General features: G+C 37.5%; 1 protein-coding gene across 3 annotated transcripts; it reads left to right on the plus strand.

Annotated features, from left to right (window-relative positions):
• Positions 1 to 9,401: 9,401 nt before the first annotated feature.
• Positions 9,402 to 23,644, plus strand: TFAM (transcription factor A, mitochondrial). 3 transcript variants are annotated; one of them, XM_049645082.1, is made up of 7 exons: positions 9,402 to 9,780; positions 10,457 to 10,575; positions 11,973 to 12,043; positions 12,728 to 12,877; positions 16,436 to 16,531; positions 22,758 to 22,814; positions 23,282 to 23,644. In XM_049645082.1, the coding sequence occupies exons 1-7, from the start codon at positions 9,680 to 9,682 to the stop codon at positions 23,426 to 23,428; spliced, it is 741 nt and encodes a 246-aa protein (XP_049501039.1). In that variant the 5' UTR covers positions 9,402 to 9,679; the 3' UTR covers positions 23,429 to 23,644. The 3 variants fall into 3 exon arrangements, with proteins under 3 accessions (XP_049501039.1, XP_049501038.1, XP_049501040.1); XM_049645081.1 differs by having other exon boundaries at positions 9,687 to 9,894; XM_049645083.1 differs by lacking the exon at positions 12,728 to 12,877 and having other exon boundaries at positions 9,687 to 9,894.
• The last annotated feature ends 36,771 nt before the right edge of the window (positions 23,645 to 60,415 follow it).

Genomic DNA, 60,415 nt, shown 5'->3' on the forward strand with positions numbered 1-60,415 from the left:
AAGGGGGGGGGAGAGAGAGAGAGAGAGAGAGAGAGAGAGAGAGAGAGAATCTTAAGTAGGCTCCATGCCCATCATGGAGCCCAACTTGGGGCATGTTCTCACGACCACGAGATCGGGACCTGAGCTGAAATCAAGAGTCGGACACTTAACTGACTGAGCCACCTAGGTGCCACCCGCCTTTTTTTGTAGCTCATTCAGTTTCCTTAAAATAGCTATTTGAATTCTTTACCAGGTAAATTGCAGATCTCTATGTTTTGGGGATCATCAGTTCCTGGATGATTATTGTGATCCTTGGTGGCATTGTTTTCCTTGATTTTTTTTATGTTCCTCAAAGTTTTGCATTGCCACCTTCACATCTGACATAGTACCTCCTCTAGTCTTTACTACCTTCAGGAGAGAAATAACTTCCATCAGCCCTGCTAGGGATTCTGAGGCTTTCTTAGATCTTCTATGGATATACCTGTTCCATGCTTCTTGCTCCCTCTTGTGGCAGAATTCTTAAACTTATATGCCTTATCTTGATTCTGTAATGCACCAGGTTGAGTGCTTGATAGCTTCTGTTTTGTTTTCCCAAAGGTGGCGTTAAAGCTCAAGTTTGTGGTCTCTCTTTGGCCTGTAGATTCCACGTGGTTCTCCATGAGTGCTCACTAGCCATATGTCAAAGTTTGCTCTTACTGCTGTCATCAGAAGTGCACACAGGAAGTTGGACACAGGGTATAAATTTGTGTGTGTGTAGTGTGTGTGTGTGTGTGTGTGTGTGTGTGTGTTGCAACGAGGGCTGGGGGGTGCCCATGGCAGTTGGGAGGATCCATGGGTGAGGCATCCCCAATAGCTGATGGGCTGGTTTCTTGATGGAGTCCACAACACCATTGGTAATACTCACATTCCTTTAATGCCCTCTGAGAATCCTATCTGACACTCCCTCAGCCTCTTCCTACTCCCCAGTCCTGAAGTTTATGATTCAGTGTTCTGCATGGGCTGAGAGGAAAATAAGCTCCTTTACCAGTGTTCTACACAGCTGGGGAAGTGGATTGCTCACTCACATACTGTCACTTTCCCTTGTTGGAGAAAGTGTGGGCTCAGATTTCTCTTGGCCTTATGCTGTGCTGTCTTAAGAAAGAGGTGATGACTCTGTTCCTCTTACCTTTTCCAATGTGTCAAAACTTTTTTTTTTGTTTGTTTGCTTTTTTGCTGGAAGTTTTTTTCTGGAAACCTGGACTTCTACCATGGCTCTTTTGGCCTTGATTGTCTAAGGCAGTGTTTTGCAGGGACTCCTAGACTGTGGCTTAGAGGGGCTGGAGTGGTTCACAGGCCACTGCAGTGTCCACAGCTGACACTAAGGTCAATATGCCTATTACCCATCACACAGGTGGGTGGAACTCCTCCCAAATCCCTTGGCAAATAGTGCTAGATTCCACAGCTCCCACCTAGGCACTTGTATTCATGGATGAATGTCAAATTGTTGGGGACACAGATGAGGGATGTCTTACTCAGCCATAATGCTGACATCACTCCACCCCCAGTGTGTCTCTTTATAATTGCCCTTACCATGCTATATTATCAGTATCATTAACTGTGAAATACTTTGTGCTTTCCACTTTTTACTCCCTGGCACTTAGCACAATATCTAGCACACAAGATTTCAATTATTAATTGAATAAATAAATTAGGCAACAGAAGATACTTGGAATTTTTAATGGCATATTTAAATGGGGAAGGCATTAATTAAGATAAGTGAAACCAAGCAAAGATAATAAAGTAGAAGTAGAAATAAGAGAAATAAATAGTGGCCTTGGAGGTCTGTGTGCAATTAATGAGAGAAAAGATTAGGCAGAGAAGGCAGATCTACTGGATGTGAAACCTTAATTTGATAGCCTATAAAAAGTCAGTGTAAGTTTTTAGCCAGAAAACTTATGTGATAAGAGCATTTGTTTAGGGATATTTATTTACCACAGTATAGGATTTAAATTGGAACAGTCCGTCATACCAGAATCCTCAAAGTCATTCTTGGCTTGCTGGTTGTACTGAGAAATGCCTTTGGATTTTGAGTCGTAGCAGCATGCTAGTTCAGAATTTCAATCTCTTTCCTGGATTATAGCAATAATCTCCTCACTCCTCTTTTTTAAAGTTTCCTCATTCCCATCACCTTCTGTGCTCCTACCAAAGATATTTATCTAAAAACAAGTTTAACCTACCTAAAAAGTTGTTTATCTTTTGCTAACAAACTCCTTAGCATATTACACACAGACCTTCACAACCTTTTGGATTTGTGTCATATAACTCCTTTCTACATACGTACAGATTTTTAAAGTACACCATGCTCTCATGTATATCTGTGACTTGAAAATTACTGTTTCCTTTTTCTGAAATGCACCTCCACCCTTCCCGACTTGGAAAAAACAGTTCAAGTGTCACCTGCTTTATGAAGCCATCCCCTCCTCCCCCAGGGAGATTTAAACAGATGGATAATGCCTTAGTCATCTTTGTATTTTTAGAAGTTATTGCAGTATTTAAAAAAAATATTATAAAAGATTAATATTACTGTTATATTTTGGGAAAAAATGTAAATCAATACAGATTTATATACAGTAAAAAGTGAGTACCATCTACACACTCATGCAATACTCAGGTATAATCACCAGTAAGCCAAATTTTGTGTGTATTATTTTGCATACTTTTTAATGCATTCACACACATGTGGATGTATGTGCATAGTCAAAAAAAATTCAAGCCTAAATGTTTTTGAATGAATGAGTGAATAAAGGAGCTTAAGATGTTATTATTATTTTTAATGTTTACTCACTTTTGAGAGATGGAGAGAGACAAGCATGAGTGGGGTAGGGGGAAAGAGAGAGGGAGACACAGAATCTGAAGCGGGCTCCAGGCTCTGAACTGTCAGCACAGAGCCTAACTCAGGGCTCGAACCCACAGACTGCAAGATGTTATTTTAACAGTCTACTCATTAATTAAAGAAGTCAAGAAAGCCTTTAAGGGATAGAAAAGAACAGTATATGAGTATTGAAAAAATAAACTACTGTAACTTGATGACTCACTAGCTTATATTGTCCTTACATACAATAAAATATAATTTCAAAGTTGCAAACTATGGATTCATAGGTGGAAATTTTTAATAAGATGCAACAAGAACAAGAATCCTTCCTATCTCTGTCTCTCTGAATACCAGTTTTCATGTCTGTATAATACAAAGAATTCCAACTTGTAGGATTTTGAATGATTAGAGATAATGTATTAAAATGTTTGGCACATACCAGAGGGGAGGTGAGTGGGGGGTTGGGTTAAATAAGTGATGGGGATTAAGGAGTGCTCTTGTTGTGATTTTATTTTATTTATTTATTTAGTTTATGTTAAAGAGTGAGTGAGTGTGAGCAGGGGAGAGGGGCAGAGGAGAAAGGGAGAGAATATTAAGCAGGTAGAGAGCCTGACACGAGGCTCAATCCCATGACCCTGGGATCATGACCTGAGCAGAAATCAAGAGTCAGGTGCTCAACCAACCAAGTCACCCACGCGTCCTAGGAGTGCACTTGCTGTGATAAGCACAGGATGTTGTATGGAAGTGTTCAATTGCTATATTGTACACTTGAAGCTAATATAATACTGTATGTTTACTAACTGGAGTTAAAATAAAAACTTAAAAAACACTTGGCACATATTTGAGCAATAAATTATAATTTGAATCGATCAGGTGTTTTATAATAATGTGAGGGCAAATACTCTAAGTTATCCTGTTTATTAATAGCATTATTCCATCAATATAATCATTCTGGATTTCTTCCACTCTTTATGTCAGCTTTCAGGAATATCCAGCAATATGAATTTGAATTTTATAATTTGCATAAAATTATAGCTATCCTGTTTTACTTATCCTACCTCCTGCTGACTCATAGAATCAACTTTAAAATAGAAAAGCTATATTTATTTTGCATAATGCTGCCACAGCAATGGCTAAAAATAACTTTGATATGCTGTTAATAATTAAGGCTGCATCTACACTTTGCTCTACTTGAGAAATAATTTATAAACCAATTTGGATATCTGGGAACTGTTAATATGCAATAGATCTTTCTTTCTAATTTCTCTCTCCCTTCTATCCTTTTGTATACTATTTTAAGGCAAACTCAAGTGTGGTCATAATAGACACTAAGTAAATGAAAATGTATTAAAAAAAATTTTTTTCAATGTTTATTTATTTTTAAGACAGAGAGTGTGAGTGAGGGAGGGGCAGAGAAAGGAGAAGACACAGAATCTGAAGCAGGCTCCAGACTCTGACCTGCCAGCACAGAGCCCCATGTGGGGCTCAAACCCAAGAACTGTGAGATCACAACCTGAGCTGAAGTTGGATGTTCAACGGACTGAGCCACCCAGGCGCCCCAAATGAAAATTTTTTGAAGGAAAAACTTACATACACAGTTTTCTACTGTAACTAATTAAAATCTTGATTTATAGAAAAGATAAGCTTTTTCCCTCTTGCTGCATTAAATTGTTATACTTTTATAATTTTCATGTGTTGTTGCTTTGTTTTCCTAATCAGAGTGAACCTCCTTGGGACAGGAACAATGTCTTATTCTTATTGTGCTACTTCCAATACCTATGCAGGGCTATTTAATTGAGTAAATTGTCTTTACATGTGGTGTTTACAGTATAATCTTATTTCTTATTTCTACATTTACTTATGAGTTCAGAATGCATCTATTCCTTGTGCTAAACCTATCAGGTGATTGCTCTTATTTTAGTGAGTTTATTTATTCATTATAATTACAAAAGCAAAACTGCTTTCTTTTAGGAATATTTTTTCTTTGAGTGATATCACTGTATCTAACTCCATTATTCAGTAGGGAATTATCTTGGTCTCTGCTGCTATTTATTGCTGCTGCTATTTATTGTTGCTATCTTCAACTTTACCAAGTATCAATAAACCATGATCATTATTTTCATATATATTTTCCAAAATTTTACATGGTTCCTATCTCCACACATAACTGTCCCTTCTATTGGCAGCTGCTATTTTCTAACAGGTAGTTGCTATTTTCTACGAGGCCAAATTTGCATATAAGTAATTTGTGCAGATACAAATCTTTTTACATTTTCTTTCTTGCTCTTCCTCCCTTCCTCCCTCTTACCCATCTGTCATGCTTAATATACTACACTAGGTACTACAACTGATAAGTGATAGGAAGAAGAATAAGACTTGATCTTGTCTTCAAGAGCTTACCATCTATTGAGGGGAAAAAAAAAAAAAACATCTGCACATAAAAAAAGGTTAAACACCAGAGCAGTATATGTCACAAGTAAATAATACAAGCTCACACACTATAGAAGATTCAAAGAAGATATTTGGGGCTGGAATAATGTATGTTGAATGAGTCTGAGGGATAGTCTTATACAATGGGGGAAGCATTAAGACAATGAATTGGAAGACCAGGTTTTCACATTCACAACTTACTAATTAGTGTATGTAATTTAATAGAGACAGAAAATGACAAAGTAATGACAGGTTTGTGATGCAAATCTGACTTTGGGGAAAATTCATACTATACCTATAATTATTTAAAAGCTAATAATAATTGTTATGAGTAATATAAGGATAATTATAGCCACTGTTTGTTGACCCTCTTACTATGTCCCAGGGACTCTGTTAAGAACTTTTTGTACATTTTCTAATTTAATCTTTGTAACAATCCAAAGAATCAAACATTATTATCCCCATTTCACAGAAGGGAAAACTCTGGGTCACAGAAATTGTCATTTGGCAAGGTCACTCAGCTAGTAAATAACAAAAGCAGGATTCAAACCTAGATCTAACTTCTGAGTCTGTATTCTTATCCAGTAATTTCCATAACTTTGGCATATCACACAACATGCAATGGTAAACTCAGAGCCAAATGAAGTGGTTTCAGTCAGAAGAAATAGATGTTTAAATAATAAATTATTTTTAAGCAAGGTTGAAGTGAGAAATGAAGCTATAGGGGAAACAAAAAAGCCAGTTCATGGAGGACTTGTATGCCATGTATGAGAACTTAAACTTGATACCATGGGCAATCAGAAGCCACTGAAGGTTTCAAATATAGAAGCATGATCATTGCCTGGCATGGAGTCTGTCTTAATAAACAAGTGAATAAATGAGATTTGCCTTTTAGAAAGACTGACTTGGTGACAGAGTGGAATATGATTAGGAGGGAAGTAAGCCTGAAAGTAGGAAAAGTACTTGTAAGAGTTTGGGAAAAGATGTCAGAGCCTGAACCAGTGAGTGGCACATAGGAGCTGGTTGGTACTGGCCTGGACAATCAATTATATATATCTCTTCCCAACTTCAGGAGTAATGATACCAAGTTGGTAGTTTGAAATCAGCCATCATAGGAGTGTCTATATCACAGACCTCAGCAAACACAAATTAGGGCTTTCTTTTTGAGACCTGACTTACCAACATATTACTGTCCTGAACAAAAGCAGCAGCAATTGGACTGGAGAAGAAGGAATACTTACTAGAGGGGTTAATGAGGTAGAATCATCAACACTTATCATTAGCTGGTTGATGGGGAAGAAGTTATGCCACCAGCTAGACCCCTGACCTTTACTGCTCACCTGCTAGTACCTACTGACCTTTGTCCCACATTTTTCCTTAAGCTCTTCTTTCTAGCTTCTCTCTTAATTCAGGCAAAAGACCCAAGGGGAAGGAAACCGAAACTACCCCTCAAGCAATGACAACTGCCTGGGCAAAGAGTTCAGTCAGCCCAGACTAATTTGAGATTAACCCCAACTCACACCTGTACAGATGGACCATGGAATGACTGACAGTTACCTTTACCTCATTATAATACTAAAATCTCCATCCAAGGAAGAACACAAGTCTCATTTACATAACATATGATGTATGTATAGGCATGTTTCTTTAAGGTGCACGCATGACCTTATGCCCACCTCTACATACAATGACAAAGCTTCCCTATCTAAATATTCATCCTAACCCTAAATAAAAGGAACTCATTCACCCTTGCTCAGAGAGTCATAGCTTTGGAAGTTTATTCCCCATCATCTCCTTATTTGCTGCAAATAAAAGTTTACTTTGTGTCACAATTCCATCTGGTATAGTTTCTATCTGTGACTCGCCAAAGACCAAACTCATGTTAGTTCAGTTACAGTGTCAATGGGAGATATTATAAAATGATTTATCAAGTTATTAGCTTGGATGATTCAAATGGGATACAGGTGCTTCTTAAGAAGAGAAGTTGTTCAAAACAGGAGAAAGATAGTGAATTCTGTTAATGAAAAATTGAAGTATCTGTGAGACATGATGGTAAAAATGTCCAGAAGACAGTGTTTATGTAGATTTGGGACTAAAATGGATTCAATATAAGATATGGGAACCATGAGGATATAACTGATAGCTGAAGTCATGGGAGTAGATAAACTTTTAAAACAAAATAAAAGAACAGAACCCTAGGAAGTGCTGTGGTAAGTCTTCATGTTTCATAAGTGAAACTCAAAGATAATTTGAGTAAGCAGGTAGAATTATATTTTCTTTGTAAATGCTGCATTTGGAATAAAATTTTGCTGCAATGTAAATGACTGTTAAGGAATATTGGTATTTGCTGAAAACAAATATTATAGATCAGATTTATAAGACCTTTACAGTAAGATCAAAATGACACTCTAAAAAAACAAAAAGATTTTTTAAATATCCAAAAGAAGTTTTGTGGGAAATCAAATAGCTATGTCTTAGTTAAGGAGATTATAGGGAATGCATTACACTGCTTTCTGGCCCTGCTGAAAACAGCTGACCAGTATCTAGTTAGTGCATATTTAGGGGTTGGGTCTTTCCTGTGCTCGTGAATTCCTTAGACCATGTTATCTATGGAATATCTCATCTTGTTCTCCACCCTGCTTTCTGCATCTGCTCTTTGGTGGTCTTGGGAATGCCTTGTTTTTTGTGCACACTTTCTATAGATCTTACTGGCACATAGCCAAAGACATATTGTGCAATGTTCTCCCTATAATGTATGCTTAATATATACAGGAGCTGGAGATCAGGTTGGGGAGATTTCCCTTAGCCTCCCTCTCATCTCTCTTGACTTGCATGGAGTCTTGAATAATCTTTTCTGCTGAACCCACAATTGATGATAGGCTAAACCTGCAATTGGTGACCCCAGTGTGATAAGCCGAACCTGCAATAGTTTTTTTAGCAAATAACTGAAAGAACAAAAATATTCTAGAAAATATAGAGAACAAATTATTTCAGAACCCAGCTAAAATGTTATAAGGAAGTATATTCTATACTTACTTCTGCCTTGTTAGTGCATTATAATTGTTTATTTCCTTCTGTCAGACTTTATTGGGAGTGGGGGAAGGTTGTGTCTTTTACCTAAGTTTGGGGCCTTGTACGTAGTTATGTAATCAGAAAAAAAAGCTGTTTTTCCATGTCAAGATGAGAAGTTTGAACAGATGACCTGGAAAGTTCCTTTCAACCCTGAGAGACTAAGAAAAGGGAGTAGTGATAGTTGTTTACATACCACTTAAAAGTGGGCTTTTCCTTTGTTGCATCAAGGGCCAATGTTTCAAAGCTACAGAAAGCAGTTGACTCTCAGCTTAATATTACAGTGGTAAGAATTTTCTAACAAATATAGCTACCCAATAGAGGCTGTTTCAGAAGGAAATAATTGGAATATAAAAGCTGATCCTTATGTACCTTTAGTTTAGGTCTTCCCAATCTTTTTCATGCCATTGCCGACACAGAAAATGGTTATACAGCATATCGATCAATATCTCAAGGCGTATTTGTCACACTTTCTCAGGACTTCGAAAAAACTAATCTAGTCTAACATCCTCATCTGCAATGGGGGAAAGTGAGTCTTAGGGAATGCTACATTTCAGGATCAAGACTTTAACGTTAATAATGGGAATAGAGTCTTTGCACGACTAATCAGCCAAAGTTTCCTCCCTACTAATTAAGCAGGGTTGGATGTCAGGGTTGAAGACTGGGTCTGGGATAGTTGCAGTGGAGGGGACGAGGGTCTAATTCAGTATTGCTTTAAATGTGGTCCTATGACCACTGGCATCAGAAATTGTTAAACAATGAGGAACCTGTTGAAAACAGAGTCACGGGCCTCACAGATATACTGAATCAGGCACTGCAGCAAGTCCAGGAAATCTGCATTTTTAGGTTTGAAACGTGCCCCACTTCCCCCGCCCCAGCAGTGTTTTGGATACTGAGCGCCAGTTGCGGCCTGAACTCAGCGGCTCTGCTGGTCGCGCAGCATCCGCCAGCTTGACCTCGGAGCAGCGCAGGCCGCACAGCTATCCCGCGTCCTCGCGGTAAAACTGTTACGTACTGGCCCTTTCGGTCGTCACAGGCGGACGCCAGCCAGCCCCGCACTGTTGCGGTGAGGTGGCCACAGTGCCTCCATCAGCCTCCAGGCCGGGCGGAGGAACCGAATGCGGAGGGGAGGGCCGGGGGCAGAGGTGGCTCAGCTGCGCCTCCTCTAGGCCAGGGCTCTCCGCAGGCAAGCCGGGCTGCGATTTCCTTCTCCGCCCCCGAGCCCTCCTCCTTTGCAACCTCACCCACCGGGAAGCTACTACAGCGCCTGCGTGAATTCTGCCCTGCCTAGCTCCCCGGCTACTGACCGGATGTTAGCCGATTTCCCATAGTGCCTTGCGAGTGGCGGGCATGAGAGTAAACTACAGAGGGTCACCAGCGGGTTCTGTTCGTCATTTTGGAGTTCTGTTGTGCCGCGGGGCTGTAGGAGGTTGGCGCCTGGTCGCTGCCTTGTAAGTTGGTGCAATGGCGCTTTTCCGGGGCGTGTGGAGCGTGCTGAGTGCACTGGGAAAGTCCGGAGCGGACCTCTGCGCGGGTTGTGGAAGTCGACTGCGCTCTCCCTTCAGGTAAGGACCTCTCGCCTGCACTTCAGGAGGCGGCACGGCTCAGGACGGTCTGGGTTGGAGTGTAGACGTTTTCGTACACTTTTTTGTGTCTCCTAGGTGGTCCGGGCCACCGTGGCGCTTTGAATCATGCCGCGACTTTGCGAAGGGGCTGGTGGTTTTGCGACCAGGCCTTATCCAGCAGTCTTACTTTCCGGCCACCCTCCACCTTTCTTCTTCCTTCCCGCCGCTCCACGCTGTCCAACCTTGTAGCCCTCGTTCAGAGTTCTCTGCGAAGTCGCGCGCCAAAGAGTCTCCCTCCATCAGTAGAGGCGTTGAGAAGGCAGGGTCCAGGAGCTGAAGTGCAGATGCTTTCCTCCACTCTGCCCTTCTTAACAGGCATAGATGAAGCTTTGAGAGTTCAGTTTTGCAGGTCTTTTCTCTGGTTAGGACAGGGTTTTAAAAGTCACTAACACCGTGCCATATATAGCATTCTGATAGCGTCTTTTTGGGGGGAATCTGTGTTCATCTAAAAGTGAATATTGGCACTTAAATACTTGATATTGGTTATTTTCTTTATACGTAGTTTTGCATATGTACCGAGATGTTTTTCATCCACCGTGAATAGTTATCCAAAGAAGCCTCTGACTTCATACGTTCGATTTTCTAAAGAACAGCTACCCATATTTAAAGCTCAGAACCCAGGTAAGGAGTTTTGGAGCATTTACTGTTTTCTGATGTAATAAAGAAGCCACTAAACAGTTTTACTTCAAACTTGATTTGCACTTTGAAAGCATCCAGTGACTGCGGAAAAATAACCATTAACGTTTAGTGGTCTGTAAAGTATGACATTTTTTACCAAGTACAAATTCCTTATAAATAATTGAGCTAATGAAAGGTATTTTTATTTATTTCTTATTACTATGTATATTTTATTGAGGTATAGTTGAAGCACAGTGTTACACTAGTTTCAGGTGTACAACATAGTGGTGACTGGACAACTGTATACATTATGCTATGCTGACCACAAGTGTAGCTACCATCAATCACCATACAAGACTATTACAATACCATTGACTTTATCCCCCTGACTTACTCATTTAATGAAAAGTATTTTAAAAATAGCAGCATGTGGAGTGGAAGCACCCAGGGAAGAAGATGAAAAAGCTGAATTTTGGGGGTCTAGTTGCCATTGGCCTGGAGCACCATTGATGAATCATTTTATTACTTGCTTTAGCTCCTGCTTCAGGGAATTGTTAATGAAGTTGCAGTGAAATAACTTATGTGGATGTGTTCTGTAAACTGTAAAGCTCTATACAAATTGTTAATTCCAAGAGCTTTTTCACTGGAAATCGGTTGACTTCCTGAAAAAAAAAAAAGATTTCCAGGTAGGATTTTTGTTGACTCCCTAGAAAGGCTGTGGGCCTTCATTTGTGATTATAGTAGTGTAAAGATAATAACTAAATTAAGAATAGTCAACTTTATGATTTCTAGAGCCCTTTCACAGGGTACTTGTGAAAACCAAATGAACTGTAATGAAAATTCCTACATTATAAAAAATTGGTTTAAGAGACATGTTTAAGAAGTACTCACATGTTTTAAAATGTTGTAGTTCAAACTAAGTGGTTTGTTAAAATGCCACTCGTTAAGATGAGGAAGGAAATGGGGAATAATGAATTGATTTTAGAATAGCTTGTTGCAAGTAGTGTTTCTGTAACTGAAATACAAGGCAGTGTTACGTGAATCAAGATTATATTTTATTGTTGAGTCAGGTTTTATGAACTTAATAATTCCTGAAAGATGGGAAAAAAATTTTTGTTTGAAATATGAAGTAAAAAAGCTTGAAGACAGTGATTACCCAACTGCTTAAACTAATAATTTTGGGAGGGTATGTGACATATTTCTTAATTATTAGGTAACAGACTTTAACAATTCTGGATAAAGTATGAAATTAAAGAAAACCTAAATCATTGTATTAAATTATATGTGGTATAGAGGTGTCTGTAATAAAACTTAGAGCTAAAGCTAGACTTCCTAGAAGTCTTTAGAAATTAATCCTGAGACATAAAATTGTGACTTTTTCATTTTATTTCAATCTATAGATGCGAAAAATTCAGAACTAATTAGAAAAATTGCCCAGCTATGGAGGGAACTTCCTGATTCAGAGAAAAAAGTAAGCATATTGGTTTTCAGTATTGCTGACCAGTTATTCTGCAGTTAAGAATAATAGTCATGTCCTTTAAGGGACTAGATGATTAAAAAAATTTTTTTAATATCTGTTACCTATAAAGGAACTTCATACTTTCTGATTCATAATGATTAGAAAATGGATGTATGGCAGTGGCAACAAAGGGTTGGCAGTATCTGAAACTGAAGACTAGTTGTTAGACTCTCACCTTTGTTAACATTTTTATGAAAAAAACATGTTTTTAGTCCATATACATGTGATTCCAGAGCACATTTTTCACTTGGTGGTTTAGTCTGTCTTTTTATTTTTTTTTAATTTTTATTTATTTTTAATGTTTATTTTTTTTTAATTTTTTTTTAATGTTTATTTATTTCTGAGACAGAGAGAGACAGAGCATGAGTGGGGGAGGGGCAGAGAGAGAGGGAGACACAGAATCAGAAGCAGGCTCCAGGCTCCGAGCTGTCAGCACAGAGCCCGATGTGGGGCTCGAACTCACAAGTTGTGAGATCATGACCTGAGCTGAAGTCGGACGCTCAACTGACTGAGCCACCCAGGTGCCCCTAGTCTGTCTTTATCTGAAGTCATGCAATTGTCTTTCCCTGGCGGGTGTGCTGTGTTTGATTTATCAGCAGTAATTTATTGACTTCATGTTTGGGTTTTTATTTATAGATATATGAAGATGCTTACAGGGCAGACTGGCAGGCATACAAAGAAGAGATAAACAGAATTCAAGAACAGTTAACTCCAAGTCAGATTGTATCTTTGGAAAAAGAAATCCAGCAAAAACGTTTAAAAAAGAAAGCATTAATAAAAAAGAGAGTGAGTATCAGTGAAATATTTTTTTCCTTTGGCAAAGAACTGAAATTTATAGAACAATGAATATTGGGAGTTTTTCTTATTTTGATATATGTGGCTAAATGGTAGAATGTCATCAGGAGTACCCCAGTTAGGAAAAAATGGGATAACTCTTTTCTGCCACTAGGACCACTTGGCATTGAGTCTGTCTTGGAACCCCTTGTTACTACTTTTGAATGTATCCAAATTTAAGATATGTAGTTAGGACTAGAATGAAAGCTGAAGGAACAGAGTTATGAAACAGCCAAATCAGGAATAGCAAGAATCTTTGTGTCTGTGTCTTGTCTAGGATAACCTGCTGATTTGAATTGTTTTATAAGTAATGGTGAGTTTGATTATGGATGAGTTTCATTATGGATGTTGCTAAATAGACTGATTTCATTAACACATCAGGAAAAACTGCCTTTATTGTATCTAGTCAAATAAGAAGTCCTATAGGATGAACTACTTTTCCTCATTAAACACCCCACATGGTTCAGATTTGTAGTCTGGTCCCAGTTTAAGGTTAGTAATCCACATAAATACTATTGCTTGAAAGACTACATTTTTCTGTAGGAACAGTATTAGGTATGAGATGGTCAGCTTGCTGGTCCAGTACATATACTGTAAAAAATGGTCATCAGAGTTAAAACTATTTCTTTGAAAAAGTAAATTTGAGACTTTAATGTGAGATGACAACATATGTCTCCCTGACTCTTGTTGAGCTCTCCTAGCACCAGAGTTCAGGACTCACCCATTTTAAGTCAGTAATCTAGATAGCAATCTAGTCTTCTGATCCAATTAGGAAAAAGGAGCTAGAAAAGACAATAGAAATACAGTGTCTGCATAGGGGTATTTGGAGGGGTGGGTACTGAAGTTTATTCTCCCTCCTTTATTCTCCCTTCCTTTTTAATGCACCCATCCAATGTAAGAGTGGAGAGACCAGAAATGAGGATTGGGCAGTAATATGGGATTTCCCTTTCATATATTTCTTTTTCTCTTTCTCCTCCTAGTATTCCCATTTTATGTTGGTTACACCTGTTCTAAGTTGTCCTATAGTCCTTGGATAGTCTTCAGTTTTTGGTTTATTTTTCAGTCTTTGTTCTCTTTGTTTTGGATTTTTGAGGATTCTATTATTACATCCTTTAGCCCAGTGATTCTTTCTTCAGCCATGTCCAGTCTACTAATAAACCCATTAAAGACATTCTTCATTTCATTACAACATTCTTGTCTCTCTTCTCTCTCTCCTTTCTCTCCTCTCTCTCTCTTTTTTTTAATAGGTGCCATACCCAGCTTGGAGCCCAGTCTCCTGAGCTGAGATTAAGAGTCAGATACTTAACTGACTGAGCCACCCAGGCGCCTCTGTTACAGCATTTTTGATCTCTAACTTTTTTTGTTTTTTGGTTTTTTTTGGTTACTTCTTGGGATTTCCATCTCCGAGTTTTACATTGCCAATCTGTTCTTACATGCAATCTGGAGCCTTTAGCATACTAATCTAGTTGTTTTAAATTCCCGGTCTGATAATTTCAACATCCCTCCCATATCTGGTTCTGATGCTTGCTTTGTCTCTTCATATTATGTTTTTTGCCTTTTAGTCTGCCTTGGAAGTTTTTTCTTGATTGATGGACATAATGTACTGAATAAAAGGAACTGCTGTAAATAGGCCTTAGCAATGTGGTGGTGAGGTGTGGGGGTCAAGAAAAGCATTCTGTAGTCCTACAATTAGGTCCCGATCTTTTAGTGAGCCTATGCAACTGGTCTGTGAACTTCACAAGAGTTTCTCAGTTCACTCTTCCACACTCCCCGTCCCCATTAGGTGTGAGTCAGAATGACTAGAGTGTGCAGGAGTTGGGTGTTTTCCCTTCATGCAGGTAAGTTAGGTTCTGGTTAACTAGTTTCCCCTGAAGGCAGGCCTTGTTAATAGTTGAGTGCTCAGGCATTTCAAAATAGTTTCTTTTCCTCTCTTCCTTTCTTACAGAAGCAGGGGAAATATTTTTTCTGGTATTAATTGTGGAAATCTGGTTTAGCTCCTAGAAGTATATCACAATACTGTGAGGACTGTCTTTTTTTTTTTTTTTTTAATTTAAGTTTATTTATTTTGAGAGGCCAAGAGAGCCAGCAGGGGAGAGGCAGAGAGAGAGAGAATCCCACTCTGTCATCGCAGAGCCCGATGCTGGGCTCAAACTCACTAATGGTGACCTGAGCTGAAACCAAGAGGCGGACGCTTAACTGACTGAGCCACCCAGGCGTCCTGTGAGGACATTCTTATGACTGGCTCCCCCTGAAGCCAGAACATCCAGCAATTAATTAATTACAGTAGAGGTTTTGGTACCCCAGCACTGGTTCCAGCAGGGGTTGCTTCGACTCCCTGTATTTACTTGTGTGTCACTCCAGTCTAGGGGGCAGCAGTTTGAAACAAACTTCTCTCCCTTAGGGATCCAAGAGGGTTGTTGATTTTTCAGTCTGTTCAGCTGTATACTTATTGTTAGGAAGGATGATGAATTCCAAGCTCTAGAAACAAAAGGGGAAACAGTTACGTTATGAAGTACCTGGAGTCTGCAGTAGTTTTATAGTTGTTCTGTGTCTGAGAAGTCCAGGAAGAATGAGGTTAATCACAGGGGCTGTACTTTATTTATGAAATAAAATTGGGTTTGTTATTGACTTTAACCAAATTGCCATTAAAAACCACATAATTTATGAATTACAAGTACTACTATCCAAATTCAAAAACTAAATAGAATAGTGCAGCATCCTTTATTCTCTGAAACTCAGAAAGTAAACATTAAAAAAAATTTTTTTTAATGTTTTTATTTATGTTTGAGAGACAGAGTGTGAGTGGGGGAGGGGCAGAATGTGAGAGGGAGACACAGAATCTGAAGCAGGCTCTAGGCTCTGAGCTGTCAGCACAGAGCCCGAACTCAAGAGCTGTGAGATCATGACCTGAGCTGAAGTCGAACACTTAACTGACTGAGCTACCCAGGTGCCCCTTGAAACTAAACTAACTTAAACAGTAAGGGATACATGTATTTGCTATTTCTTGCCTCCTCTGTCCTTTGGTACCTAGTTAAAAGAATTGAATTTAACACATCTGTTGAAGTTTAAAAGTTGAGAGATACCAAGGAAGGAAATGAAATGAGAGATTATTAAACAGATACTCTAGTGTTTATGAGTTGTGGTAGAGGCATATAGTGGCTGGGAGATGGTAGTGTTCTGGAAGGATGAAACTGAAATTGTTTTAACCTTTAAAAAAGATTTTGTACCTAAGTGCTCAGTTATTCACTTCATGGAGACCATGAAAATAATATGTAAGGGAAAAGTTTTTATATGGAAAATAACTCATAAAACCTTTTATAATTTTCAAAACTTAGTGCTATCACAAAAATAATTCTGATCCCAAGAGTGAGTAGTCATTTTGTATATACAAAGAATCATAACATTCACTTATAGGAACTTCCTGTAATGCATAGTAGTGAATAAAGTTTCTGTAGGTAAAGTCTTACAGAAGTTAAAACTATATCTAACTCTTCCATTTTTGTTACTCAGGAGTTAACAATGCTTGGAAAACCGAAAAGACCTCGCTCAGCTTACAACATTTATATAGCTGAAAGGTTCCAGGAACATAAGGATGGTACATCACAGGTAAAACAGAATTAGATTTGTTTTTTAAATTTTTGTTTTGATTTTTAAAATATTTAGACAGAAAATTGTAGGGGTGTCATATGTTAGGATGTGAAGAAAAGTAGTAAATTGTTATAAATAAGTACTTTATACAAATAATGCCCTCTTGTATCTTTTAAAGGAAAACACATTTTCTTGCCACATACAATTTGAGTACTTAGCGGCCAATATATATATTGTCAGCTTTTTAAAATTTAAAATAATAACATTTTCAAATTTATAGGGGTGTTAAAGTTCTGGACTTCTTATCAGTCATTCCTGGGACTGTTTTACCATCACTGGGAAAGAATGAGAGTGGGATTATAATACTTTGTACTGGGATTTGAGTATAACCTTGCTTCATATTATATCCTTTAATAAAATTTTGGTTATGCCCATGGGAATGTATTACACCCATGAGCATCACCATATGAATATGTCAAAGAAGAAAAGAAGTGTGTCGTTCCTGCCGTGGCTTATTCTTTCCTTATTTCCTTGTTAGAAGCTCCAAATTGGCAATTGTATTTTTCCTTTTATAATATGATAGGGTAAGAAGAGCATACGTTCAGATCTCTAACTTTTGTCAATTTGAGATGAAGGTTTTTGCCACTGTGCCACATTTTGGGTTATTAGGATCTGTAGTTCATTTCATAAGTCCTGTTTGACACTTGATTAAATAATATGTATATGTGATATGGTCTTCCCTGGCTGTATACTTGCATTTATTTACTCCTTGGGATTTTAAAATTGTTTCTATGGCCTTAAATTACTAAAAATATATGCTTGTTTATTTTTTTAGTTGGAATTTGCTCAGTCATTAAATGACTTTGGATTTAGTTTTCTTATCAGTGTAAAAAGGTTATACGCTAGAGAATGCTTCTAAATCAGTGGTTCTCAACTCGACTGCACCTTGGAATCACCTAGAAAGCTTAATGGCTGAGGGACCCTATCTCAGGATATTAAAATTAATGCAACTATCATTTTTATTCATTTAAAAAATATTGGGTATATATCCTTGTAGTTAAAAGAATCAAAATAAGACTTGTTATAAAAGATAACCAGTTTTCACAGCCCTGTCATATAAGTGAATACCTTTTATTGTTAGCTCATTCTTGTGCTGTTTATCTTCATTTCTGTAAATAACAGCCTTATATTGTTACTTCTTGATTTTTTTTCAATTTTCAGCATTACCTATATTTTAGGCATTATCTCCCATTATTTAAGATGAGCATTTATTACTTTCTCATCCCACTGTTCATGTTTCCATTTTCCTGCCTCCCAGTATACTTACAATTTTGGTTAGAGAAGTATTGAGTATGATATTTGCTATGCCATTTGCTATGCCATTTGCTATGACTATTTTTTTTTAATTGCAAAACTTTCACTGAAGTTCAGTATGTCTTATGTTTTTGTTTCCTTAGTTTTTTATGTATTATCAGTAATTTAGCCCCAAACCCTTAAATATTTACCAGCTTTCAGTGCATTTAGATGCATTAGCTATTCTGTCAGTTTCAATCTGGAACCTCTGTTTTGTTCCACTTTGGTTGTAGCCTTTTATTGCTAGTGCACAGTTGACATTCATCTTTGTGGTGGTTTTGCTTCTGCTGTTGTCTTTCTTGGTTTACTGATTTTATTATAGGAGCATCTCCCCAGTGAGAGTACATGGAAGATCAATTTTTTGAATTTTTGCTTGTCTGAAAATAATCTCTAACCTTATATTTGCTTGATAGTTTGGGCATAGAATTCTAAGCATAGAATCTAGAGACCATGTTCTTTCAGAATTTTAAAAATATTGCTTCTTTCTCGTTAATAGCTTTTGAGAAGTATAAAGCCATTTTGATTATTGGTCCTTTGAATGTGATCTGGTTTCTTTTTTCTTCTCTCCCCTCCCCCCCCACCTTCCCCGCTGTGTTCTCTTTAAGACCTCATACTTGTTTTTGTGTCTTCTGAGCTGGTCCTCTCATTTTCTTTTCTGTATTGTTTTTCTCTTAACCTTTTTTGCTTTTCTTTCTGGGATACTGTATACGTACATTTTTACTTAATCTCCTTGTTTTCAGTGTGGTACCACTGGCCCCAACTGTACCTAGTATCCACAGAGTAGCTCTATTTTACCCTTTTGAGGGGATAAGTCCTAGAATCTGCCCATGGTGGGGATTTAATCTCTTTTTCAAGAGAATTTCAGTCAGTCTTACTGTTTTAAGCACACCTTTCACCACCGTTTTCTACCTATCTGGTGCTGCCAATTCCTGAGCTGCTTGGGAATTCTGCATTGTAAATTGGTTTGCTTTACGGCTTTCCCCAGTACCAGGTTGGGAATCTGCCTTCTTGGTTAGGTAACTCAGTTACCGTTTCTCCACCTACTTTTTAGCTGCTAAAATTTTGTGTTGGTAGTTTCCTCTCCTGTTGTCTTTGTCCATGTGGGTTTATGCCTTAAAAAATGTTGTTTATTCATTTACTTAAAAAAAATAAACAATAGAAATTTATTGTTCACAGTTCTGGAGGCTGGGAAGTCCAAGATCAAGGCACTGTCATAGTTGTCTGCTAGTGAGGTCCCTCTTGGTTCATAGCTGGTACCATCTCACGGTGTCCTCACATGGTGGAAGGTCTTATTTAATGAGTTTTAGGAAGGAGCAAAACTAAACATCTTTCCATCTCTTTAATTTTCTTTAATGAATTACTTTATTAAGGTGAAAGATCAGATTTTTTTATGCATGCAACTTTATAAATTATTGTTGAACTCAGTGAATACAAAAGCTTATGGATTAAACATAAGGAAAAAGCTTAGCTATGAAAGATTGAAGCAATTCCTTCCAGAGCTAAGAGAGCAATTATTTAGTGAGTAAATGTCCCTGAATATATTAGATGTGTTTATAAAGGTAAGTATTAAGTATTAAAGTGTTCCAAAACATGATGGTTATGTAGTCTCAGATACTGTCTATACCTCTATTTTTGTTGGTAGGATAAAATAACAGAGTTCTGGTCAGAACAGTAAAGTTCATTATTCTCACTCTGCTTCTGTTTAAAATCACTGATGACTTCCTCTTAGATTTAAATAGATTCTTTTCAGACCATTTTCCTCCCTTCTTCACACTTGCCTTCTCCGACCCCTCTGCCCCTCATTCTTCACCCACCCATTTATTGCCTCAGTCTCTGCTTTCTGGGAGCAACAGCACATACTGTGTGAGGTGTGCTGACTCTCCTCTCTAACCCTCCTCCATCCCTGGGTTTCCTGCATCCTTTAATTTTATAAATGAAGAACCAAGCCTAAGAGAGGTAATAATGACTTTTTCCAGGTCATATAATTTAAGTTCAGCTAAGTAGAATTAAGGACCAGTGTTGTATTGTTCCTATGAGTATGCCTGAATACTTAGGTACAAATTTTAGAATAAAACATTAAGATACAGGGAAGAAATAAAACATTTAAGTCTTTGAAGTTAGTCTATCATAGGAATATAGATTTATACTTGAATATAAGTATTGTTGAATCAAAAAAGATACATCTGCACAGCAAAGGAAACCATTAACAAAGTGAAAAAGCAACCTACTGAATGAGGGGAAAGATTTGAAAATCATATATATGAAAAGGTTAATATCTAAAATATATAAAGAACTTGTACAACTCAGTAGCAAAAAAACAAGCTGACTTAAAAAATGGGAGAAAATCTGAATACACATTTTTCCAAAGAAGACAATACAGATGACTAACATGTACATAACAAGGTTTTCAGCACCAGTAATCAGGCAAATGCAAACCAAATGAGATATCACCTCATATCTGTTAGAATGGCTGTTATCAAAAAGATAAGAAAATAACAGGTGGTGGCAAAGATGCTGAGAAAAGGGGGGCGCCTGGGTGGCTTGGTCGGTTAAGCGTCCGACTTTGGCTCAGGTCATGATCTCACGGTCCGTGAGTTCGAGCCCCGCGTCGGGCTCTGTGCTGACAGCTCAGAGCCTGGAGCCTGTTTCAGATTCTGTGACTCCCTCTCTCTCTGCCCCTCCCCTGTTCATGCTCTGTCTCTCTCTGTCTCAAAAATTAAACGTTAAAAAAAAAATTAAAAAAAAAAAAAGATGCTGAGTAAAGGGAATCGCTGTGCATATGTTGATGGGAATGTAGATTGCAGCTCACTGTAGAAAATGGTATGGAGTTTCCTCAAAAAATTAATAGAATTTTCATATGATCCTGCAGTTCTACTTCTGGATATTTATCCAAAGGAAACAAAAACACTAACTTGAAAAGATATCTGCACTCCCATGTTCATTGGGCATTATTTACAATAATCAAGATGTGGAAGCTATCCAACTGTCCATTGATGGATGATGGATAAATAAACTGGTGTGCATGCATTATTCAGCCATCAAAAAGAATGAAAATTTTGCTGTTTGCAGCAACATGTATGGTCTTTGAGAGCATTATGCTAAATGAAATAAGTCAGAAATAGACAAATAACTGTATGATCTCTCTTATATGTGGAATCTTGAAAACAACAACAAAACAACCAAGTTCATAAATAGAATGGATTGGTGGTTGCTAGAGGTTGGGGTTGGGATGCAGAATGGGTGAGAATAGTCAAAGTGTACCAGTTTCTAATTTTAAATAAGTAAGTCCTGAAGATACATTGTACAGCATGGTGACTGTAGGGGTGCCTGGGTGGCTTCATCGGTTGAGCATACTACTCTTGATTTTGGCTCAGGGTCGTGAGGTGAGCTCCGTGCTGAGCGTGGAGCCTGCTTAAGATTCTCGTCTCTTCCTCCCCCACTCACGTGTGTGCACATGCTCTCTCTCTCCTCTCTCCCTCTAAAAAACAACAACATGGTGACTATAGTTAAAAATAATATATTGCACTTTTGAGGGGCACCTGGGTGGCTCAGTTGGTTGAGCATCCGACTTTGGCTCAGGTCATGATCTTGTGGTTTGTGAGTTCAAGCCCCACGTGTGCTGACAGCTCAGAGCCTGGAGTCTGCTTCAGATTCTGTGTCCCCCTCTCTCTCGGCCCCACCCCTGCTTGTGCTGTGTCTCTCTCTGTCTTTCAAAAATGAATAAACAGGGGCGCCTGGGTGGCGCAGTCGGTTGGGCGTCCGACTTCAGCCAGGTCACGATCTCGCGGTCCGTGAGTTCGAGCCCCGCGTCGGGCTCTGGGCTGATGGCTCGGAGCCTGGAGCCTGTTTCCGATTCTGTGTCTCCCTCTCTCTCTGCCCCTCCCCCGTTCATGCTCTGTCTCTCTCTGTCCCAAAAATAAATAAAAAATGTAAAAAAAAAAAAAAAAAAAAAAAAAAAAAAAAAAAAAAAAAAAAATGTAAAAAAAAAAATGTAAAAAAAAAAAATGAATAAACATAAAAAAAATTTTTTTTAAATGACATATTACACTTTTGAAAGTTGCCTGGAGTAAATCTTAAAACTTCTTGTCACAAAAAAAAATTTTGTAACTATGTATTGTGACAGATTAGTTAACTAGACTTACGGTGGTGATCATTTCACAGGATATACAAATGATGAATCAAGTTTACACCTGATATTAATAATGTCATATGTCGATTATATATCAATAAAAAAGGATAATATCTACATTCTATTCACTTTTCGTGTGTTTTAAGTTTAATAGTTCTTACTTAGAAAGACGGGGCTCCTGGGTGGCTCAGTCGGTTGAGCGTCTGACTTCAGCTCAGGTCATGATCTCGCAGTTGACGAGTTTGGGCCCCGCGTTGGGCTCTGTGCTTATAGCTCAGAGCCTGGAGCCTGCTTCAGATTCTGTGTCTCCCTCTCTCTCTGCCTTTCCCCCCCTCATGCTCTGTCTCTCTCTGTCTCAAAAATAAAGATAAACATTAAAAAAATTTTTTGTTTTTTTTTTTAGAAAGAAAGGTAAGGAGCCCCTGGGTGGCTCAGTCAGTTAAGCATCTGACTCTGGCTCAGGTCATGAGCTCATGGCTCGTGGGTTTGAGCCCTGCTTCAGGCTCTGTGCTGACAGTTTGGAGCCTGGAGCCTGCTTCAGATTCTGTGTCCCATCTCTCTGCCCTCCCCCACTTGTCATCTGTCTCTCTCAAAAATAAAGAAACATTAAAAAAATTTTTTAAAAATGGAGGTAAGGAATTGATAAGACTTTGCCTGTGATTCTCGATATCAGATTTTATTATTGGAATCAAGAATTAAAAAAGATCTTTCTTTAACCACTGAAGTCTCTGTATCTGGTACTTAAACATATGTGTTTTACAGGTAAAGCTGAAGACTATAAATGAAAACTGGAAAAATCTCTCCAGTTCTCAAAAGCAAGTAAGTAGTATGGTTTTAGTCTCAAGTGTCTAGTTGGAATATCTGTGAGAGAATATATTAGGGCGAGGCTTTATTCATGTGAAAACAACTTTATATCACTAGTATCACAAAGTATTTTAAAATTATTTTTATATCTTTAGGACCAGTTCAGCTTTTTTCTTTTGGTAGTTTTTAACTACAAATAAAAAACAATGTCACTCATAAAGTGTTCACTCTATCCAGTGACAATCTCACCTTGCCTCAGCTCCTTTCCCACATCCCAAACCCTGAAATTGTAACAACTTAATTATCTTTAACTCTTAGCCTTTTTCTCATCTTTTATATCAAAAAAAAATTCCTTCCTTAGTCCCCCATTATACATGTAGAATAATAGTAAGGTGATTTCTAGAGTATATGGAAGCATTCCAGAAATTAATTGTAAAGATTCTTCTAAAAGAAATTATTTTAACAATTACACTTTTTCTCAGGTGTATATTCAACTTGCTAATGATGATAAAATTCGTTATTATAATGAAATGAAATCTTGGGAAGAACAGATGCTTGAAGTTGGACGAAATGATCTTCTACGTCGCACAGTAAAGCACCAAGCAAAAAATGGCATTGAAGAGTATTAAAATAGAAGATTGAGTTATGTTCATAATGGATAGACACAAGAAACCAATTAGGTCTCCATATCTGATGCTGTTGAAAATTAGAAAGGATAAAGTTGGTGAACATTTTATATTTAATTCCTTTTTCTTTAGCCCATGGACTTCTGCCAGTTCAATACATTTTGTATTAGTATCTTGCTTTGGAAAACCCAAACAGATAAAAAGTTCATGTGAAATTTACTTTGTGTTAAGGAACTACTGAGAATCACAATAATCCATGAAATGCAGTAGTGAATCATTTTACCTTTGATAAAGGTAAATCAGACTGTGAAGTTTTTCATACTTGATGACTGGAAAGAGTATTCTTGTTTCCTTATATATATATGGAGGCAGGAGTTTCATATTCAAAAGTGCCCCAAATTGTAGAAGTCATGGTGTTTTATGATACAGTTGTACATGTTTAAAAGAGGGGTGCCTGGGTGGCTCAGTCGGTTTTACATCTGATCTTGGTTTCGGCTCAGGTCATGGTCTCACAGTTCATGAGTTTGAGCCCTGCATCCAGCTTTGCTCTGATGGTGTGGAGCCTGTTTGGGATTCTCCCCCACCCACCTCCCCCCTTCCCTCACCTGTTCTCTCTCTCTGACCCTCCCCGCTCATACCCTCTCTCTTTCTCTCTCAAAATAAAAGAGCACCCAGTACTCATCTATGTAAATGCCAATTCCCAGGTATAATTCATATATTCAGAATTGATAGTTGTACTTGCAAGGAATTGCTGGTTTCAGTTGCAACTTTTTATAAAAGGGATGGAGAGATTTATAAACCTTTTCCTTATTGCCTTGTTTCCTAAAGTAAAAACCAAGAAATTGTGTACCAAATCTATGCATATTGTTTTATATTGCATAGAATAAAAATTTTAAATGTTTCCTAATTATATGTTTTAGGGTGAAAGATTCATTTTGCAAAAATTTTTCCTGTCTTCTTTTTTAAGTAGGGATATGTATTCTGAATTATTTTCTCTGTCTCACATGAGTGTATTTATCCAGGAAGTAGACAACTTGTCTAGTATAAGTTTTAAAATGAGAGATCTAAAAAACAAAAGTCTCCAATGTCTTTAGACTTGGAATTTAAACATTTTGTGTAACATATAGAAGCCCATATAAGGTATAGCCAACTCTGGTCTGTGGGCCAAATCCAGCCCAATGCCTGCTTTTCATGGCCTGTGGGCTAAGGATTGTGTTTACAGTTTTAAGTGGTTAAAAACAATTTTTCAAAACACACAAAAATTAAAAGAGATTTGGTGTCCATAAATGAAATTTTATTGGAACACAGTTGTACTTTTTTCCTCATGGTTTATGGCTACTTTTGTGGAACATTGTTGAATAGTTATTTCAGAGACTGTGTAGCCTGCCTAAAGCCTGCCTAAAATATTTACTATCTGACCCTTTACAAAGAAAGTTTGTCAACCTGTGGCCTTTAGTATAGACTAGTGTGACTAGTGTTCTATGTGTAAACTACTAGTGTCCAGTGTATAATTGTTAGTAATAGTTCTATAAAACTCTTTTCAGAGGTTCTTGTTTTAGAATCTTTGTCACCATTATCTTAAGAGGAAAGAAGTCAAATCACTGAAGAAGCTAAGCAAAGTTGCTCCACAGTGTTAGCAAGGAAAATACTCTTTAGTTTCAAATTATATTAGTATAATAAAAAAGGTCCATGTAGTGTAGGATGAGATTCTTTTAAATTATTTGTTATGGCTTAGTAAAAGCTTCATGAGCTTTCCAGTTAGTATATACCACATACCTTATCAACTTTAGCATTTGTTTATCCTCTCTGGGGAGTCAAGCAAAGGTTTTCAAAATCCATACCACCTTTTGATTAAAATCATTCATCTTTTCACCATCAGTTCACAGGAACAGGATAACTCAAAATTTATATGCACTTAATTTTATGCTAAATATGGAGAAAAATTGTAGCTTCTAAATCTCCAGAAAAACTCTGAAGATTTTTGTAGTTTCTATATAGAAAATCAGTACAAAGTCATGAAAAGATAACTTGTATATAATAAGCTTGACAAAAGTAGGGACTGAAGAGAAAAATAGAACTTAAGAGGAAGAATAAGATTTAAACATATAAAGTTGGGTGTTTTCAAAGTTTCCCCTGTGGTTACAAATACAGGATGGTCTGCCATTAGTTAAATGGATATGCCATGAAAAAAAAATAGATATAGCGTGATTCTGAAGCTAGAAGGATTTGGGGAAAGAAGAGGAGGTACACTACTAGTGTCTATCAGTCTTTATCATTAGGGTTTCCAGGAAAGAATTAAGCCCTCATTCCCTGTGGCATCTAGAAAGGTACTGATTATGTACCATCTTGAGAATGGAGAAAGTCATCAGTGAAATAATTTGCTGTGTTCTGTGCTTCACATGAGCCCAAGGAGCACATACGAGTCCGTGTTGATAGTACAATATTCATTGTAGAATGGGTAAGATAGAGAAATGAATTTTGTAAACATCTGCCTGGACAAATGTAGTACAAAACATATCTTCACAATTACCTTCTGGGCGGTTTTAACATTTAACTACCTATGTATGGTATTTTATACAGAACACATTCAAATCATATCTTTCCAAGTATATTGGGAAATCCAGTATCCGGTAAGTTCTCAAGTAGTTACACTCTCATATTGGAAAAAGTATGAAACAGTGGCTAGAGCCGAACCACATTATGATAATACTTTATTGGGTATTGATAAAGTTGGGTATCATTATAAAATAATGATAATTTATTGGGTTTTCTTCATTTCTAAAAGAATGTTATTGTTAATACTTTAAATATTGGAATATCTGAGTCCACACCTTAATAAACTTCAGTACATGCGGAAGACTGGAATGCCATATACCAAATGCAATCTAGATTCACAGTATACACAGTTTCTGTTATAACTTTTAATTTTTTTTTATTTTTAGAGAAGGAGAGAGCAAGTGGGGGAGGGGGAGAGAAAGAGGGACAGAGGATCCGAAGTGGGCTCTTTGCTCACAGCAGACAGCCCCATGCGGGTCTCAAGCTCACAAACCGTGAGATCATGCGTGACCTGAGTCGAAGTCGGGCGCTTAACCAACTGAGCGACCCAAGTGCTCCACAAAGTTTCTATTATAAAGAACAGGATCTTACTGGTCAATAACCAGTGGCCACTCATAAAAAGCCTTACTTTTGGGGCTTTTCTTAAGTTGCCCCAACAAAGTATTTGCTGTAGGAGGTACAGAAAGTGCTAGAGGGAAAGATGCTGAAGAAATGAAACAAAGTAGTGTTTATGCTGTTCTAAGCAGTTAGTCATAAAGAGATTTTTGTACTTTTGTTCATTGGAGTACCAATGTTGGGTTCTTGAAATAATTTGATGACAGGAGAGGGGGCGGTGTGATTACTTTCTGACATTTACTTAAAGGATATTGTGTGCACATTCAGCCTACTGTAATTGTGTAGTTTTGCTATTGTTTTTGGCTAACTCCTTTTTTGGAAATGCCATTTTAGAAGATAAGCCTTATGTTTTTATAATGGCTCTAAATGTGTATATTTAATTTGTAAATTAAAAAGGTATTACTATAAGTGGATTTAAAGTAACCAGAAAATTTTGATTTTTTTCTGACATTTGCTGCACCTAAAATTAATCACCACCAGGTTGTGCTAAAACAGCAGGAAGTTTTAGTATAGTTAACTGATGGTATCCATTATTTCTCTTAATGTTATCAATATTCACTTTAAGAAAATTCTCTTCCTTACTTTTTTATTCTCTACCACTCTTTTCTTCATAGCACCAAGCTCTTACAGACAAATTTGAAAATGTTATTAAGCACAGATTCTGTGTGTTTTGCAATTTTAAAGCAGTAATATTCTTTTCTAAATTGAAGCTTTGGAAAGAATAAGAAAATAAACATTTATTATTTTGAACTTGTAAAACTCCAAACAGAAAGTAAAATTATACAAAGCTGCTATTATCAGTCTCTCACATTTTTCACAAATAGAATACTTCTGACAATTGATTAAATCGTTGATTGCATTTAATGGAAAATACATAAAATGCAAAACCTTTTTCTAATACATTTAAAATATTAAAAAAATTTACTGGATAAGGATCTAAATCCTAAAATTGACCCTAAACAAGAATTTTGAATAAGCTAAACATTTTTCTCACCTTAACATCATTCGAAATATTTTATATAAAATGGTTTCTGATTTACATACGTGATGTACAAGAAGATACTTGAGTTAATTCTTTTTTGCTGAATTTAGAATTTATCCAATTTCATTTCTCCTCCTGCCCCAAATCATGTATAAAATATGGACAGAAGAAAGGGAGTGCATGGTTTTGACACAGTGACCTTTTATTATACAGGCTGCCAACTACCAGCCTTCACATTAGAAAACTTGATTTGGTTGTACCCATCTCAAGGTCCTATTTAAATTACTTGTTTAAACTGGAAATTTACTGCATTGAATTGGGTGGGATTAATGATGAGAGGAGGGATCCAAATTTGTTTATTAATCCTTCAGAAATTATTGAAGCATTATGAGCATTTTCTATGAGTTTTGGATTTTTTTTTTCCTCATTCACCCATCAGAACAGGACCTTAGTAGTTGTGTAACTAAGGTTTATACCCTGACTACAAGACTACTTAGGTGGGGGGAGTGGAGATTTGTTAAAAACATAGCAGTTTTCTCTTAATTTTGACATTAATAAATCTGATTATGTGTAAGCTTAGTATCAAATATAAATTAGACCTAAACAACTCAGGATATTTCCCCAAAAGTTATCTCCATCCTCAGTTTTTACTTTTGCAAAGCTCCTACTTGTCCTCTGTAATAAGAGCCTGAATGACAATTTGACTGAATGGTGAGATGTCATAACCTTTAGCTAATACTATTACTGACAGTATTATCTTGGATTCAGATGTGAAGTGTTCCTTTTTAAATGGAAAATGGGAATTGATTGTTGATGGACTTTGTTTTTATTTAAATTCTAATTGGTTAACATGTAGAGTAATACTTTTTTCAGGAGTAGAATTTAGTGATCAATCACATATAACACAAGAGCCCTCCTTAATACCCATCACCCATCTGGCCCATTCTGCCTAACTTCCTCCATCAACCCTCAGTTTGCATATGAGTGGGGAGAGGGACAGAGAGAGGGAGATACAGAATCCCAAGCAGGCTCCAGGCTCCAAGCTGTCAGCACAGAGCCCGACTGGGGCTTGAACTCAGGAACTGTGAGATCATGACCTGACCTAAAGTAGGACACTTAACTGACTGAGCCACCCAGGCACTCCTGTTTTCTATAGTTAAGAGCCTCTTACGGTTTGTTTCTCTCTCTCGCATTTGTTTTTCTTCTCCTTCCCGTATGTTCATCTGTTTTGTTAAATTCCACACACGAGTGAAATCATACGGTATTTGCCTTTCTCTGACTTCTTTCACTTAGCATAATAAACTCTAGCTCCATCCACGTCATTGCAAATGGCAAGATTTCATTCCTTTTGATGGCTGAGTAATATTCCATTGTACATATATAGCACATCTTTATCCATCAGTTGATGGACATTTGGGCTCTTTGCATACTTTGGCTATTGTTGATAATGCTTGTATATAATCAGGGTACATGTACCCTTTCGAATCCGTATTTTTGAATCCTTTGGGTAGATACCTAGTAGTGCAATTGCTGGGTTGTAGAATAGTTCTATTTTTAACTTTCTGAGGAACCTCCATACTGTTTTCCAGAGTGGCTGCACCAGTTTGCATTCCCACCAACAGTAAAAGAGAGTTCCCCTTTCTCTGCAACCTTGTCAACATTTGTTTCTTGTGTTTTAGCCATTCTGACAAGTGTGAGGTGGTATCTCATCATGGTTTTGATTTGTATTTCCCTGATGATGAGTGATGTTGAACAGTTTCATCTGTCTGTTAGCCTTCTGGATGTCTTTTTTACAAAACTGTGTATTCATGTCTTCCACCCATTTCTTAACTGGATTATTTGGTTTTTGGGTGAGTTTTATAAGTTCTTTATAGATTTTGGATACTAACTCTTTATCAAATAAGCCATTTGGAAATTCTTGTCCCATTCCATAGGCTACGTTTTAGTTTTGTTGATTGTTACCTATGCTATGCAGAAGATTTTATCTTGACGAAGTCTCAATAGTTCATTTTTGCATGTTTCCCTTGCCTCCAGCGACTTGTGTAGTAAGACGTTGCTATGGCTGAGGTCAAACAATTTGCTGCCTGTGTTCTCTAGGATTTTGATGGTTTCCTGTCTCACATTTAGGTATTTCATCCATTTGGAACTTATTTTTGGGTATGGTGTCATAAAGTGGTCCAATTTCATTCATCTGCATGTTGCTGTCCAGTCTTCCCAATACCATTTGTTGAAGAGACTCTTTTTTTTTTTTTTCCCCATTGGATATTCTTTCCTACTTTGTCAAAGATTAGTTGAACATATAGTTGTGGGTTCATTTCTGAGTTTTCTATTTTGTTCCATTGATTTATGTGTCTGTTTTTATGCCAATACCATACTGTCTTAATGACTACAACTTGTAATGTATCTTGAAGTCCGGAATTGTGATGCCTCCAGTTTCGCTTTTCCTTTTCAGGATTACTGTGGCTACTTGGGGTCTTTTGTGTTTTCCATACAAATTTTAGGGTTATTCGTTCTAGCTCTGAGAAAAATGCTAGTTGTATTTTGATAGGGATTGCATTAAATGTATAGATTCCTTTGGGTAGTATAGACATTTTAACAATATTTTTTCTTATAGTCCATGAGCATGGAATGTTTTCCTGTTTCTGTGTCCTCTTCAATTTCTTTCATAAGTGTTCTATAGTTTTCAGAGTGTAGATCTTTTACTTCTTTGGTTAGGTTTATTCTGAGGTATCTATGGTATTTGGAACAATTTTAAATGGGATCGATACCTTGATTTCTTTTTCTGCTGCTTCATTATTGGTGTATAGAAATGTAATAGATTTTTGTACGCTATTTTTATATTCTGCAACTTTACTGAATTCGTGTATCTGTTCTAGCAATTTTTGGGTGGAGTCTTTTGGGTTTTCTACAGAGTATCATATTGCCTGCAAAGAGTGAAAGTTTGACTTCTTGCTTGCCATGTTGGAGGCCTTTTGGTTTTGTTGTTGTTGTTGTTGTCTGATTGCTGAGGCTAAGACTTCCAACACTATATTAAATGGTATTGGTAAGAGTGGACATCCTGTCTGTTCCTGAAGTTAGGAAAAAGCTCTCCATTTTTTCCTGTTGTGGATGATATTACCTGTGGTCCTTTCATATATGGCCTTTATGGTGTTGAGGTATGTTCCATCTATCCCTACTTCGTTGAGGGTTTTTATCAAGAATACATGCTGTATTTTGGTCAAATGCTTTTTCTCCATCTATTGAGAGAATCATATTGTTTTTATCCTTTTTTTTTTTTTTTAATGTGGTGTATCACAATGATTGATTTGCAAATATTGAACAACCTCTGCAGCCCAGGAATAAATACCACTTGATTGTGGTGAATATTTCTTTTAATGTATTGTTGAATTCGATTTGCTAGTATCTTGTTGAGAAATTTTGCATCCATGTTCATCAGAGATATTGGCCTTTTTAATGAGTTCTTTGTTTTTGGAATCAAGGTAATGCTGGCCCCATAAAATGAATTAGGAAGTTTTCCTTCCATTTCTATTTTCTGGAACAGTTTGAGAAGAATAGGTATTAATTCATCTTTAAATGTCTGGTAGAATTCCCCTGGGAAGCCATCAGCTTGGACTTTTGTTTGTTGGGAGGTTTTTGCTTACTGATTCAATTGCTTTGCTGGTTATAGGTCTGTTCAAATTTTCTATTTCTTCCTATTTCAGTTATGGTAGTTTGTATATTTGTAGGAATTTGTCCATTACTTCTAGATTGCCCAGTTTGTTGGCATATAATTTTTTATCATATTCTCTTATAATTGTTTGGATTTCTGTGATGTTGGTTGTGATCTCCTCTTTCATTTGGGATATTTATTTATTTGGGTCTCTTTTTGATAGTCTGGCCAGCAGTTTCTCAATTTTATTAATTTTTTCAAAGAACCAGCTCTTAGTTTTTTTTATCTGTCCTACTGTTTTTGTTTATTTGTTAGTTTCTGTATCATTGATTTCTGTTCTAATGTTTATTATTTTCTGTATTCTGCTGGTTTAGGGCTTTATTTGCTGTTCTTTTTTCAGCTCTTTAAGGTGTAAGGTTAGGTTGTATATCTGAGACCTTTCTTCCTTCTTTAGGAAGGCCTGGATTGCTATATATTTTCCTCTTATGATCCCCTTTGCTGCATCCCAGAGGTTTTGGGTTGTGTTTTCATTTTCATTGGCTTCCATGTACTTTTTAATTTCCTCTTTAATTTCTTGGTTAAACCATTCATTCTTTAATAGGATGTTCTTTAATCTCCAAGTATTCGTGGTCTTTCCACCAATCTTTCCAAATTTTTTCTTGTGGTTGATTTCAAGTTTCATAGTGTTGTGGTCTGAAAACATGCATGGTATGATCTCAATCTTTTTGTACATGTTGAAGGCTGATTTGTGTCCCAGTATGTGAGCTATTCTGGAGAACGTTCCATGTGCACTTGAGAAGAATGTGTATTCTGCTGCTTTTGGATGAAATGTTCTGAATATATCTGTTAAGTCCATCTAGTCCAGTATGTCATTCAAAATCATTGTTTCCTTGCTGATTTTCTGCTTATATGATGTGTCCATTGTTGTCTGTGAGGTATTGAATTCCCCTAATATTATGGTATTATTATCAGTGAGTTTCTTTATGTTTGTGATTAATGGATTTATATATTTGGGTGTTCTCATGTTTGGGGCACAGATGTTTACAATTTTAGATCTTGGTGGGTAGACCCCTTAATTTTGACATAATGGCCTTCATCTCTTTTTACAGTCTTTTGTTTAAAATCTAGTTTTTCTGGGAGCACCTGGGTGGCTCAGTCAGTTAAGCATCCGACTTTGGCTCAGGTCATAATCTCACGGTTTGTGGGTTCAAGCCCCACCTTGGGCTCTGTGCTGACAGCTCAGAGCTTGGAGCCTGCTTTGGATTCTATGTCTCCCTCTCTCTCTCTATCCTACCTCGCTCATGCTCTGTCTCTCTCAAAAATAAATAAACATTAAAAAAATTTTAAAATCTAGTTTGTCTGATATAAGTACTGCTCTTCTAGCTTTCTTTTGAGGTCCATTACCATGGTAGATGGTTCTCCATCCCTTTACTTTCAATCTGCAGGTGACTTTAGGTCTAAAATGAGTCTCTTGTAGGGAGCATATAGATTTGGTCTTTTTTTTTTTTTTTTTTTTTTATCCATTCTGATACCCTATGTCTTTTGATTGGAGCATTTAGTTCATTTACATTCAGAATGATTACTGATAAATATGAACTTAGTGCCTTTGTGTTACTTGTAAAGTGATGTTTCTGATGATGTTCTCTGTTCCTTTCTAGTCTTTTTTTTGTTTTTGGTCCTTTTTTTTCACCACTAAATAGTTCCCTTTAATATTTCTTGCAGGGCTGGTTTAGTTGTCACGAACTCCTTTAGGTTTTGTCTGGGAAAACTTTGTCTCTCCTATTCTTAATGACAGGCTTGCTGGACAAAGTATTCTGGGCTGCATATTATTCCCATTCAGCACATAGGATATATTGTGCCACTCCCTCTGTCCCGCCACGTTTCTGTGGACAGATCTGTTGCAAATGTGATCTGTCTACCCTTGTCAGTTAAGTATTTTTTTTCCCTTGTTGCTTTCAGGATTGTTTCTTTGTCTGTGTATTTTGTGAATTTGACTGTGTCTTGGTGATGAATTTAATGGGAGTTCTCTGTGCTTCTTGGATTTTGATATCTGTTTCCTTCCCAGATTAGGGAAGGTTTCAGCTATAATTTGCTCAAAAAACGTTCTGCCCCCCTTTTCTCTCTCTTCATCTTCTGGGACTTCTATGATACGAATGTTATTACACTTTAAAGAGTCACTGAATTCCTTAAGCCTAATTTATGATCCAAACCTTTTTTCCCCCCTTCTTCTTTTCAGCTTCATTATTTTGTGTAATTTTATCTTCTATATCACTGATTCATTCCTCTGCTTCATCCATCTTCATTGTCATGTCATCCATTTGGGTTTGCATCTCAGTTACAGCATTTTTAATTTTGGCCTCCCTAGTTTTTTTGTTTTTGTTTTGTAACATTCATTTATTTATTTTCAGAGAGTGGGAGGAGGGACAGAGACAAAAGAAAAGAAAGAGAATTCCAAGCAGGTTCTGAACTGTCAGCACAGATGTGCTGGCTCGAATTCATGAACCATGAGTTCATGACCTGAGCCAAAATCAAGAGTTGGATGCTTAAGCAACTGAGTCACCCAGGCACCCGTTGCCTGACTACTTTTTAGTTCTTCTGTCTCTGCAGTAAGGGATTCTCTAGTGTCTTCTATGCTTTTTTCAAGACCAGCTACTATCCTTATAATTGTTTTAAATTCTAGTTCAGACATCATATATCTGTATTGATTAAGTCTCTGGCTGTCACTTCTTCCTGTACTTTCTTTTGGGGTGAATTCCTTCATCTTGTCATATTGTCATGGCAAACAAACAAACAAAAGAGCTTGATCCTATGTGTGTTTTGGTCTGCTTCTTAAAAGAAGCTAGATCCATTTAATTAATTAATTAATTAATTGAAAAAAATTGGCTCTTTTGTATCCTAAGAGAAAAACAAACAAACCCCCAAACCAAAGAGGCTAGATCCTATTTCCCCTAGAACCGAAACTTTGTAGCACTGTACGATCAGTAGATTTGGTGTGTGTGAGGTTTGTGCTAGTCTTCTGGAGGCGGGCCTGCTTCACTGATTTTCAGGTGGACTTGCCCTAGTGGAGATGCACCTTCCAGGAGCAGGGGGACAATGCTTGGTGTAAGCTGCTCTGGCCTCCACTTGGTAGTTCTGTTTTGCTCACTGAAGTTGGTCAGTGCTGATGGGTGCGCTGAAAATGATGTCACCCCTCTCTCTTGTCCCTGCAGTGGGGAGATCGTGCCTACCACTCTCTAAGCCCTCACAGAAGAGCAAACAATCACCTCTCTAGTATCTCTGGCTTTCATCAGATCCCCACCTTCACCCTGCCTGTATCTGAGCTGTCTGCCTGCCAGCCAGGTGGCACAGCAGTTCTGTGTTTTATCTCAGGCACAAGGCTAGGTTTCAAAACTCCAAATTTTAGAGATCTGTGCAGTGCATCCACACTGGTCTCTGGGGGAGGATCTCACAGTGCTGTGGCCAATCCCTGCTTATCCCAGAAATCAGTTGTGCAACAATGCAGGTTCAGAGTTTATGGTAAAGTGCAACAGAAAGCTGGTACCAAGTCATGCTGCCCTCAACCAGTGTCCCATTTTTATGTTAGTGAATGGGTTAGCTCAATGGTGTCTGTTGGGTCTTTTGCCCCTGGGAGAGGCCATGCCCTCTCCCAAATGCACTCCAAGCAGGAGAACTGCTTCTCCCTGTGCATTTCAGGGGAAGCTCAGAACATGTTGCTGGCTCCAGGGTCTCTGCCCTCCTTCCCCACTGGAGTACTGCTAAAGCCCACTAAGCCCAACCCTGGTGATGGTGCAGACCTCCAAAACTTCAGAATCTACATTGTTATTTATAAAAACTTGTGGTATTCAGTCCCTCTCCTTTTCCCAGTCAGTGGTTTTGGGGAAGAGTTTTTCTTGTGCAATTCCCCTGTGTACTTTCACTTTTTCTCTCTCACTCCTCTCTGCGATCAGATCTCCCTTTCCTCCACAGAACCCGCAGCTCTTCTCTCCCCTACATCAACTCTCTGCAACTCCTACCTTCCACTATGTGGCAGTTTTTTCACCTCTACTTGTGCATTTTTCTTCTCTTGGTCCTCAGATCAATTGGGAGTTCAAACTGATTTGTTTTTCATCTAGCTGTGTTTGAGGACCGAAGCAAGCCTAGGGTCTCCCACTCCTCTGCCATCGTAACTCCTTTTTAAGTAGAGAACCAAAACACCCACAGATATTTTGAGGAAAGAAAGAGAATACTATGAATAAGATTTCATATTCCTAGGGCTCTTGGGAGGTTGGCCAGGATTCAAACACTGACCTGACTCTTAACAATTATATGTACTGTCTTCCATTTTAATTATTGAGTGCTAAATGTTACAGGTATTGTGAGCAGTCTATGTTTCTTTTTCTTGAGTATGTACCTAGGAAGTGCTGGCTTATATGACCACTTTACATTTCCACCAGCAATGTATGAGGGTTCTTTCTAACCTCTCCACATTCTTGCTACCACTTTTTCTTTTTTTTTTATTGAGATATAATTGACATATGCTATTACATTGTTTTCAGATGTACAACATAATGATTCATTGTTTGTATACTTTGCAAAATGATCACCAAATAAGTCCAATTAACGTCTGTCATCCATACACAGTTACAAAGATTTTTGCTCTTGTGATATGAAGATCTATTCTCAGAAGATATGCAATGCAGTATTATTAATTATAGTCACCATGCTGTACATTACATCCTGAGGGCTTGTTTATTTTATAACTAAAATTTGTACCTTTTACCCACCACTTTCACCCCTTTTGTCTACCTGCCCAACACTCACCTCTGATAATCACCTATCTGTTCTCTGTATAACACTTGTTTTTAATCTTTTATTATAGCCATCCTTTTGATTTTAACTTGTGTTTTACATAATGACTAAAGATATCAAGCATTTTTTCATGTGTTTATTAGTCATTTTGTATATCTTCTTTAGAGAAATGTCTATTCAGATTTTTTGACATATTTAAGACTGGGTTATCTTTTTATTATAGAGTTTAAAAAGTTCTTTATAGTCTAGATTTAAGTCCCTTATGAGATACGTGAATCACAAATATTTTCTCCCATTCTGGGGGTTGTCTTTTACTTCATTGATAATATATTGCTTGCAGCACAAGTTTTAATTTTGATGATGTCCAGTTTATTTTTTCTTTTTTTCCCCTATGTTTTGGTGTCATGTCTGTGAAACAATTGCCAAATCTAAATTTATGAAGATTTACCCTCTATTTTCTTCTGTTTTATAGTTTGGCTCTTACATTTAGATCTATAATCCATTTTTAATTTTTGTATTAAGGTTACACAGGGAGTTTATTTTTGTGTATGGTGTGAGGTGGGAGTCAAACTTCATTCTTTTGCTTGTGGATATCTGTTGTTCTAGCACTATTTGTTGAAAAGATTATTTTAGCCCATTGGCTTATCTTGATATCCTTGTGAAAAATCAATTTGCCACAAATATACAGGTCTATTTTTGAAGTCTCAGTTCTAATAGATTAATCTGTATGTCTGTCTTTCTGCCAGTAGCACACTGTCTTAATTACTGTAGATTTGTAGTAAGTTTTATAACTGGGAAGTGTGAATTTTTCAACTTTGCTCAGCACTTTCAAGATTGTTTTGGCTATTCTGGATTCTCTTTCCATGTGAATTTTAGGATCAGCTTGGCAATTTATGCAAAGAAGTTGGCTGGGATTCTGATAAGGATTGCACCGAATCTGTGGTAAAATTGGTGTTTTTTGATATTTCTATTATTTTGTCTTATCAGTGACATCTTCATATTAACTTGCATTTGGCAGATGCATAAATTTGTTCTTGGAACAGTTTTGGAGCATGATTATTGGTTAACCTAACAGTGAGGTGGCCAGTATGTAGCTAGTAGTCTTCTGTAGTAGAAAGACAGAGGAAACAGCACATCCAAAGCCTTATATTGGGGATGATGATAATTAGGTTGGTTCAAGACATATTCAATAGGTTGAATTCATAGGACCTGGTAATTGATGATATATGAGAGATGAAACAGAGAAACATATTTAAAAAATTATTCCCAAGTTTCTTTGAGCAACCAAGATGGGAATGCTGAAGAATTTGTTCCTCAACTTAGCCATTTCTCTGCCTAGATCTGTGGATTTCTTACCTCTCTAAGTTATTGTTTCCATAGTCAAAGAGGCAGGACAAGGCCAGGATTTAGATTGTAGGCATTTACACAAAAATGGTGAAGTTGGGAGGATTGAGAGATACATTGGTACATTGCTACATTGCTACATTGTTACAATGGATAAAGCTAAGGGTTAATTTGTATAGAGATAATCATAGTGTTGTGACTTTATTCACTTAACATTTGTTAAGTAGAGCTCTGGGGTGTCAGTAAGCCAAAGTTCAACAAAATACTTGAAAAGAAAGTGAAATAGAGATGTATATTACTCACAGGTCCTGAAGGAGGTACTCCAAATGTCTGGAGGGGCCATTCAGGGAGGTCAAGACAGGGTGCAGGTAGAGAAAGAGTAATACAGGTCCTGGGAACATACCTTTATTAGGGTCCTTGGGTGGAGTGCTATGGGGTTCCCAGGCTAAATTCAGATTGGTCAACTCAAACCAGAAAATGTGGATTTTGGTAAAATTCTGGGGGTCTTATCTGAAGGGCACACAAGATGAAGGTCCTGGGAGGTGGGGGAGAATGTTTATTATGAGGGTGGTTGAGGGAGTCATATCAGGAACTTATATTTACTTGTAATTCTGAAGGCTGTTAACTAAGGCAAGAGTTCAAGGGAGAGGCTAGTGTCAGCTTGAGGCTGGTTGCTGAGGCAGCAATATTAGGGACTAGTTTAGCTAAACTCTCAATACCAAGCCTTGTATGTATCTGAGGAAATTTGAGAGTACACCTAAGGAGATCATACTACGCAGATCCTATATCTTCACTCACAGTACTGATGTATCACCTGAGGTGTCTGAATAAGCAGAGGCTAGGTTGTAGTGTATGAAATCTGGTGTTCAACTGACCACATGTGTGAAGGACTTTATTTTGGGAACCAGAGTCATGTTCTAGAACCAAGAAAGAGGAATAAAGTACATCACCCACCTGGAATCTGAAGTTCATCAAAATCAGTCTTTAACAAATTAAAGTAAGAATCATCTGCAAAACATGTAATGCAAGTTTGGGGCATCTCAATAGATCAACAAGAAGCTCAAATGATTCTGCCAGAAATCGAATATTGATTATACTTTGAAAAACACTGATGAAATTATCTAAAAGATTAATTTAATGATGAATCAGCAGGCTACTAGGAGATACATCCTTTCTTTAGGTCTATAACAGATCTTAATATTTTATGAAAGGAGATTGGGGTAATCTACCAAGAATAGAGCCATATCAGATAGATCTTTGGACAGTCTGTGTGATCATTCTTTAGTATATGTGCTGCCAAAGCGAGCACTGTGTGATCATTCTTTAAATAAGTGGTTCTAATATGGTGGGGATTGGAGGGAGGGCTGGCAATTTTGCCCCTCAGAATATTTGGCCTTTTTGTCTGGAGGAATTTTGATTGCCGCAACTGGGGGCAATACTACAAGCATTAAATGAATAGAGGACAAGGCTGCTGCTAAACATACAATATGCAAGATAGTCCCCACAACAAAGAATTGTCTAGTTCGAAGTGTCAATCTTGCTGCTGTTGAGAAAACCTGCTCTAAATTCTGGACTATCCTAAGATATTGGAATAAAGAGAAGAACAATAGCTAGCAAGATTTAAGAGACATAGCTAAGGTAGTTCTAATTTATTTTCTTTAGGAGTTGCTACCATTAGCAATATCCACACAACCACCAAAAGAAATACTAGGCTTATGGGAAGAGAAGGATTAAAGGGAAGGGTATACAAAGACATAAGCCCCAGGAACTCTTCATACCTCTGTTCCATGAAGACTGATTTATGATGATGGTTATTTGCATGGTCTTGGAGGTCCTTGTAAAAGTGACCAGTGAGAAGAGCTTGTATTTGTATAGCAGTTCAGTTTACAAAATACTTGTACATTCCTTAGCTTGTTCTTTGGCTTGGGAGGTAAGCAGCATGGCTTCTGGAACAAATTGCCACTCAGTGACTTAAAACAATAGAAACTATTTCCCTAATAGTATAGGGAACCAGAAATCCGAAATCAATGGTTCAGCAGGGCCATAATCCCTCCAAAGGCTGAAGGGGAGAATCTTTGTTTTTTCCAGCTTTCTGGTGGTTGTTGGCATTTCTTGGCTGTGGTAGCTCTATCTCTCTCTGCTCTGTTTTCCCATCACTTTTCTTCTGTGTATATGTCTCAGAACCCCCTCTGCCTTTCTCATTCAGGCATACATGTAATTGCATTTTGGTTCCACTCAGATAACCCTGGATAAAATTCTCCTCTCAAGATCCTTAACTTAATCACATCTTTTGCCACATAAGGTGATATTCACAGGTCTTAGGGATTAGGATGTGAACATATTCTTCTGGAATCTCTACCATTGAGCCCACTGTGCAGGGTAATGATGACCCTCATTTTGCATTATTTTACTAGGTTACATGGCTAATGAATTGTGGAATTTGGCCTTTGAGGCCAAATCCTAGTCCCATTGTTTAACAATATACATACATTTATTGTTTAACAATAAATCATAACAAGAAATAAGAGAAGAAAAAAAAGCTAAGGCAGAAAACAAGAATAGAGGAGAAATAGGGAAGTAGAAAACAAAGTTAATTTGCTGACTCAAGATTTGGGAGAGTAGCAAAACTAAATACTGCTGTGGAAAAAAAAGGCTAATAGATGAACCCAGGAGCAATGGTTAGTTTATGTACAATTGAATTACTACCTTCTGGGGGTTTTCTGTCACCACACCTCCCATGGTTCAGTGTTCTAGGCCTGGGATTATCTACAGAGGAGATAATGTCATTTACTTAAAATAGTTGGCACAATGCCTTACAAATAATAGCATTTCATCATTGCAAGGCACCATAATTATCAGCCACAGCTGCCAGTTAACATTTTTGTGTTTAAGTTCTATAAGGACAATTGATTTGATGTTTTTATAAACCTTGCAAATCATTACTTGCCAGGCAACTAACACTCTCAGGCAAGTGGTAAACTATGTAACTTTCATTTTTTCTGCTTCTTGTCCAGAGTAATCTTATTGAGAGAGACTACTGTTTTTAAACTACAGCTTTTCTCAATTTTGGCTACACACTAGAATAACCTGGGGAACTTTAAAAACCCCATGATGTTCCTGCACACCCCAGGCTACTTAAAGATCATCCTCTAGGGATGGGACCTGAGAGAAGGGGTACTCAAACTTTTTGGCTTTATTTTTTAATTTTCACATTCACATTTTAAAATTAGTATATAGAATTTTATACTATACTTTAAGCTAGAGTTTAAAGAGTTGTAAAGTATTAAATTTCTAGCATATCATAAATATTGATTTAAAAAGATAAGTCATCATTTCTTTAAATGGATAAAATGGGGGGTAAAAACCATAGTGTAACATTATAACTTCATTTCACTGGGAAATTTCCCATTATTTCCATTCCACACCCTCCATAGAATTTTATCCTACTAATGTAATATATTCTCATCCTTAAATGTCTTTTGTTTATTACCTTATCATAATTCTGTAGAGCAAAAATATGGATATAAATTTGGATTGAGCTTTTAAATTTCCTGTATCCACAGACTTTAAGTACTTAGAATTTCTGGATCGTGGGATCATTATAATTTCTATTAGAATATAGTTAATAAATGCAACAATATATTAAGGATAAACTGAATTATATATATATGTATATATTATATATACTTCTTATGTTAAAAAGTATATATATACCTTTTTTTTGAACCACATGATTTGTTTTGATAAAACAAACACTGAACAAGTAATCTCATGGGTATAGGCAGTCTTTGCAGTTATTCCATGTTAGTAAAGCTTAAAAGGCAAATATTTTCTTTTTAAAAATTTTATTAAATTTTAATTTTAATTCCTATATAGTTAACACCATTTCAGATGTACAAAGTAGTGATTCAACAATTCCATACATCAGTGCTCATCATGATAAGCACACTCCTTAATCCCTATCGCCTATTTCACCCATCTCTCCCACCTACCTCCCCTCTGGTAACCATCAGTTTGTTCTCTATAGTTAATAGTCTGTTTCTTGATTTGTCTCTCCTTTTCTTTTTCTTTGCTTATTTGGTTCTTTTTCCTTAAATTCCACATATGAATGAAATCATATGGTGTTTATCTTTCTCTCACTGACTTACTTTACTTAGCATTATACTTTATAGCTTCATCCATGTTGCAAATGGCAAGATTTCATTCTTTTTTGTGGCTTAATAATATTCCATTGGTAAATGTGTTTGTGTGTGTGTGTGTGTGTGTGTGTGTGTGTGTATACACACATGCCACATCTTCTTCTTTATCCATTCATCTATTGATGGACACTTGGGTAGCTTTCATATTTTGGCTTTTATTAGTAATGTTGCTATAAATATAGGGATGCACGTATCCCTTTAAGTTAATGTTCTTTTATTTTTTGGGTAAATACCCAGTAGCATGATTGCTAGATCATAGGGTAGTTCTAGTTTTAACTTTTTGAGGAATCTCCATACTGTTTTCCATAGTGGCTGCACCAATTTGCATTCCCACCAACATGCATGAGGGTTCCTTTTTTCTCCACATCCTCGCCAATACCTGTTGTTTCTTGTATTGTTGATTTTAGCTATTCTGACAGGTGTGAGGTGATATCTCATTGTAGTTTTGATTTGCATTTCCCTGATATTCAGCATTTTTTTCATCAGTCTGTTGGCCATCTGGATGTCTTTTTGGAGAAATGTCTGTTCATGTCTTCTGCCCATTTTTAAATTGTTTTATGTGTTTTTTGGGTGTGTAGTTGTGGAAGTTCCTTACATATCTTGGGTACTAACCCTTTATTGGATATATCATTTGCAAATACTTTCTCCATTCAGTAGATTGTCTTTTTTTAATAAATTTTTTTAATGTTTATTTTATTAATGAGAGACAGAGAGACAGAGCATGAGCAGGGGAGTGGCAGAGAGAGAGGGAGACACAGAATCTGAAGCAGGGTCCAGGCTCTGAGCTGTCACACAAAGTCTGATGCAGGGCTCGAACTCACGAGCCACAAGATCATGACCGGAGCCAAAGTTGGATGCTTAACCAACTGAGCCACCCAGGCGCCCCTCAGTAAGTTGTCTTTGAGTTTTGTTGATTGTTTCCTTTGCTGTGCAGAAGCTTTTTATTTTGATGTAGTCCCAATAGTTTATTTTTGCTTTTTTTTCCCTTGCCTCAGGAGACGTATCTAGAAAAATATTGCTACAGCTAATGTTACAAATGTTATTGCCTGTGCTCTCTTCACAAATATTTATGGTTTCAGGACATTTAGGTCTCTAATCCATTTGGAATTTATTTTTGTGTAAGGTGTGAGAAAGTGCTCCAGTTTCATTCTTTTGCATATAACTTTACAGTTTTCCCAACACTATTGGTTGAGGAGACTTTTTCCCATTTCATATTCTTTCCTCCTTTGTCAAAGATTAATTGATCATGTGACTGTAGAGTTATTTCTGGACTTTCTATTCTATTCCATTCATCTATGTGTCTATTTTGATACCAGTGCCATGATGTTTTAATTACTACAGCTCTGTAGTATAACTTGAAGTCTGGAATTGTGATGCCTCCAGATTTGCTTTTCTTTTTCAGGATTGATTTGGCTATTTGGAGTCTTTTGTGGTTCCATACAAATTTTAGGGTTGTTTTTCTAGTTTTGTGAAAGCTGCTATTGATATTTTGATAAGGATTGCATTAAATGTGTAGATTGCTTTGGGTAGTATAGATATTTTAACAATATTTGTTCTTCCAATCCAGGAGTATGGAATGTGTTTCCATTTCTTTGTGTCATCTTCCATTTCTTTTATCAATGCTTTATAGTTTTCAGGGTATAGGTCTTTCATCTCTTTGGTTGAGTATATTCCTAGTTACTTTACATTTTTGGTGCAATTATAAGTGATTTTTTTCTTTTCTTAAAAAAATTTAATGTTTATTTATTTTGAGAGAGAGAGAGAGATAGAGCACGAGAAGGGGAGGGATAGAGAGAGAGGGAGACAGAATCAGAAGCAGGCTTCAGGCTCTGAGCTGTTAGCACAGAGCCCAATGTGGGGCTTGAACCCATGGACTGTGAGATCATGACCTGGGCTGAAGTCAGATGCTTAACTGACTGAGCCACCCAGGTGTCCCTAAATGGGATTGTTTTCTTAATTTCTCTTTCTGCTGCTTCATTATTAGTACATAGAAATCAACTGATCTCTGTAAAGATTTTGTATTCCTGTGACTTTACTGAATTCATGATCAGTTCTAGCAGTTTTGGGGGTTTTGTTTTGTTTTGTTTTGTTTGTTTTTTGTTTGTTAGAGTCTTTCAGGTTTTTTTTTTTTTTTTTTTTTTTTTTAATTTATTGTTGGGACAGAGAGAGACAGAGCATGAACGGGGGAGGGGCAGAGAGAGAGGGAGACACAGAATCGGAAACAGGCTCCGAGCCATCAGCCCAGAGCCTGACGCGGGGCTCGAACTCACGGACTGCGAGATCGTGACCTGGCTGAAGTCGGACGCTTAACCGACTGCGCCACCCAGGCGCCCCTCTTTCAGGTTTTCTATATAGTATCGTGTCATCTGCCAATAGTGAAAGTTTTACTTCTTCCTTACCAATTTGGATGCCTTTTAATTTCTTTTTGTTGTCTGGTTGCTGTGGCTAGGACTTCCAGTGCTATCTTGAACAAAAGTGGTGAGAGTGGACATCCTTATCTTTTCCTGACCTTACAGGAAAGCTCTCAGTTTTGTTTTTGTTTTTTCTTTTGAGTATGATGTTTGCCATGGGTTTTTCATATATACGCTTTAATATGTTGAGTTATGTTGCCTCTAAACCTACTTTGTTGAGGGTTTTTATCATGAATGGATGTTGTACTTTTCAAATGCTTTTTCTGCATCTATTGAAATGATCATATGGCTTTATCATTTCTTTAATGGATGAAATGTATTATGTTGATTGATTTGCAAATATTTAGCCACTCTTGCATGCTGGGAATAAATCCCACTTGACTGTGGTGAATGATTTTTAATATATTGTTGGATTTGTTTTGCTAGTATTTTGTTGAAGATTTCCACATCTGTGTTAGTCAGATACTGGCCTGTAGTTCTCTTCTTTTATGGCATCTTTACTGGTTTGGTTATCAGGGTGATGCTGGCCTGATAGAATGAATTTGGAAGGCTTCCTTCCTTTACTGTTTTTTGGAATAGTTTGAGAAAAATAGGTTCTATTCTTAAAATCTTTGGTAGAATTTACCTGTGAAGCAGTCTGGTCCTAGACTTTTTTTGTTGGGAGTTTTTTGATTACTGATTGAATTTCCTTGCTAGTAATCAATCTGTTCAAATTTTCTATTTCTTCCTCCTTCAGTTTTGTTAGGTTATATGTTTCTAGGAATTTATCCATTTCCTCTGGGTTGTCCAGTTTGTTGACATACAGCTTTTCATAATATTTTGTTACAATTGTTTGTAATTCTGTAGTGTTGGTTGTTATTTCTCCTCTTTCATTTGTGGTTATGTTTGAATCTTTTCTCTCTTTTCTTTCTTTCATGAGTCTAACTAGAGGTTTGTCAATTTTGTTGATATTTGTAAGGAACCATCTCTTGGTTTCATTGATCTGTACTTTTGTTTTTTTAGTTTCTATATCATTTATTTCTGCTCTAATCTTCATTTCTTTCCATCTGCTAGTTTTGGGTTTTGTTTGTTCTTTTTCTAGCTCCTTTAGGTGTAGAGTTAGGTTGTTTATTTGAGATTTTTCTTGCTTCTTGAGGTACGCCTGTATTGCCATAAGCTTCTCTTTTAGAATTGCTTTTCCTGCATCCCAAAGGTTTTGGATCCTTGTGTTTTCATTTTCATTTGTTTCCATGTACTTTTTATTTCTTCTTTGATTTCCTGGCTGACCTAGTCATTACTTAGTAGTATGTTATTTAAACTCCATGTGTTTGTGGTCTTTCCAGATTTTTTTTTTTATGGTGGGTGATTTCTAATTTTATAGCATTGTGGTCAGAAAAGATGCATGGCATGACCTCAATCTCTTTGAGTTTGTTGAGGCTTGTTTTGTGCCCTAATATGTGAGATATTGTGGAGAATGTTCCATATGCACTTGAAAAGAATTTGTATTCAGCTGTCTTAGCATGGGATGTTCTGAATATATCTGTTAAATCCATCTGGTCCAGTGTGTTATTCAAAGCCACTGTTTCCTTGTTCCATTTCTATTTGGATCATCTTTTCATTTATGTAAGTGGCCTGTTAAAGTCCCTATTATTATTGAATTGCTATCAATTAGTCCTTTATGTTTGTTATTAACTGTTTCATGTATTTAGATGTTCCATATTGGTTCCATAAATATTTACAGTTGTTATAGCTTCTTGTTGGATTGTCCCTTTGATTATTAGTGTCCTTCTTTGTCTCTTGTTACAGTCTTTTTTTGTTTTTTAAGTATATTTTATCCGATGTAAGTTTTCCTATCTTGGCTTTCTTTCGATATCCATTTGCATGATAAATGTTTGTACATCCCTTCACTTCCAGTTTGTGGGTGTCTTTTGGTCTGAAATGAGTCTCTTGTAGGCAGCAGATAGATGGATTTTTTTAAAATCTATACTGTCATCCTATTTTTTTTATTGGATTGTTGAGTCCATTTACATTCAAAGTAATTACTGATAGATATGTATTTCTTGCCATTTTGTTACTTGTTTTGTTTCCATAGTTTGTCTTTGATCTTTTCTTGTACTGTTTCATGGTTTGCTGGTTTTCTCTAGTGATATACTTGGATTCCTTTTTCTTTATTCTTTGCATATCTATTACTGGTTTTTGATTTGTGGTTATCAATAGGGTTGTATGTAACATTTTTTGCATATCTCAGTCTATATTAAGTTGATGGTTGCTTAAGTTTGAACCCATTATTTACTCCTCTCCTCCCTTCATTTTAGGTATATGTTGTCATATTTTACATTCTTTTATTTTGTGTATCTTTTGGCTGATTTTTACATATATATTTATTTTTTATACTCTCATTTATGGTCTTTCCTTTTCACTCATAGAATCCCCTTTACATTTCTTGTGAGTCTGGTTTAGTGGTCATGAATTCCTTTAGTTTTGTTTATCCAACAACTTCTCTATCTCTCCTTCTATTCTGAATGATAACCTTGCTGGATAGAGTATGTTTGTTATTGGCTGTATGTTCTTGGCTGCAGATTTTCCCTCTCACCACTTTGAATATATCATGCCAGTTCCTTCTGGCCTGTAAAATTCCTGTTGAAAAATCCACTGATAGCCTTATGGGGTTTCCCTGGTATGTGACTGTTTTCTTTTGGTGCTTTTAAATATTTTTCTTTGTTGCTACTTTTTGGCATTTTAATTACTATGTATCTTGGTGTGGATCTCCTTGGTTTGATTTTGGGGGGGAATCTCTGTGCCTCCTGGATCTTAGTATCTATTTCCTTCCCATATTAGGGAAGTTTTCAGCTATTATGTCTTCAAACATATTTTCTGCCATTTTTTCATTCTGTTCTTTTTCTAGGATCCTTATAATGCAAAATCATTACAATTGGTGGAGTCACTGAGTTCCCTAAGGCTATTCTTGTTTTGCGTAATTCTTTTTTTCCCCCATTTGCTCAGCTTGATTAATTTCCATTACCCTGTTTTCCAGATCACTAATTCATTCCTCTGCTTTCTTTAGCCTGCTGTGTATTCCATCAAGTGTATTTTTAATTTAATTTATTGTGTTCTTCAATTCTGATATTTTTTTTCTTTCTCTTTGTTAAGGATTTTACTGATGTCCTCCCCTATTTTCTCAAGTGCAGTGAGTATCTTTGCAATCATTATTTTAAATTCTCTATCAGGCATATTTTTTATAACTGTTTGGTTAAGTCTCTTGCTGTGGTTCTGTCCTGTTCTTTCATTTAGGACATGTTCCTCTGTCTCCTCATTTTGTCTAACGTTATGTGTCTGTTTCTGTGTGTTAGAAAAATCAGCTATGTCTCCTGCACTGGAAAGTAGTGGCCTAATGGAGAAGGGGTCTTGTAGTGCTCTGCTGTGTAGTGTCCCATGTTTGCAAGAATCTGTTGCTTCAGGAAGTTCTCTTGTGTGTGTTGCATGTGCCTTGCTATTATGGCTGGGTCACTTTTTCCTTCAGTGCAGTCATCTGTAATGGCTTCCTTGCAGTATTAGTGGGCCAATCTGGGGACTCCTTGGGCTTGAGTTGAATCAGACCAGGCATTTATTTGAGATTCAGTAACACGAAACTGTTGGGTGCTTTCCCTGTGTTATCCCCTGAGAAGTTTTCATTGGTGGACGGGACCTACAGTCAGACTAGTAGTTTGCCTCCAGCCCACTGCTGACGTCTCTGTCTGATGGGTGTGTGTGATTATCTTTCCCTCTCTCTGGAGCAGGAGTCACTTTGGAGTTGTGCTGGCCACCATAGGGGCTGCTTGCACACTGCCAAACCTGCAGCATTGCCCTGTAACTGTGTTCAAGAGTGCCCCTTGGAGAGGGTGGTTCCCTTGAGGCACAGTAGTGTCATGAAGGGGGGCCGGAGAGATGCCTTCAAGCTTGTAGGTCATGGGAGGGGCTCTGTAGCACCAGCACTGAAGTACCCATCAGTCTCCACCCAAACACAGTGCATAGCAGCAGTGCGGTAAGGGGGTGGTGCATGACTGTTTCATTGCAGAAGGGGCCCTGTTACACTGGACTAAAGCTGCCCTTCCAGAGGGGTGGATTGGTGGAAGCACAGCATGTAGAGGCAGGGTGGCAGTGTTAGCAAGTTAGGTAGGGGACAGGGAAGGAAAATGGTGCCTGCCAGTTCCTTTGTTCCTAGAGGACTTCCCCAGTGATTTCTATGCCTCCAGACACTCTCTGAGATGAGTAAATGACTCTTCCTCCCATATGCCCCAGGCACCTTTCAAACTGCTGCTTAGATGCTGTATATCCACCAGCTGTTTGTTGTGCTTTTTAAGGGGGTCGGGAGGACTCAGTGTCCTCTCAACCTCCTTACTCTCCCAAAGCTGAGCCCACTGATTTTTTTTTTTTTCTAATTTCAGGTGTTAAGTCATTTAGCTCCTGACTGTGTCTCCACCCTCCTACCCTTTTCCATGTGCACTCTTCTCCACAGTTAGTTGTGGAGTTTATTCTGCCATTTTCTGAGTTATTTAGACTGCTATTGGGTGTTCTCTAGTTGTATCTGTGGGATGAGGTGAGCCTAGACTTATCCTACTCTGCCATCTTCCCCAAAAGTCAATATGGTATGTTTATACACAGCAACAAAAACGAATGACGTACTTATATATACATTAGGATGAATGAATTTGAAAAGCATTGTGTTGATTGAAAGAAGCCAGACATAAAAGAGTATATTCTGTATGATTCCATTTATATAAAAATTCTAGAAAACACAAACCAATTTATATGGACACAAATCAGACTGGTAGTGACTGGGGCTGCCAGTGAAGAGAGGGATGGACTACAAAGGGTTTTAGGGAAGCTCATAAGGATGATGGAAATGTTCTGTAACTTGCATATGGTGATGAGTTCATAGGTGTAATGTAAAGAATTAATTGAATTGTACCGTTTATATATCGTATAGTTGATAAAATATGTTTAAAGTTTTCATAAATATTAAAATAAAATTTTATTGGGAATATACAGAAGAATAAATCCCTACACAAAGTAGTAAAGTCTGTCTCACTTTTGAACCAAAGCAAATAGTGCTGCTGTGATTAATTCATCATCTGACTTCATCTCCTATTCTATCTATAACTCACCTCATTCCACCCACTTCTCCCCCACCAGACCATAGGTCCACTTCTGGGGCATGCTCCTCTCCATAACTTTCTTCAAGTCTTTCTTCAAATGTCATCTTTTATTAAAGGCCATTCTGAACATTCTTTAAAATGGTAACCTAATACAGGGAAAGACAGATACCATATGGTTTCACTCTTATGTGGATCCTGAGAAACTTAACAGAAACCCATGGGGGAGGGGAAGGAAAAAAAAAAAGACGTTAGAGTGGAAGAGAGCCAAAGCATAAGAGACTCTTAAAAACTGAGGGGCGCCTGGGTGGCTCAGTCGGTTAAGCGGCCGACTTCGGCTCAGGTCATGATCTCGCGGTCCGTGAGTTTGAGCCCCGCGTCGGGCTCTGTGCTGACAGCTCAGAGCCTGGAGCCTGTTTCAGATTCTGTGTCTCCCTCTCTCTGACCCTCCCCTGTTCATGCTCTGTCTCTCCCTGTCTCAAAAATAAATAAAACTTTGAAAAAAAAATTAAAAAAAAACAACAGAGAACAATTGATGGGGGGGGGGGGGGGGGGGGGGGGGGGGGGGGGGGGGGGGGGGGGGGGGAGGGAGGGGGGTGGGTGATGGGTATTGAGGAGGGCACCTTTTGGGATGAGCACTGGGTGTTGTATGGAAACCAATTTGACAATAAACGTCATATATTGAAAAAAAATAAATAAAAAAATAAAATGGCAACCTATATCTTCCTCACTATACTTTGATCTCTTCTACTTCACTCTTTCTTTATTCTATAGGCCTTAACATCTTCTAAGCACTATATAATTTACTCATTATATTTAGGATTTATTGCCATTTTGGATGTAAATTCCATGATGGCAGAAATCTTTGTTTTGTTCTCTGCCATACCTAGCTAGAACTGTGCCTGGCATATGCTCAGCCCTCAGTAAATGTTGAATAAAAGATGAATGAAAGTAGACTTAAAACTGAAGACTTCTCAAGTTGGTATATATTTGTGTCACTAAGATCCATCATTAAACATTTTAAACCCTTCTAGGGATTTCTATAAGGGTACTCTGATAAAAAATCAAAACAAAAAACTTACAGTTTGTATAACATGTATAACAACCTTCTTGTATGACAGAGATTTATGCTTTCAGTCACATCACTGAAACCTAGTTTCTCAGAGATTTTATCATTCCTAATTCAAAGGAATGTCTACTTTTGACACAAAAGTGTCATAGCTTAGGTAGATTTCTGTACTACATATGTTTAGCACCCAAAGAAATGGAGTTAGAAAGTCAGAACTGGGTCAGGAGAAACTGGCCGAGTTGTGGGATTATTGTCAGTGCTTGAAGTGCTTTTACTGAACTGTTAAGTAGATCAAAAAGACAATAGTCTTTAGGATGTCCAATCCAGTGGCCTAATTAAGGGTAGGGTGAAGGTGAAATGTGCAGTGTTCAGAGGGAATGTAAACAACAGGCAATGCTCAGGTAAGTAGAAACAAGTAATGCCTCAGGAAGCAGGATGAGGCGAGATAAGCAAACACACAAGAGAAGGTTTCTAGCACAAAGGCTGGGCAACATGGCAAGAAGGGCAGGGTGCAAACAAGGACCCCAGTTCAAGCAGAAACTATCAAGACACCTTGCAGTTTGGGGGACTAACCTGGAGTAGTAAAATATGTAGGGAAAACTCTCTCTTCTGAGAGCACTGAGGAAGCCACAGAGCATTCACCTTTTGAGACCCCTTAATCTTAGAATTTATGTAGGATAGGGAGATTGCAATTAAAGATGAATTTCAATTAGGGTCAGAAGACTAACTTTTACAAAATTTCTCAATATTGAGAATCAGCATGGTACAGTAAGAATAGCACTTTCATTATAGTCTTGTTTGAAGATCAAATTAGTGATGTTTATACTGCATTTAGAATAGTACCTTACATAGTAAGCACTACATTATCAGGAGATGTGTCTTATAATGGAACATAATTCTGTGAAAATACAGTGCCTAAGTTCTCACCCATCTAGTATGTAACAAATGTTATGTTGTACCTTCCTGAAAAAAACGTAAATTTAGAAATTTCTTGAGTAAACTTTTAAAATTGCAAATGGAACTGAATATTGATGGATTTGAAAAATATTGCAGAGCTGATGAAAAGAATAGTGGTATAAGAAAAATGTATGAATGTTACACATGTATTTGCACTTCTACTTTACCTGAATGACATCTAAAAATAACGAAGTAAATGAAAAATAAGTGGCAAAAGACAACTAATAGTTAGACTACAAGAATATTGACAGACCAGTGAAATTACAATACTTATGTAGTGTGTAAATAAACTATATGATCACATAGTATATATAATGCATATAATTGCATAAAATTGTATGAACTATCATTTAAAGGATGTCTATCTCATGTTGCTCTCTGAGAAGAAAAGTGTCACCATATAAATTGAAGTAGATAAAACATTCTTAAGTCATCAACTGGGTAGCCAATTGTTTTGTGCTCATAAATCCATCTTTCCATCTGTGAATAACTCTGGATGACCAGGAATGACCTTTACTGTACTTCCATTATAGTTCTTAGAAAATGATATAGATAGCCTCAAGCTCAAAAGTACCAAAATATGAATATTTGTGGAGGACTTCTTGCTTCTGTGAACAAATTTGCCCATGAACACTAGCCAAATTTCAGGGCCCTTTTGAGGCCGAGCTTGCTAAATGGAATGGTTTGCCCTCTCATAGATCCTGGATCTGACTTCAACTTAGTGAGAAGACTTATTTCACCCCAGATATGAGTTCTGTGGTTACTCTAACACTGTTTCTCAAAGACTGGTCCAAGGACCTGCTGAATCAGAATCACCTGTTGTGCTTGATAAAAAAGATACCAAATGGGCCAAAGATCTTAGGAAACACTTCATCAAAGATTTGTAGATGGCAGATAAGCACATGAAAAGGTGCTTTTCATCCTATAAATAAAATACAAATTAAAACAACAATAAGATACTACTACTACTACCTATTAGAAAGGCCAAAATCTAGAACATGGACAACACTAAATGCTGGTGAGGATGTGGAATAGCAGGAACTCCCATTGATTGCTGGTAGGAATGCAAAATGGTACAGCTACTTTGGAAGACAATTTAACATTTTCTTACAAAATAAACGTACTCTTACCATACAATCCATTAATCATATTTACCCCAAGGAATTAAAAACTTACATCCACACAAAAACCTGCACTTGAACGTTCACAGCTACTTTATTCATAATTGCTAAAACCTGGAAACAACCGGGGTGCCTGGGTGGCTCAGTCGGTTGAGCATCCGACTTTGGCTCAGGTCATGATCTCACAGCTTGTGGGTTTGAGCCCCGTGTTGGGCTCTGTGCTGATGGCTCAGAGCCTGGATCTGCTTTGGATTCTGTGTCTCCCTTCTCTCTGCCCCTCCCCCACTCACACTCTGTCTCTCTCTCAAAAATAAATAATAAAACATTAAAAAATTAAAAAAAAAAAACCTGGAAGCAACCACGATGTGCTTCAGTAGGTGAATGGATAAATAAATTGTGGTATAACCAGACAATGGAATATTATTTAGCTCAAACAAGAAATGAGCTATCAAGCTGTGAAAAGACATGGAGGAACTTAAATACATATTATTAAGTGAAAGAAACTAATCAGAAAAGACTATGTACTGTAAGGTTACAACTACATGTATGGCATTCTAGAAAAGGCAAAATTATAGAGACAGTAAAAAGATAAGTGGTTTTCAGAGGTAGGTGGAGAGAGAGGGATGATAGGGTGGAATATAGAGGATTTTTAGGTCAGTGAAACTACTCTGGGTGATATTATAATGGTAGGTATATGTCATTATACCTTTGTCCAAACCCATAGTATGTACAACAAAGGTGAGCTGTAATGTGAACTATGGACTTTGAGTGATAATAATTTGTCAGTGTAGGTTAATCGATTGTAACAAGTGTATTACTCTGATGGGGGATGTTGATAATGGGGAGGCTATGCTGTGTGGGGGCATGAGGTATATTGGAAATCTCTGTACCTTCCTCTCAATTTTGAATCTAAAACTGTTCTAAAAAATAGTCTGTTTACAAAATAAAAAACCCCACCAATTCCAGCACCTAATCCCAGGCCTATAGAGTCACAATCTCTGAGGAAAGACCACTTGGATCTTCATTTTCTGCAAGCAATCCAGATGATTCTTATGCCTACTAAAATTTAAAATCTACTGCATTGGCATACATACATATGCTTTCTCAACTCAGGCTGCTCCGTTCAGGAACAGCTCAGTGCCCAGATGGTTGAGGTTGAAGGCAATAGAGGCTGAAGCAAGCTGGATTGGGCTCTGGCTGTGTTTCATTCAGCATATATTCTTCCCAGGCTCTCTCACTCAATCTGTTAACCTCAAATGGTAGTGTAATATACATACTGTTTTTGATTTTGTTGTTATTATTACTGTTTTACATTAGCATTGTATCTAAAAGAAAAAGAAGCATAGAGAACTGCTTCTGTTTTTGTTTTTTTTTTTTTTTTTTTTTTTTTTTTTTTTTTTTTTTTTTTTTTTTTTTTTTTAAGCCTGTGCTGTATTCCATTGCATGGCTATAGCCACAACTTAAAAAAAAAACAAAACAAAAAACCAAAACCAGATTCCCTAATGATTGATTGTTTCTCAACTTTAGCTGTTACAAAAAAAAAAAAAAAATGCTGCCATAAATAGTCTTGTACATGTTTACACATGTTTTTAGCACCTCTGTGAACATATATAAGATAAATTCCTTAAAGTGAAAATGCCAATTGGAGGTATATGCATTTGTAATTTTGATCTGTGGTGCCAAGTTGCCTTCCACAGAAGTAGTGCAAATTACATACCCCTAGCAGTATGTGAGCACTGCATAACTTTTTAATGACTGCTTATTATTCGACTGTAGAGATTACCATAATTTGTTTAATCTGTCTTTTGTTTGTGAGCATTGAACTTGTTTCTCTAGCCTACATTCATTTTGATCTCAAAGCCACACTATTTTGTAGTACTATGACTAAACTAATCAACATGGGGGATTTGACAGCCTTGGGAGGGTCCTTGTGCTTATTGTTGTCATTATCCTAACAACAACCCTACAAAGTCTTTTCAAAGTGCTTCTCCATCTACATCTCACTTTTGTGGCCAGACCTCACCCTAGCCTCTGGGAATTTCTTCAGTGAACCCAGCAGGATGACATCCCTTAAGTTAAATTCCAAAGCTTTGAAGCATATCAGCAGATCAGGACCCCTTACTGACTAAATACACACAGCCCTGACCCCACACAGCTTCAAGCTTGTTGTTTTCTGCAGCCTTTCATCCCTGCATCCTTCAGTCCATCTCTTCCCCAGTGGGAAAGCAAACAGTGGAGTGGGAAGAGCAAGATGCTAGTCCCCCAGGCTGTGCAGATGGCTCTGATCTCTGCAGTGACTTGTTTGCAAACAACTTCTTTCCTTTAGTGCCAGAGGACTGAAGAGAGAAGTGGGAATGGGGACAGCTCTGGCACCTGGAAACTGAAGGTTAATCTGCATGAAGCAATATAAGAAGTGGTTTATGCTGAGCATCTCCAGCTTGTCATATTTTAGTTCAGCTCTAGCCTCAAACTTGGATGGTTTCTTACTGTTTGTTAAAGAGTTCCCACATATTTAGAGGTTCTCAGAGATGGTGGTCTTGGAGTAGAAACAGTTCTCAGAAAAAAGTGCTACAACTCCAGCCATGATGGCCTTTTGTCATTAATCTCCTAGGCTCTTCTAGTCTGGATCCAATTAGAAATCAGAGTGAGAGAGAGATGATACTAGAAATTACTGTAGCCAGAGACCCATAAAGATTTAAATCTTACCAAAGAATAGCCAAGAAAGACATACAAGGAAGAAAGGTTAGCAAAGGAATACAAAGTAACGCATGGTTGATAAATGTGCTTCTGACCCCGCAACCCCAATATACACAACTAAAGTTTTCTAAAGCTTCCTTTAGGTAGTACCTGTTCTAATGTAACTTCACCCAAAGATCCCGAACCATAGTTCTGGTTTGCCACAAAAAGGCCCTAAGGAAAGAAGAGGGAAGTGAGGAGGTTATGACAATTTACTTCCTGTGAACATGGACCCTGGATCTATATCAACTTGGAAGGAAGATGAGAGAATCACACTCCTATGGATGCCATATTGGAGGAAACCAGGCTCCAAGCAGGGAGAAAGTAAAGGCACTGAGGCAGGAGCATTCTTGGTGTGTATAAGGGACAGCCCCTGATCCATGGATTTATTTAATTTATGATTCTGGCAAGTGTTTTGGATTACAGTTGGTGGCTTTGGATTTAATAATTTTAAATATAGTAGCCTTCATTTTTTTGGATGCACTGAACAATACTTTATTCAGAATTCTGTTTTCATCTGTTGACATATGCTTGTTCCTACTGGCATATAAAATTCTGAAAATCATGGGGCACCTGGGTGGCTCAGTTGGTTGAACAGCTGACTCTTGATTTTAGCTCAGGTCATGATACCAGGGTCTTGGGATTGAGCCCTGTGTCAGGCTCCGTGCTGAGTGTGGAGTTTGCTTAAGATTCTCTTTCTCCCTCTGCCCCTCTCCTCCCACATTCCCTCTCTCTTTCTAAAATAAAAGAATAATAAAAAATAAAAATAAATTAAAATTAAATTAAAATTCTGAAAATCAATGATGTCACTCTTTTCCTAACTGTGGTTGGGAAGACCTTGTAAATATAGATTACAAACCAAGAAATGTCAAATTAATGACACTGACAATAAATTAAATTATTTTACTGGAAGTCTTCACTTTGGTCCATAATTTGTATAAATCATTCATAAATTAATTGATCATCTGCTTTTCTGATCATTGAATTTACCAAAAGGAATAAAATTTCTCCATTCTGATTATAAAGGGAAAAATAACCTATACCTAGAAGTTTGAGTCAGTAACACCTTGGCAAAGTTTGATTTGGATGTTAATTGGCCAAATAATTTGGAAGTAGTTTTGGTGTCCAGTGGGTTTTTCCCAGTTTCCAAGAAGTTTAGACATCTATAGCTACTCATCCAAGAAAACTACAGCTAGATGCATTCCATCATCTGGTTATATTTCAGTGTTTCTCAAGAGTAGTTTATTCCACAAACATCAGAGGGCAGCATTTGATAGGTATTCCAGAAACACAGAAAAAATTCTCCACATCAAACCTGCCTGAATGTTCCATTGAGCTATGCTTTTCTCTCTTCTCTTCTGATTCCATTTCTGCTCTTTGCAAGCCAGCAAATGCCTTCACCTGTGGCTTTTCACTACTCACTGCTCTCTCCTTCCTCCATGGACAGAGCCGGCTGGCTGAGGTTCATCCTTTGCCCCTACATTTAGGATGCTTGTCTGTACCTCATAGGCTGGGAAACCAAAAACTGTATCTCTGTTTAGGGCTGCAAATGTGATTTAAATTTGGCCAATCACTTGTGGGATGCACTTGTGGGATATTTGGAAGACAGATATAAGTATGGAGGAGTGCTGTTGTTTCTGTTTCTGCAGGCAAGCATGGTGTGGAGGGGTTGGGCTTTCTGTAGCAGCATCACAATATCTAGTCACTAGCTCCATTGGGCTCAAGGCATGGGATACTGGACATGCAGGTTTTGCTGATGCTGGTCAAGCAGGAGCAGTGTAACTTCAGAGACAAGAGCTATAGCAGTGGGGCATTGTGATTTCAATTCCATGGCAGTTTCCTGATTCTCTACCTTTTTGATTATGCCATGGTAGCTGGTTTCTTGGCAGGCCAGTTCTGTCTTCTGGGAGTCATTCCTGGAGGCCCTGCCTCAAATTTGTTTCCCCATCTTTTCCAATATTTTATATACACCCAATTCTCTGCATTTCTTACATTCCTTTCTGCTGAAAATAGCTAATGTGGTTTCTGTTTTCTATAACTGACCCCTGAATGATGCACTGCCTAGAGGTAAGCAAAAGTTCCAGCTCAAGTACAGTACCAATCATATTTCTATGATCTTTGTAGCCATCCAGTGAACTGAACTGAAATACCACCATGAAATCTAGGGAATAAAAATTCTTCCCATGTGTCTTGCCCCACTTTTAAAGTAAGTTACTATGATTCTACTGCTGCCACTAACATAATGGATTTGAAGTGAGGATCTCTTGGATTGCATGCTGGCAATTAAGCTCACAGCCATACTCAATAAACATTTACCTAGCAGATGACAGCAAGATAGTTTAGAAAGGGTTATCAGGAACTAACCACCCTAACGTTAGCGTAGTGTAGCTTCCCTGGCCCTTAAAAGACACATTGGCTGGAGGATACTGATATAGTTGGCTTGAGGAATCCACATATCTAAGGATGCCTGCCAACTTCCTCAGCTATTCTATATACCTTTCTTTTGTATGAGGCATAGCTTGGATATGTTCCCTGACACTATTCACATGCTAGCATGAGAAATATCTAAACCCATTTGACCTCACAAGATAGATCCTAAACAAATATGTTCTACTTATTCATGTTTCCAACAGCTACTATTGGGGTATTTAAACTATTCCTTTACATGAATTCCCAGTATACCAGCCACTCTTAATGACATGATACTCTAGTGGGCATATTGAATAGAGTCTCTGGTAAGGGAACTCTTTAAAAATAAATGTCCAGGATTTTTATATAAGAGAATTGACAAGACTGTAAATCCAACCTATAATCTAGAAGATCAAACTCAGGGTTTTATTTTCAAGGAGACAAACTAAAATTCCTTATTTTTTTATGATCAGCATGCCACAAGAATCCCTAACTCTTATAGCTATAGGGCTGAGATTACTATAAGAGTTGAAGAAGGAATCAAAGATTTCCAAGCAACCAATCCCTCTTTAAAACACATACACACACCACCACCACCACCACTGAAATTTCATTGCATAAGGAAGCCTTTCTGTCTTTCTCGTTTATAGAAACTATACTTTTTGCTACACTGAAAGCTCTCTTTCAGGAGGAAGCTGATAATCCCCTTCATGCTACATCTACTGTCAGGAGACTAGGGACTAGGACCACATCCTATTTTTCCCTGTGGTCATGTGCACAACTGGACATTTCAAAAGAAATTTCTGAAAACATCACAGGAATTGGCAAACTCAACTAGCAAAAAAAAAAAAGCAATCTTTTTAGAAATAGATATTGAGGCTACTTGGCTCGGATACAGAGATGATACTTTCAGATGGGGCTAAATTTGTTTCTATGAGTGCACAATTCTCTTATGGCTCTCTACCCTATAATTTGATCCCCGGATCCATATTCCTATCTGTTAGGATTCTTCAGTCATTAACAATACAAATCAATGCTGGGTAGCTGAAACAGTACAGAAGTTAATAGCTTAAGCTTACCTTGGTACAAATTCTGATTTTTTTAACTTACTAATTATGTCATTGGGCAATAAAACTAACCTCCATTTGTTTTCATTTGTATAAGGGAATAATAAAAATACTACACACTTCATAAGGCATTGTGAGAAATAGGTGGAAAGTTGTATGTCAAGAGTTAGGTGCATAGTAACTTTTCAATGGATTTCAACTATGATTTTATTTCTGGATGGCCTCTCTTACATTCCTCAAAGGAATTGTTTATGATCATTAAATAAAAAACATACCTGGAGCCCACCACATAGAGTTTTTGATGCTTGTAAATAAGTTTTCCTTTCCTGAATGAATGCTTATAATTTTTGTGTTTGCCCTTGTGGCATTAAATTTGGAGTTGTACTCAAAACCATTTGTGTCAGTTGGGTCCTAGAGTAAGCAGACCCTGAGACAAAGTTGGAAGTGCAAGAGGTTTATTGGGAGATACTATCTGTGACAGGCAAAAGGGGAAAGAAGTGGGATTTGGCAGGGAGAGCCTTCAGAATATGATACAGCTCTGACACCTGCAAAGGAAGAGAAATGGAAAACAGGAATGGATAGGGAGAGCCTCAGATCTGACAAAACATCAGCCAACCTGGTGGGGACGTCTAAAGCAAAGATTGCTTTTTAGAGTATGCATTAATGGTGAGGCACTAGTGTCTCTGTTGTGTTGTCATTGGCCGGGAATGGCTTAGAAGAATGTGGCTTCAACTTGAAAGTTAAGGCAGATCCTGAAAGCATTAATAGCTGAAGCTGCTGGCAAGTTCTTTCTTGAAGGGAGTTCTGAGCAGTCAGCATCCATGGCAGCCACAGTCCACCCTTCATGCTTCTTGGCAGCAGCTCCTCCAGGGTTCTAATGAGCCTCCATTCCTAGTGAAGAAGTTACAGTTTCCAGCTGATATTCATTGTCTTTCATCCTCCAGTGACCGTTCTAAATCCTCCCCTTCCTTAGCTACCACTTCTCTGGCCTCAGTGACTTGTCTGTTGGTTTTTCCCTAAAGCTAATTCCTGAGGAGTCTGAGCCTCAGAGAACCATCACAAACAAAACTCTATGCCCATTAAAAAAAATAACTCCCCATTTCTCCATCCCTTCAGCCTCTGGTAACTGCTATTCTACTTTCTGTTACTATGAATTTGCCAATTCTAGGTACCTCATAGAAGTGAAATCATACAATATTTGTCCTTCTGTGAGTGGCTTATTTCACTCAGCATGTCTTCAAGTTTCATCCATGTCATAGCGTGTGTGAGAAGATGGCTTTAAAATTTTTTTTAAATTTTAACTTGTTTTATTTTCTATTTTTTAAAATTTACATCCAAATTAGTTAGCATATAGTGCAACAATGATTTCAGTAGATTTCTTAATCCCCCTATCCATTTAGCCCATCCCCCCTCCCACAACCCCTCCAGTAACCCTCATTTTGTTCTCCATATTTGTGAGTCTCTTCTGTTTTGTCCCCCTCCCTGTTTTTTTTTATTTTTGTTTCCCTGCCTTTATGTTCATCTGTTTTGTATATTAAAGTCCTCATGAGTGAAGCCATATGATTTTTGTCTTTCTCTGATTGACTAATTTCACTTAGCATAATACCCTCCAGTTCCATCCACATAGTTGCAAATGGCAAGGTTTCATTCTTTTTGATTGCCAAGTAATACTCCATTGTATAGATATACTACATCTTCTTTATCCATTCATCCATAGGTGGACATTTGGGCTCTTTCCATACTTTGGCTATTGTTGATAGTGCTGCTATAAACATGGGGGTGCATGTGTCCCTTCGAAACAGCACACCTGTATCCCATGGATAAATGCCTAGTAGTGCAATTGCTGAGTCATAGGGTAGTTCTATTTTTAGTTTTTTGAGGAACCTCCATACTGTTTTCCAGAGTGGCTGCACCACCTTGCATTCCCACCAACAATGCAAAAGAGATCCTCTTTCTCCGCATCCTCGCCAACATCT

Source organism: Panthera uncia, chromosome D2 (assembly GCF_023721935.1).
Source record: "Panthera uncia isolate 11264 chromosome D2, Puncia_PCG_1.0, whole genome shotgun sequence".
Classification (NCBI taxonomy): Eukaryota; Metazoa; Chordata; class Mammalia; order Carnivora; family Felidae; genus Panthera; species Panthera uncia.

Excerpts from the sequence above, each read along its gene's own strand:
- TFAM (XM_049645082.1), top strand. The coding sequence starts at position 9,680 with ATGAGAGTAAACTACAGAGGGTCACCAGCGGGTTCTGTTCGTCATTTT. Across the intron at positions 9,781-10,456 it reads TGGCGCCTGGTCGCTGCCTT|TTTTGCATATGTACCGAGAT; the intron begins GTAAGTTGGTGC and ends CTTTATACGTAG. Across the intron at positions 10,576-11,972 it reads ATTTAAAGCTCAGAACCCAG|ATGCGAAAAATTCAGAACTA; the intron begins GTAAGGAGTTTT and ends TTCAATCTATAG.